The following is a 56,250-nucleotide window of genomic DNA, read 5'->3' as shown; positions in this document are numbered from 1 at the left end:
AAATCAACGAAATTATTGAAAAATATTAGTGTATATCATAAGAGAATACTGATATATAATAGAAACCATCTAAATCCATCGCCTCAGTTAATACTCCCTTTTATACTATGGGCAATGTGAAAAATAATAAAACCCTTTATCCAAATAGTTAATAATTTCATTTTGAAACCTAGCGAAAAATTTCAACCTCGACTATCACATAAAATTAATAATTTCCTTAAAGTACAAAATTTAAAACATAATATTTAAGAACTTAAAATGGACTTCAAGAACCTAGGTTGGACAAGAACACGATGATCGAGATCATTGACTTCATCCTTCATCTTTTGAATTGTCTTCAGTGAGCTATTGGGATCACATTCTAATGCTTCAACTAAATTTATTTCAAGAACCTCAGTTGTAGAGATTTTGGGTACTTTAGGATAATTGAAATGTCGTCATCTATTTCAATCACACCATCATTATTTTGCCTTGTGATGTCATTGATGATGTCCTCTTCGATTGGAGTGCAACGCACTTCTTCCTATTGGATGGTTATGTAGATGATTGGTATTCAAAGGATTTGGAAAGCTTTGAATTTTTTGTTCTAATTCATTCATAATATCATTGTCCTCAATGTCTCCCTCAGTTTCTCTTTGGGTAGTACTTATTTTGCAATCAAGAGAACATGATCGGTCCGGAGAATTTTGAGTCCTAGGCGATAAATTATTATATGGCTCCTAAACAATTTTTTTTTTTTTTAATTACATGCGTAACAATCTTTTTAACTTCAACCATGTTCAACTCAAACACAATTTCTTGTGATGAGGAACATTTTATCAATGATACTCACTATTTAATTTGTCTAAAAATTAATTCTTGCATCGAAGAAATAGAACACAAAGGGCTTCTAAAAATTAGTGAGGTATGACGATGATGACTACCATTTAGAAAGTAAATTCAAAAGTATCAATCAAATATGAAGAACAAAATTAACCCCAAATAATTAGAGAAAAGAAAAGAAAAGAAAGGTCATTATTGAGCATGGAGATTAGGGCTGGGTGTAGGTTGGGCTGCTCGAAAGCTTGATGAGCAAGCGAAGGGTTAGGCAGGTAGTATGGGCCTTCTGACTTCTAGCTATGTGATGTGCGTGCCTTTTGTAGAACTTCAATCATTTGCTATCAGTGATGTTCCGAGGTTATCAATAAATCAACAATTGGTCAGTTTGATCCAAAATCAAATTAAATCAACCCAACCCAACCCAATTATTAATTTAAACCCAACTCAACCTAAGCCAATGAAGCTTAAGTTGGATTGATCGGTTTGGGCTTGGGCCCATTTCAAGTTGGATCTGATTATTTTTTTATTGAATTTGAACAATTTTAAAGTTTGAAACTATTTGGAAATTTTCGTTATTTTTAATCTATATAAGAAATTCTTTTTGAAAATTAATTTATAAATAAATTTGAAACTATGGAGCATTTTATTTTTAATCTATATAAGAAATTCTTTCTGAAAATTAATTTACAAATAAATTTGAAACTATGGAGAATTTTCTTTTCTTTTCTTTTCTTTTTTTTTTTTGGAATTTTTTCATTTCATTATTGCGTTCTTAGTTTTTAGTTTATCGTCGAATTATTTTGCATTTATACATAGTATTCATACCAATCAGCTTGTATAAAAAAGGAACGTTTGTACATTATAAATTCATATTGTCTCCATCGTTGTATCTATTTAGATTTTCCGTCCTAGGTATTAAATCTTTTAATTCATTGAATTGGGTTGGGTTTTAATTCATAACTCGAGACCCAACCCAATCCGACCTCAAATTTAATTTTTCAACTCAACCCAACCCAATTGAACTTAAAAACAAACACAAACCATTTGGGTTTGGTTGGTCGATTTTTGAGCGGTTAGGGTTGGTTTTTGCCCAATCCTAAATGGAGATAGCCTTCTGCTTTATTTGCACTACTACATCTACAAGAAGATACTCAATGCAAGAAAATTCCACAAATTTCCTATACTATCATTCCCAAATTAAAAAAAGAAAAAAAGAAAAAAAAAAGAAAGAAAAAAAAACCTAAAAATGCATTATTGGGCTTTTACTTTTTTTTTTTTAGGCTCCTTACATATTGAGGCCCAAGGCTGCTAACCGGGCCTGAAAGAGAACATTAGTGAAAGTCTTGAACTTATCATTCGTGCTGCAACAAGCATAAGACTGGCTTTTAAAGTATCGAAGTTTTCAGGATCAGGTGAGTCAGATTCCAAATGTTTGAGTAGCATACGATTAAACCATTGATGAGAAGAATATGCCTTGAAGTTGTGAATTATTCCAACGTTGTACGGTTGTAGCTTTGATGTCAAATTGATTTATAGATATTACATAGTGCACCGTGGTGTTTCTGAGTTAGATGTGATTAGGTATTTCATTAACTGGTACATAACAATGCAGTTGTCAAGGATAAGGAAAATTTTTTCAATTTGCTCTGTGAAGATCAGATTATTGATGCTATTGTACAATAATAATTTGTGTCATCGAATCTTTTTGCTTACCCTCATGCAGTGGCGGATTTAGTATGAGGGCAATGAGATCAGCTGCCCCACATTAAATTTCAAAATCAAGATTTCCAAAAATTCCTTATAGTTATTGATTTTGCCCCCAGAATTAAAATTTTATACTTCTAGATTTTGGTTATAAAAATTAGCCCGTACAATTATACAATTCTAGCTCCGCCCATGCTCTCACGGCAGCCAAAATTGTCCCATGAACATGCTTGAAACGTTGTAAATTCAAATATTTCCCAATTATCCACAAGGAGATTTTGTGATCTATATATTTGGTGCATATTACCACAATTATTCTTTATTTTTCTGCTTGCAACCTTCAGGCTATTTTGTTGCCAAAGAGTTATCTGCTTGTATAGATTGTCCATGTTCAATACTCTATAATTAATCGACCGAAGCTTAAACGTGTATGCATTTTAAATTAAAAAAGAATTGGAAATATCTTGTAATCTTAGAAACAAACATATTTTGTTCATACTATAGATGTCCATCCTCTCATATTGATCAAGTATGTTGCACAAATTGTTTGATTGTCAACAATCTCACTTTTTTCTCAAAACGTTCGAAGAGATTTAAATCTATTCAACCAATTGTTCGAGTCGGTTAAAGAAATAAAACAATTTTCTCTTTGATCACCACCAATAATGATTTTACTTACCAATGATGTTTCCACGAGTGGGTATGAGACAAATAAATGGTATTTCAAACTTCTCCTAATGTGATGGGTGCTATGCAGTTCTTCCATGTAGCAACGGTGTTCAAGATGGTGCATTGGATTCCTTTGAATTTGTACTTATCTAATTATTTGGCAAGACGTTTTTGAGTAAATCCTTCTTCATTTAGCAAAGTTCATTGTGAATGCTATTCATCACAGCTACGCAGGGATTAGACTTCATAGGAGGCACAATAACAGAATTTTTAGGAGCAAAATGAGATAATGTAGATCTGAAACAGGAAGAAATAATTTGTAAAAGGGTAAAAAGTGTGATAAATATATTTACTAAGATATTTTGAAGGAGCTTAGAATCGTTGGAGAAGTTTTAAAGGACATGAAATATTGAACAAATGCATTACTATGAAGTCAAAATGACAATTTTCATCCTAAAACCCTCCAAATTATACCCTGTTTGGTAGCAAATTTTCACCCCAAAAAATTATTTTTTGATTGTTATTTCACTATTTCAACCGTCATTTTTTACTTCTTCACTTACAGGTAAAATTCACTTTTCTCTCTAACGATAAAAAAATCAATTCTCATAATCACTATCAAACATGTTCTATAATACTTAAGGATGGGGTGGGTCCAAATATATTGATGCAGAGCAGTACAGGTTCTACTTTCTACAAAATTACAATATTTGAACTACTCTTAGCAAGTCATCAAAATAAAGGGGTGTCTCAGGATAATTTTCTAATACTCATGGGCGAAGTGTTAAATAACTTAAATTCTAAGGCTACGTTTGCAAATTATTTTACTCTCACTTCCATAAACCCTAGACATAATTCCTTTATATGTATCTTTCCCCGTCGACTTGCCTCTCATAAGCCTCCCAAAACCTTAGGCTGCACACACACAAAAATATAAGAATAATTCTACTACTACAAAATTGGTGTACAAAAGTGGAGTGCCAAAGTGTGTTGGAAAAATCTGGACCCTTAATTTCAAATGATTTAAGAATCTGTTTTTGAAATGATTGGTGTAGATTTAATTTTGTAACCTAACTTTGTAAACTCCCTTTATCATTGTAGCATAGCTCAAAATATAAACTCATTCAGTAGCCATGGTTGCAAGAACTCCAACCAGAAGTATATATATCTACATTCATGTGTTATTTATAAATGAGAAATTGTGTGTTCAACTTTTTTTAAATTTTTTACTTTTGCAAGGCGTGCTGGCGGTGGGCGTTTTAGGAAAGGCAAGGGAGATGGGGGAGGGAGAGACGGAAGAGGTGGCAAGGGTAGTTTTGGCGGAAGAGGCGGTGATAGTGGAATGAAGAGAGGCGACAGTAGAAGTGGCGGAAGAGGCGGGAGGGGAGGAAAAGGTGGAAGAGGAGGAGGGATGAGAGAAGGGAGTAAGGTTATAGTGGAGCCACATAGACACGAGGGTGCTTTTATTGCTAAGGGAAAAGAGGATGCGCTTTGCAACAAGAATATGGGAGGAAATAAGTGAAAATGGCCATTTGACCAACCCTTATTTTCACTTTGGATTTTCACTGATGTAAAAAAAAAAAAAAACAAAAACACAATTTAAAGACACTTTTTCAAAAATACCCCTCCATCTTCCTCTCTCTCTCTCTCGACAGTTTGGAAAGGAAAATCAAATTTACTGACAGTCGGCCGTCCAGACATCTTCTTCACCAAAGAACTTCCGGTTGCCGGCTTATAAGAGTTGTAAATGTTAGTTTTTGTGGAATTATAATTACATAGTTTTGTTGAGTTTTAGTTAGATTATTGGTTGAAATATGATTTTTGTGGTTTGAAATGTATGATTTAGGATAGATTTGCGTATAGATGAAATGTATTGGCCAATTTTTGGTATTTAGGGAGCTCCAACACGTCGAAAACGGTGGAATTCGACGAGTGGAGAAGGTTTTACTATTGCAGAAGTCAGTCGGCCGTCAACAAACAGATGTTAACAGTCGGTTTATTTTTAATTTTTTTTGTAATATTAAATTTTCTAAATTAGTTTAATTTAATTTAGAATTTATTTTCAAATTAATTATTTAATACGAATTTTGAATTTTGAATTTTAATTTTAATTTTTGTTTGAAATTTTAATTTTCATTTTAGTTATAATTTTAATTTAAAGAATTTATTATTTTAAAATTAATTTTAAAATTACTTTTTTAATTCTAATTTCAACTTTTTATGCTAAATTTAATTGTAATTGTAATTTTATTTTAAATTTACGTTTTTTAATTATGATTTTCATGTAAAGAAATTTGTTATTTTAAAATTAATTTCAAATAAATTTTTAATTCTAATTTTAAATTTTTATTTTAAATTTAATTTAATTTTTTTATTTAATTTTAATTTTAATTTTAATTTTAATTTAAAGAAATTTGTTAATTTAGAATTTATTTTCAAATTAATTATTTAATCCGAATTTTGACTTTTTAATTTTAATTATTTTATTTTGTTTTTAATTTAAATTTTCAATTTACCTGTAATTTAAATTTAAAGAAATTTGTTATTTTAAACTTAATTTTCAAATTACCTTTTTAATTCTAATTTCAAAATTTTATTTTAAATTTAATTGTAATGGTAATTTAATTTTTAATTTACATTTTTTATTATAATTTTAATGTAAAGAAATTTGTTATTATAAAATTAATTTCAAAATAAATTTTTAATTCTAATTTAAAATTTTTATTTAAAATTTAATTTAATTTTATTTTAAATTTTAAATTTCATTTTAGTTGTAATTTAAATTTAAAGAAATTTGTTATTTTAAAATTAATTTTTTAATTCTAATTTCAAATTTTTATTTTAAATTTAATTGTAATGGTAATTTAAATTTTATTAATAGTTTTGGATGATATTCTTTTCGTTCATCAAATTTAATTAATTTTTTAATTGTAATTTGAAATAATTGTTGAAAATTTAATATTTATTTTTATTATTAGTTTTTGAGAAATAATAATTTATTTAGTGGTTGAATTTAAATAAGTTTTTTACTTTTAATTTTATTAATAGTTTTGGATGATATTCTTTTCGTTCATCAAATTTAATTAATTTTTTAATTTTAATTTGAAATAATTGTTGAAAATTTAATATTTATTTTTATTTTAGTTTTTGATAAATAATATTCTTTTCGCTCATCGAATTTAAATATTTTTTGAACTTGAATTGATTAAAAAAATATTGATAATCGGAAAAAATTGACATTATTGATAATAGGATAAAAAAATTTATATTATTGATGATTTTAATTATTATGAAGCTGCATCTTGCGTATTGTAGTTACAATTTCGTTATCTAATTTTTCTGTTATTATACTTTATTCTATTATCACTTGTACAATGTTATAACATTTTGAATTTTTACAGGATGGATTATCATTTTGATACAGAGTTGAGACAGATGCCAAGTAAAGTTACGTGGAATAGTAGCTTTGACAGTTTCACTGCTGTTTTAGAGCTACTCGATGATCAGCATGCAGATATGCTGCGTCAGTCTTTCCTGTGGTGCTTGTACCCATTGAAAGATCTGCAGTACTCGGGTCAATTAGTGATTCACTTCTATGTCGATTGCTGAGTTCAGTTGACGACGATGCCCTCTACTTCGCAGTTGGTGGTAAAGTCACCAGTTTTTCGATGTTCGAGTTTGCTCTGATCATGGGATTAAAGATTACGGGCGATGAAGCAGCTGGTGATGGGACTCAGAGAAGAAATAGGCTTCATGACACTTACTTCGAGAGACAAGGAACTGTGCTTCTTACACAGTTGTTCGACGCAATCAGGAGGTGTGATCAGATGTTAGACAAACTAAAGTTAGGTTTGGTCTATATCCTTGAGAGCGTGGTGCGGTGTCACCACAAAAAGACTACGATCGACCTCTTCCATCTGGAGATCGTTGACAACATCGATAGTTTCAACGACTATTCGTGGGGCCGGAGATGTTTTGATGACATCATACACGTCTTCACTAGATCGCACTCGAAGCCGAAGGGAGCCATGCGTAAGTACGACACCTATGGATTGCCCCTGACGGTGCAGGTAAATGGTTAATATAATGAATGTTAAAATTATTCTCATATTAAATTTGTATATAATAATTGTATATATTGCAGATCTGGGCGTATGAGACCGTCCCCCTATTGGGTGCCCGCTTTGCGAGGCGAGGGAAAACACGCTGCCCTCGGATGCGCCATTGGAGAGCATCTCGATTAGAGGCACTGGGAAACAGTTATTAGCTATCCTCGACGACCCCTCAGGTGAGTATTATGCATTTGTAATTATATTGTGCGTGATTTAACATCTGATTACATGATCGATAACTAGTTTAAATGTCAATATGTCAGCTTGAAGTCATAACTGAGTTGACGCCGTCGATGAAGGAGGAGGCTTAGGGTCTTGTGCGTGAATTAGACGTTTCGCATACCCAAGATGACCAGATGTCCGATCCGATCCACGACCGAGATTGGGTGAGTGAATTGAATAAAATCTATTGATTACCGTTTTGTATGAGTTAACAATTACGGATTAAGTTAATAATTTGTAATGTTGTTGCTTGTGTAGGAGCGTGATCTAGTTGATCGACGATCACCTCTACCGGGGGCATCACCACTTCCGCCGAAAGCATCTCTTCCACCTCCCCACTCAGAGACCTTTCCCGTGGATCTCTCGCACATAGTTAGGAGTACTATTTTGATGATTTGTATGCCCATCTGAGCATATTTATAGCGGAGTAGGTCGACAGGCTGCGTTGAGAGATGATAGAGAGGGTTGACGATCTGGGACGACAGTTGGTAGGAAGGGTCGAAGATTTGTCGAATGATGTTAGAGTGCTGCATGGCCATTGTGCGGACCTTGAGGATGAGATTGTAGCAATTCGAGGTGATATAGCCGGTAGGCGATGGGTTGACGGAGACGGTGATCGGGGAGGTGATCGAGAGGGTGATAAAGATGGGGGTCTTCGATAGTCGTACATGCATGATGATGATGCATGGGAATCATTTATGTTATCCGTGAAGCGCGATGGGACGGGAGCAGTGGCAAAGGAGGGGGCCCATCAGGGAGCGAGACGGTGGCAGATGAGGGGATGGAGGAGGTGGAGAGCCCTGGAGTGGAGGAGGTGGCAGTGTATAAGGTAAAAAAGCATGATGTTGACATGCCGGAGATGGTGGTCGGCAAGACGTCTAGAGTGCCATCACAGTACGTCGTCTTTCCCTTCATAGCTGATGCAAAGAGGAGGAGGTTCGTCGACAGGACGTACCCTAATTTGTTCCGGGAGGTCGACCATGCCAAATGAAAAATATTCGAGGCTGAGTGACGAAGAATGTTGCCCGGATAAGTATTGTATGATTTAGCAGACTACCAAAACTCGTATATACTTCGTTTAATATTTTTTCTATTTTATTTCCAGAGCCACGTACATGATAGCCGGAAGGACGATATTGGACGTATACAAGTGGTTCCATGATATCACCACGCAGGGGGCTTGGCTCGTCGACGATGTAAGTGAAATGTTATTGTTACTTTTCGTATACATTATGTTTAATTTGGTAAATGAAATAAGTATCTATGTCTTTATTTTCCTTGATGTAGCACATCGATATGGCCATGGACTTGTTGCACGATCGAATTGAGAGATATCCACAATCATTCCATAAGCCGAATAATACCGAACACCGAGTTCTTTCATTCCATTACCATTGAGTATCAGTAGCTCCAGCTTCTAGGTAACGAGTACATGCTTTCCGCGTATATGCTCGAGTGGGTCATCGGGCTGTCACTGAGTGTTGGGGAAAGTCATGGGTGGGTTGTACACATTTGTACATTCCAGTGATCGTGAATCAGCACTGCATTGCACTGGAGATCGTGTTTCCTGATTCGACGATATATGTGTACGATCCCAATCATTCATGTTTGACACAGGGACAGCTCGAGCAGAACTTAGAGCCAGTAACTGTGATTGTTCCTCTGATGACTAGACATGCGGGCTTGACTGTGGATAACAAACTAGCCATCGTGCGGGACACGACGGCGGCAAAACAGTCTAAATCGTAAGTCTTTGTAATTTTTTTTAAAAATTTAGTAATCAATTTGTACGTAATTAGAACCGAACTAACACATATTTGTTCATTTGCAGGGGCGACTGTGGGATTTTTGCAATCAAATACATAGAATTTTTGAGTATAGCACATAAGGTTGATGGAATCAACCAGTCATGGATACAGAATTGACGAAATAAGTTAGCATGTGATTTATATGAATTTAATTGTGATCCATAAATTACTTGTAAATATTTTCTGTAACTAATATTTGTAATTATTTTTTGTGATTATTTGTAACTATTTTTCGTAATTGTTTGTAATTATTCATGTAAATACTATTTATTTCAATGTAAATACTATTCATTTCAATGTAAATACGAGTTGGAATCTGAAAATATTGATTATGTCTATGTAAATACTATTTATTTCAATGTAAATACGAGCTGAAATTTGAATATTGATTATGCGGATGTAAATACTATTTACTTCAGATCGACAACAGTACACAATGCTCTAACTGTCATTTAGGAGAATCTGACTTGTACAAAATTAACGAGTATGTCCTACTGATTTGCACCTGCTACACCTACGCGGACGGGAAAACTTTCCAGTAGATGGTATTCTAGAAGTATTTCAGGACCACGTGGTTCAATGAAAGGTGGCGAAAATGTATTGAATGAGCGAATATGATCGGGAACTTCCCACTTGGCTTCGTTTGGAAGCGGAAATATGGTTTCAACATACGCAACTCTCTAGTTTTCAACAGTGTAATAAGGAGAGCACAATGTTCTCGCTGCAAATCCTCGATACATAGTCAACACAACTATTGTTCACATGAAAAACTCTCTAACTGAAATTGTTTATGCATGTTCCATCAGTCAAATCTACCATTTATGTTGTATGACATGCACATTCCACAAAAGCGCGACTGGTCTAGTGGTTTGACATTTAACTTTCTTGCAGCCTCTGCAACCTTGAAGAGTTTGCCTCTTACACTGGGGCTAGCATGCTTGTGCAATTATGTGATTTCGTACGTCGATCATGAAACCACTACTGTAGCCTCATACGGATATTCTCAATCAGTGCGAGATAGGTAACTTTCGATCCTTCTTGAATAATGTATTAAGAGACTCCGCGTTATTTAACGTCATCATGTTGTATTGACGTCCTGAAAAATATGATCGCACCCAATGTTCAATCCCCATTTTCGTTAGATAGTCCTATGCCGGAAATGATTTGCTTCCTATTTCAACCATGTGCCTATTACACTCTTCAATACTATAAGTTTCGACCGCTCTCCTAAACAATGAAACGATGTCTTTGCCCCGATACTTGGTCTTCAAGTTGCCTTATATATGGTACATGCAATACCCATGATGTGCATTGGGAAAAACTTCAGCAATACCATTTATTATAGACTATCCCCGATCGTTACAAATGCAAGGTCCTCGACTTCCCCGATTACTTCCTTGAGCTTTGTGAAGAACCAATGCATCGACAGATCATTCTTGTTATCAACTATGCCGAATGCAAGATGGTAAATTTGAATGTTGGCATCTTGACATGTAGCAATAATCAACTTGCTTTGGTATTTGGATTTCAGCGTTTTACCGTCGACTAGAATTAGATGTCGTATAGCATTTCGAAATCCTCGAATGCATTGTCCAAGAGCCATAAAGAAGAATTTGAAGCAGTTCTCGGCCTCCGTCTCAATAAAAAATGTCGAGCCAGAATTTGTTTCTCCATGTTATGGCAATACCTGGCCAATTTAGCATAGCGTTCCTCTGTCGAGCCCATTAAATCCTCCAACGCACATTCTTTGGCCTTCCAGGCCTTTTGGTAGCTCATGACTACTCCGTACTCTCGATGAATATCGTTAAAGATGTCTAATGGTTTGTAGATTGTCTGTCGATCCTGATACTTGTGCATTATCTGTCGACCAATAAATCAAGCTCGGGCTTGTCTGTGATCATTACAACAAACTCCCACTTCACAAGTATGTTCTCACGTATATTTGCGAATTACGAAGCACTCATTCGTGTCCATTTTTGTTGCTTGCAAACGCCAACTGCAACTGTCATCTACGCATGATAGCGTCAATAACGACATATTCAATTTTTTCACTCTAAACTCGAAGTTGTAATTCAGTGCAATTAAGTGCACGGCTTTTTGCAAATATTTCTTCGTTTCAAACAGTTGCTCGACGTACAAATCCTCATTATCGAAAATCACACGTGAGGAGTTAGAGGACGGTCCACTTGATCTAGCCCCCGAGGTCCTACCTCACTCATGTCTCTATCGGGATAAAGCAATCAAGTCCTCGTTTGTAAAAGTATTTTCATTTTCATTCTCGTTGTCACGAGCTGCGAAGGGGATTTTGTGTGCAACATCATCTTTAGGAGCTATCTCCACCGTATTCCAAAAATCATTAGCATTGTGATCCCCACCTCCCGAGTCTACTTGTTCATCTTCGACGACATCCTTCCTTACTAAAGTCACGCAAAGAGGAGTCGTGTGCTTATTGTTCAATTCAATCAGATAATTCACTTCATCAACATAAGAAATTATTATAGGTGAAATTGGAACTGATGCATGCTCGTTGAATTTAAATTTAAATATCATGTTGTACTGAGAAGGATCAACATTCAACTTGTTCTGTAAATCATTATAGAGTTTTGCATACGATGTACCTGATGATATGGAAATTGCGATACCACCACATTTAGCACTTGTCCATTTTCATACCCATTGATCTCTTTCGTCTAATTCGAAATCACCAAAGTAACAAACTGGGATTACAATCATACCTGTATGTCGAAACAGAATTTTTAATTACAATAAAATATCAATGGTAATAAAAATAACCCAAAAAAGGGGGAAAAAAGAAAATAGTTGACAAACAGCCGGTCAAACAATCGGCTGTTTAAACAGGATGTTAAATAGCCGGTCAAATAGTCGAATTACCGGCACGCGCCGAGCTGTTCCGATAATGTATATGTAGATGAATTTTTTCTGGTCAAATGCTTAAAAAATTATAGATCTATTAAATTTTTTTATCTACATTACCATTAAATGTCGAAATACAATTTATCGATTTAAACATACAATAATTTAACGCAAAACAAAATTAAATTTGCGTATATAAACTTACCGAACCGACAAGATTGGCGTCCACAAATTTTTCGACGTCTGATTTCGATAAATTTTTTAGTTTTTGTGGTTGAGGCAAATGAAGGATGAGAGTGTTTTATTTATCTGGATTGGAGTAAACAGATAAGAAAAGTAGGAAGTGTTTGATTTTTATTTATTAAGTAAAAGGATATTGACATCTTTTAAAAAAACCAACTTTTGAAATTGTATAATGTATTTAAGGGTATTTTTGTTTTTTAACATTGGATAGTCTATTTTTATAATATCCCTTTGTTGAGAAGTCAATGTGTAATTTAGGTGATTTGACTGAGTCAATTTTAGAAGTACCCTAGAAAGCTGTTTACAACGAGAAGAGAGTCTCTGTTCGGGTTTGAATTTGATCATATGACTTCTTATTATTGTCTACTTTTATTTGGTTTACCATACTTTCTGATGTGGTTTTTGATGTGGTTTTATCAGTTTGATCACTGAAGATGTGATTTTAATTGAATATTTGCATATGGTTTTTAGGAAAATATGTTATAATAGGTTATTGCTTTTATTTGAAGCATATTGTTATTTCTAAACGTCTAAGAAATCAATTTCTTTGGCTGATTACCGCATTTTAATACAAACTGTTCTATTCCTATTATCTATTGAATTGTGAAATCACTGAAATGTCTTTCTTTTGAGCATGTTTGACTAGGCTTAAGTTTAATTGATAATAAGCAAATGAGTTAGTTTTATCTACTTGGTCAATCTACGCTACTAAATTGTACGAAAAAGTCATTAGCTGATAAAGACTTAAAATATTATTCATTAATCAGAATGTATTCTGATTTATTTGATATTAATGTAATTGAAATTATAATATTGTTGAGACTTAAAATAAGTAACGCCCCTTAGATAAAAAATGAATTTTTAATAAATTTTGATAAAAATTGATGAAAAATATTAGAATTCCTTAAAGTGTGTGATTAGTATAAATTATTAATTTTAACTTAAATTTTAATCGCACCAAAGTCGATCAAAACTATATAACTGTTAATACAAATTAATAAAAGGATAAAGATAGTTTGTAGTGCTATATTTGAAAACGAATAAGGTCAACCCAATCGAATCAGTAACCAGCAACTGCCACCCTTTCCCCTCGGCCCTCGCTCTCAAACTGCCCAATAGCCACGTGCCCCCACCAAATGGAAAACTATTCATTACTCGAATTTAATAAACAATTAAAAAATATTCATAAGCCACTGTTCTCTCATTTCTTTAGAAACCTACCGATCTATTTATTATTATTGATTTTTTATTTTTTGTTTTTGGTTTGATTATATATTGAAAGCTTCCTTCGATATTCTGTCCTCCATAGGTACGTGATAAATTCTATGGATAATTACAGCACATTAATTATACTTGTGGTACTTTTATTCATTACCCCATATTTTTTATTTTTTTCCTGGAGGGGGTGGGGGTGGTGGTAAATTAAAGATAGGGTTGGGGGCTGTAAATTAAAGATAGAATTTTATGAAAGTACTGATTAAAATCCGTGTTAAATTCTGTCTAGTGTTACCTTTGCAATATTTTAATTTTGGAGTAAGATTGTTTTCATAGTGGGAATGTATTTTTTGCAGCAATATTCTGAATTCTATTTATTTAAGTTGGTTTTTCTCACACTTCAGTATTTTTGTTTTTGTGTGTGTGGTTCTTTTAGCTTATACTGATTATAGTCACTAGCGAGAGAAATTGTAAAAATTGAAGGTGACTGTCACAGTGCAATTAGTTTTAGTTCATTTTTTTTTAAATTTTTTGGAGTCAAGTATATTGTCGCCAAGAAATTGGCTTTCTTTAACTGATGCAATCAGATATTTCCTGATCAGGGCAACACTATTTTGTCAATTATTTTTAGAGATGGTTATCTTTTTTGTGTTATGTTCATTTCAAGATGCACCTATCATTCTTGTTTTGGGATACCTTATTTTTCAATTTTTGACATGAAAGACCCAATTTTTTTGATGTCCCTGATTAGTCTTGTGCGTTATATGTTGCAGTAGTTCAGCCTTTGATGATTCAATATTTGCTAGGCAGTAAGTACTAAGATTTGATAGATATTTCTTTTATGCTCACTTGCCAGTGTTCTGTACATATTTGATTGCAAATAATTGAGGTTTGGTAGTAAATTTGTGGTTTCATCAGTTGTGGTTGTTGATGTAGAAATCATTTTCTTAGTGGAATCTGTGCATACATGAAACAGAAAGTTTCGCTGATCAGTTCAATAAATGAAAAATGTTGGGAAATTATCACATCGGGATTTGGGAAGAAACCGAGAAATGTAAATTTAAGAAGATGAAAATAATGGGAAAAATTTAAATAAATATGAAGGCTCAAATACGACATTATATCGTTGTCCTCAAACGATATTTGCCCCTCTCGGTAACATTTTGGTGCTTAAAGGGTCTCGCGGCACCTGGTTTGTAGAATTGATAAAGCCTTGTTGTAAAAAATCACAAAAGCACAAATGATTTTCTACGCAAACTTGAAGAACACAAGAGGGAAGAATTGAATATGGAAGAGAGGACGTTTGATCATTTTTGTGGAATGAAAATAATGTTTCCATATGTTTGTAATATGATTTTCAATCTCTCCGTAAAGACCAACAAACACCTATTTATAGCCATGAAATATTGCCACACAAAATGGTGCCAAAAGGTCATGAAGAGATGCAAGATTTTCTCAAAAAGCCGCCAAAACATAAACTGAAAACAGCATCTAACGGCTAAAAAATTGTACCATCCGACCGCATGGATGCGGTTGCATGGAGTATTTCAACAGGCCCCTTTAATTTCATATGGCGTGCGATTGCATGGCCCAAATTTTGGGGCTCTGTTTCAGTTTCACGTTTCAATTTTGTTTCTTTTCATTCCTCACACATATTTATTGATTTTGAACATGTTTCCAACAAAAATTTCTAAATCTATCCATAAATGAAAAGATCATTCACCCCGCAAAATGAAAATGTGTGCAAAGAAGTTACTTTTCTTTCCTATGAGAAGAATACTTTTTTGAGTGGAACAAAATCTTTCTCCTGTTCTCTTTCTTTTCATCATCTCTTCAATTTTTCTCATGGTTAAACTTTATATTACATGATTGATCTTATCGAGGTAGGAATAGTTGTCACCCATTCCGAGTTCTGACCCAATAACACAAGCATGGATGTAAATGCACTCTTATTTGGGGGATTAAATTGTTTGTATTCTGCATCACTTCGCTATTTCACTTCCCAGATTTGCTTCTCTAGTCTAGGACTATCGGTTTGTTCAACGCGCTTCGTTTCTTTTGGCACAAGAGTTTTAAACTTCATTTAATGTTTTGTGTAGAACCCCAAATAATTCTAGACACCTTAGTGGCACTAAGACATGAATATTGGATGACTAAAGTATACTTCAGATTTTTAGTCTCATTTGAGAACCATTTTCGATATGGGAAACATTCGATTTGAAAAATGATATCTAAATAAAAGTTGTAGCTCTTTGAATTAGCTTTCCAACGTACTTTGAATTACCTCAATCGGATATCGGGAGAAGAAGTTATGATAGAAACACTGAAAGTTGTGCAGTGTCAACCGGACTACAACCGGTCGACCGAAGCTGCCTGAAATGAAAATTCTCGTTTTTCTCTAGAATTTAAATATTTATTTTCATCAATTATTTTCTCAAAGGGCCACTCACGTTTTTGGCAATAAAAACCCCACTAAATTGAAGCATTTAACCTCAAACTTAAATGGCACCCATGTTTTCTCTCTTAAATGAAATTTGACCATTCATTTGCTTTAAGTTATGGGATATTTACCTATAAATAGAGACCTCATTTCACTCATTTTTTCTCACACCAAAAGCAAGAACTTTTACATACTAAAGAAAAAGTTTCCAAAAGAGAAAGAGAGGGAAGAAAACTATTTTTCCTAGAAGTTTAAGAAGTGTTTTCAAGCATCAATTCTCAACGGTTTTCAAACATCCAAGGAGTGCATTTCTTTCAACATCCAAGTTTCATCGAAGTTTTCAATCCAAGTTTTCAAAGTTTCAAAAGCATCAATCAAAGTAGGTAGATGTGCAATGTGTTTAATCGTGTTAAGTTATAAGTTTCGATTCATGTTAATGTTTGTATGTCAAATGGTACTCTGGTACGGCATATCCCTCTATGTTAATGGTTGTATGTCAAATGGTACTCCGGTACCGCATACCCCTCTATGTTGAAAAAATGTTCGTATGTCAAATGGTGCCCTCGGGTACGGCATACCCCTTTATGTCAAATGGTGCCTCCGGGTACGGCATGTATGAAAAGTTATAAAGTTAATATTTTGAAAGGTATAGCTTGATTACGAATGCACCTATGACACCTATTGAGTTTTTCAACTCACGGGTTTAATCCCATCTCTACAAATTGAAGGAATTCTACCTTGAACATAGATGGGAGAGAAAATGGAGAGTGATGTAATGAGCCCATGAAAATCCGGTGAATAAGTGATTTGGATTTATTTTTATGAAATGTTTTCCAATGTTATTTCTTTAAAGTTTTGAATAACGCAGAATGCGAGAACAAGTTATGTTTTCTTCAAATAAATTACATTTTGTTGTTTTGAAAAATGATTCAATATTTTTGTTTAAAGTATTTGAAGTATTGTTATTTAAATTATTATCCGCAGATGTAAGTTTCCGCTAAAATGTATACACTTGTTACTAAACCACCGGTTAAGTTAAGTAAAGTAAGTAGCATTCCGGTCCACTAGGGGTCGAGGCATTACATTTTGAACAGGTTGGACTTTATTCATATTCATCGTTCAGGAATAGCCTCTCGCTAATGTCCCACGGTTTAACTGGGGCAGAACATGAAGATCTGATGAATGTTTCATTTTGAGAAGTGCACACACTTTTATTGCAATTTGGATCGTTTCCTTAGCAAAGACTTTATGGTCACTTTAAGAAGTTCGTTTTCTAGAGAAGAGAAGTTGTCAATTTTATTTGTTGCTTCCTCACTTCTGACTCCAAGATGCATATGTAAAATATTTGTCCTTGTGATCACCTAATGTCGGAAGGTTCCATCGCAGTTGTCAAACCAGAGGTTTATGGAAGGATTATTTTAGACTTCAATTACGCTTATACGAAATATAATACAAAAATAGATCTTAATGGTTCAAGTGTGAAGATTACTCTTTTTCAGTCTTCAGTAGTTGGATATTTGCATCCCATGTTTCTTTCAATACATGTTATTCTGATTCTAGTTCTTGCCATCTGCTACATTTTGTTTTCATTTTCACTCTCTATTTCCTATTGTTTATTGAGGGTTATAGATTTACAGCCTGTTTGTTTCTATTTTCATTGTAAAATGCATTTTGAAATAGTTGATTGTTGAAGAATGTGTGGTTAAGAAATAAGGAAAAGTTTTAGTCTTGCGTGTAATATTATTTTATTAAAGAAAGTATGGTTGAACAGAAGAGAGAAAAATTTATTTTGGGAGGCTTAATATACTTAAACAGCAGTGGTTTCACCAATCCTACTTTATATTTCGATTCGAAATATTTTTTTAAGATTTGGGGTCCATCTTAATAAGGTCAACCTTATTAAGAGGAGTGGTCCAAGATCTATTTAAGTTGGTCAATATTTCGGTAGTTAACCAATGTGAAATTTTATTCCCTTAACATGCCCCCGCAAGATGGTGGCTCGTTTTGAGCAGACCAATCTTGAAATTCGTGTACTCATTTTTGAGACTTAATCGGATCGAATAACTCGTTGGAGTTTACTGGGCTCTGATATCAGCGATTAGTTGGCAAATTGATCTATCTTTCACACACTAGACCTAATATTGCATTTGCAGTTAGCATGGTTAGCCAACATATGCACTCTCCAAAGGAAGTCCATTTAGAAGTAGTATACAAAATTCTCAGATATCTTAAAGGTAATCCTGGAAAAGGACTTTTCTTTAAGAAAAATGAAAAGAAAGAAGTAGAAATCTTTACTAATGCAGATTGGGCTGGTTCAATAGAACATAGAAGATCAACTACAGGTTATTGTACCTTTGTATGGGGAAATTTGGTAACTTAGAGAAGTAAGAAGCAAAATGTGGTAGCCGGAAGCAGTGCTGAAGCCGAGTTTAGAGCTGTCGCACAAGGAATATGCGAAGGACTGTTGATAAAAAAGTTATTGGAAGAATTACAGACGATGGTAAAACTTCCAATAAAACTTTATTATGACAACAAAGCAGCTATCAACATCTCCCTCAATCTAATTCAACATGATAGAACCAAACATGTGGAAGTAAATAGACACTTTATCAAAGAAAAGGTTGAAGAAGGGACCGTATGCACAATCTATGTGCCTACAGGAAAACAAATTGCAGATATCTTCACCAAAGGATTGCTACGACGGAATTTTGAGGAATTTATTTGCAAGTTGGATATGATCAACATTTACGATCCAACTTGAGGGGGAGTGTAGATATTCCGAGATTATGGGATAATTAGGATTTGATTATGTATGATTGTATAACCTTATTTAGAATAGGTAATTTTTTCTCTTTTCCATGTATAGGAAGTTACCTTGTTGGCTAACCATGCTAACTGCAAATGCAATATCAGGTCTAGTGTGTGAGAGATAGATCAATTTGCCAACTAATCGCTGGTATCTGTCCTTTTCAACTGATTCTCTTGTGTTTTCTTCCTTTCTTCCTGCCTCTATTGGCGTGTCACTTGGTTTATAGCCAAGTATGCCAGTTTCCGTTAGAAGGTCAAGAATGTACTTTCGTTGTGAAACACTAATGCCTTTCTTTGATTTGGCAACTTCCATCCCCAAAAAATATCTCATCTATCCCAAGTCTTTTACTTCAAACTCCGTGGCTAGGCTCTTCTTAAGCCTTTCTATTTCCACTATATTATCTCTAGTCAATATGATGTCATCAACGTAAACAATTAAGATTGTTTTCATCCCCGTTTCAGACAATTGGTAGAACATTGTATAGTCTGACTGCCCTTGTTGATATCCTTGACTTTTCAGTACTTTTGCGAATCTGTCGAGCCACGCTCTTGGTGATTGTTTGAGACCGTACAAGGATTTTTTGAGTCTACATACCTTATTTTCTTCCTCGCTTTCATAGAAGCCTGGGGGTAATGTCATAAAAACCTCTTCTTCTAATTCTCCATTCAAGAAGGCATTCTTGATGTCTAGCTGTTGGAGAGGCCAATCCAAATTTGCTGCTAAGGACCAGATAACTCGGATTGTATTCAATTTTGCTACAGGGGGGAATGTTTCTGTATAGTCAATGCTATAGGTCTGTGTATATCCTTTTGCAACAAGACGAGCTTTGTACCATTCTATTGTCCGATCATATTTGTACTTCACATTAAAGACCCATTTGCACCCGACGGATCTTTTCTCCCTTGGTAAGTTTACCACATCCCAAGTTTTGTTTTTGTCCAGTGCTCGCATTTTTTCCAAAACTGCTTCTTTCCATTTGGAAATAGCCATGGCTTCTTGAATATTCTTTGGAATTTCTATATTATCAAGGTTATATGAGAAAGTGCAAAATCCTGCAAATAGAGTATTATATGAAACAAATTTTGAGATAGGGTGGAGAGTACATGATCGAGGTTGTTTTCTAAGAGCAATAGGTAGATCACTTTTTGAAGCTATCATCAGTTCGGACTCTTTTGGTGCTTCAGATGTGAGGTTCTCCTTATACATTGATTTCGGCTTTCTTGAGTAAACAAATATCTCCTTGCTAACTTGTTTTTCAGCATCTCCCCCTGAGTTTAAGTTTACCTTTGTAGATGGCATGTTAGGACCAGGAAGAGTAATTGATTCGGTGTTTATGATAGGTTCACTAGGGGAAAGATTAAAGTTGAAGAATCGATCTTGATTTGAGAATCGATCTTCACGTAAATTCTCCCCCTGAAGATAGTGTTTTTTTTATAATAAGGGGTTCTTTCTAAAAACGTAACATCGATGCTAACAAATACTCATCTTGTGGATGGATCATAGCATTTGTAGCCCTTTTGTGTAGATGAATATCCAATGAGCACGCATTTAAGTGCATGAGGATCTAGTTTACTTCGGTGGTGAGGATGTATGTGGACGAAAGCAGTACAACCGAATATGCGGAGTGGTAAGCTCGAATCAAGTCGGGAATTGGGGAAGAATTCCTGAAATACTTGGAGTGGTGATTTGAAGGAGAGAGTGCGACTGGGCATTCTATTGATGAGATAGGCTGAGGTTAAAATGACATCTCCCCAAAAAAATTTTTGGCATATTTGTGGTGAACATTAAGGCACGAGCCACCTCAAGGAGGTGTTTATTTTTCCGCTCAACAATGCCATTTTGTTGTGGAGTATCGACACAGGAACTTTGATGAATTATTCCATGTTTTTGGGGATACTCTTTCAAGGTGGTATTGAAATATTCTGTACCATTGTCAGTACGCAATATTTGAATTTGTGTCTGAAATTGTATTTGAATCATTGAATGGAAATTTATGAATACGGATCTGACATCTGACTTTTCTTTTAGGAGATAAACCCAACATATTCTAGTATGATCATCTATAAATGTTACGAAACCATTTTTTGTGTGTTCGATTTGGAATTCGTGAAGGACCCCCATAAATCACTGTGAATGGTTTCGAAGATTTGTATATAGATTTTGGAAAGAAGGTACGATGATATTTTTCCAGTTCACAATGTTCACATTGAATATCAAATGTCTTTTTATTAGAAAACATGGAAGGAAATACATGGCGTAAATTCTGAAAATTGGGATGACCCATTCTAAAATGTCATAACAAAAGCTCACTATCTCTAGGAACAAAAGTAGAATCACAATTTGCAATTTGATTATTCTTATTCACGTCTGCTTCCTCAAAGTAGCAAAGTCCCCCACATTCCTTAGCACTGCCAATCATCTTCCCCGATGATAGGTCCTGAAAAATGCAATAAGATAAGAGAAATTTAGCTAAGCAATTGGAATTTTTCATTAATTGGCTAACTGACAATAAGTTACAAGATATGTTTGGAACGTGGAGAACGGACTCCAATGTTATAAAATTAGAGATTCGAATACTCCCTTTTCCTGCTACAGGTGAGAGTGAGCCGTCTGTGATTTTAACCTTGATATTGCCAACAGAAGTGAAATATTTGGAAAAAAGGTGGAAGGAGCCCGTCATATGATTGAACGCACCTGAGTCAATAATCCAAGGAACTGTGGATTGAGTAGTTGTATGTAATGCTTTGGAAGAATTACCTTTGTGAGCTAGTGAACTTGATGGACCCAATTATTGGAAACTTGAAAACATTTTATATAGTTGCTCCAATTGTTCAGGATTGAATGCACTGCTCTGAGTAGAGGTACTCTTTTCTTCGATAGGATCAACAACCGCTTGGTAACCCCGATTCCTGTTATTTTGTCTTGGTTTCCAGTCAGCTGGTTTTCCATGTAGTTCCCAACATGTATCTGCTTTATGCCCTGGTTTACGACAGTGATCACACCAAGGGCGTCCCCTCTGTTGTTTTGGGCCGAACCCATTAGTGGGTGTTCCTTTGGAAATTAGGCCCAATTCGATAGATCCAAGTCCTTTAGCTCTATTTAATGCTGGCCCTCTAGGTAATTGGGCTGAACCATACCCTTTAGTTAATTGGGTCGACCCACCAAGCCCACATTCTGTTGATAATAACGCAGACCCAGTTTCCTCTTCAAGCCCGGTGGTCTTACCTTCTTGAAGCATCACTCCTCCCCGATTTTCTTCTCTACGAACCTCAGCGAGCACTTCGCGAAGTGATGGTAGGGGTCGCCGGCCAAGGACTCTTCCTCTCACATCATCTAATTCCCTATTAAGCCTAGCCAGGAACTCGTATACCCGTTTGTTTTCAATTTTCTTTCTGTACCGTACACTGTCAGCCGGACAGTCCCATTCTTCCTCGACATTGTGATCGAGTTCCTGCTAGAGTAAAGACATCTCCAGGTAGTAGTCTGTCACGTCTCTCTCCCTTTGCTTCGTCTGCCAGAGTATCGTTTTGATCTCAAAGATTTGTGAAGAATTTTCAGCGTCCGAATACATGCCACGAACGGCATCCCACACATCCTTTGCTGTCGATAGAAACAAGTAAGTCTTTCCAATCGGAGGTTTCATGGAATTAACTAGCCACGCAGCCACCATTGAATTTTCCGACCTCCATTTTTGCAGAAGTCCGACGTCGGTTGAGGCGCGCTTTTTCTTTTGTCCGATAAGATAACCTAGCTTTCCTTTTCCGTCGACGATGATTTTTATTGACTGAGCCCATTCTTGATAATTTTTTCGTTCAAATTTTTTACTGTGAGTTGAAAGGAGGAATTGTCGAGTCCACCGGAGCCCAAGGTGGAAAGGGATTCAATTTCACTGTTTTGTGCTTCTGAGGTTGTTGACTCCTTGCTGTTGGCGGTGTTTTCTTCCGTTGACTGTGTGGTTAGGTAAGGACAGACCCTAGCTCTGATACCAGGTTAAGATTTGGGGTCCATCTTAATAAGGTCAATTTTATTAAGAGGAGTGGCCCAAGATCTATTTAAGTTGGTCAATATTTCGGTATTTAACCGATGTGGGATTTTATTCCCTTAACATATTTATTGTAGAACATCACCATGTTGAAGGGCTATTTACCCGTTGAATTGAGCTACATGTTTTTTGCTTCTGGATAAGAGCCATGTTATATCACATTGATTTAATCGTCGACTAGGAAGAGGAAACTTTTTTCCTCCTTTCTGAGAATGTTTCTTGTTAGCTTGAATTATGTGGGCATCCTTATTCCATGATTTTCATTTCAACAACACAATTATTATCTAAATAAAATAAATCAGAATGAATGGCACTACAAACATCATATTTTTGCCTTTATCAAATGATTTTTTTTTAATGGTAGTAAGTCCATTTCCATCAGCCGGCCAGTGGGAGTGAGAATTGTTTGTATTGAAACCACTTTTTGAAATGAAGAAATCTAAGACCCTAAAACACAACTATCAACTGAAGGAAGTGGCTCAGAAAAAGAAATTCATAGACAACTTAGGAATATGTAAAAGAGAGAGAAGAAAAGCCGACCAATGGTGGTAATGGCTTCGTGGTGAGACACAGAGTTGTTCATTTTATAGAGGGGCGTGTTCAAATGCGTAAGGGTCTTCAAGCTTTGACTTTGTGCGTGCTGTGTTGTGCCACATCCATCTTGGTCTAGACAATTAGAATTATTTTGAGGCCTTTCCAGTGTGATTACTAAAAGATCTTGCCTGTAAAGCCAACTGAGTGTAAAATTACCAAAATTGAATCAAAATATGTGATTTGTGATGCAAGATTTGGAGTTTTAGGTCTTTAGTAAATATATTGTTCTTAAGTTACTAGAATATTTGCTTGTGTTTAGGTATCATAGTTGATTCATATATATATTTTTTTATGGTTTCCTCTATATAGATGAAATCATTTAGCTGGCCACAAACTACCGATGATTCGATTCAACAAGTAGAGGAAGAGGTTGCAATGTTTTGTCCTATGATATGTCAGGAAGTACAACAAACATGCATGGGATCCTCCAAAAATTATGCCATATCCCTTCCTGAGAGAGTTAATGCTGCTATGTTAGGTTTAATACTTGACTATTGTCAATTTCACCAAGTACCAGGTCGATCCAATAAGGTCTGAAACCTTCTCATTTTTGGCTGAATATGAAATCAACACCCCATCTCCCCATCCCATGTTCAACCCAGGGAGGGGATCTTTTCATTGTCTTAGTATTGTTTTCTTAAGTTCTGCTTCGTTAATTAATACAATTTGGACACGCGCTGGTGCTTTTTCTCTATGTGCATCCAAGCACGATCAGCTGATTTACACCATTTAGTCTTGCAATACAGTAATCGATATGCTTTGTATGCATATTATTGAACTCATTTTTCTTGAATATATAGAAAATGTTCCTGTTTAATGAAGAGTTTGTAGGGATTTTACTTAAACATGCACAGCGGAAATAAATAGTTTCAATTCCCATTCAGGATTCAACTTTGTATTTAAATAAGAACTGTGATGAGAAATATACCTTTTTTTTTTTGCAAACTCCTTTGCGTTATTCTTTTTTAGCAACTTGAATCTGCCTCCCATAGCTGTCCAATTGTCCAGCCTCCAATTAAATCTACACAGAGAATAGACTGCAACTGCTAGGGTTTTTCCTCTTGTGCCAGCAAGAATAATGAAAACCTTATGGACCTTAAACCCTAGCCATGTATTTATATAAACCCAAATGGGCTCGGCCCGGTTCGGTCCAATATTTAATTAATCCATTTAATTAAACCCGATCCGTGAATTAATTAATCCAATTAATTAATTCGAGCTATAAATAACTAATCCAATTAATTAATTTATCCAATGATTGTTAAATTAATTAATTGACAATTTATAATTTTCCAATTCTCTTTTGTATGCGACCCATTAGGTTCCCGACTACGATGTCTGACGACGTGAAATATTATTTTGATCTAATCAAAACTGATAAATTAAACACCCTTTTAATTTATCACAAATTCACACTCGCCGTCCCAGATTGACATCTAGCAATGTATCAGGGTAACACATGTGATGAAAAATGTTACGTGGTATGACAAAACCAAAACTGTTCGTTTATCATGAAACTATAATCCCTTCGTCAATATGATCCGATCAACTACGAGATATGGAAGTGTGTCAATCTTGATTATCGATCACATTTTTCATTTTACTATTAAGTCAATATGAGTCGAAAACTCCTTTTCGACTTATATCTATACCTTGGCCAAGGATTTCGTCATTGACTTAATTGAATGAAACGCAGATCACAATCTCTTACTATCTAAGAGTGACAAATCCTCTATTGGTCATTTACAACCTTCATATGGTTCTTGACATACCCGAACGATGTCGTATTAGCGACCCTTGGCAGAACAACATCCAACACCGTCAAAACATGACTGTCCTCATACAAGGTACTATGATGACCTCAAGTTATAGGACCTATTCCACTACCGAACGTTAGAGATTAACCACTTACACTTAGATAGTTATCCATATGAAATCTCTTAGCGGGTCTCCAATATGTTGTTCTATAACAAAACATCCACGTGTTCATCTTAGTGTCACCACACTTTAGCTCGTGAGATTAGCTACTTACTTCACAAGTAAGAAATGCCACACGTGATGGTCTAATTGTATTAACGATATCCGTATATCGTTATTACTTATGACCACGGTTTATTCAAGATCCAATCATACATAATTTGTATTTCACAATCACAACTCCTTGTGATTAACAAATCACTTAAACTTGGATCTTCGGATTCTATTATTTAATATTATTTATCACAAAATTAATTTAAATAAATAATAGATCTTGCCAAATTAAATGCATTAAACATATTAAAAGTGTTTACAACCTAAATCGATTGGATTTAGGGCATAACACTTACAAACTCCCACTTGCACTAGATCCAATCACTCATGTATCTAATATCATAAGCGTCCACATGACGATCATGTTTCTGTTGTGACAACGACTTTGTCAGTGGATTTGCAATATTGTCATCTGTGGGAACTTGCTCTATTGTTACGTCATTTCTTTATATAATCTCCCTGATGAGATGATTTCGCTTTAGCACATGTTTGGATCGTTGATGAGACCTCGATTCCTTCGCTTGTGCGATGGCTCCATTGTTGTCACAATACAAAGGTATGGGATCAACAATACTAGGAACGACTCCAAGTTCATCTTTCGTCGCTGCTTCAGAAGCAGCAATATACTCGGCTTCTGTTGTTGAATCAGCGGTTGTCTCCTATTTGGAACTTTTCCAACTAACCACTCCATTGTTGAGAGTAAACATATATCCTGATTGAGACTTGCTATCATCTTTGTCAGTTTGAAAGCTGGCATCAGTATACCCATAAATTTTCAGTTCATTTCCTCCATAGATCAAGAACACATTTTTAGTCCTTTTCAAGTACTTAAGAATGTTCTTAACCGCTATCCAGTGTTTCTCACCAGGGTTTGCTTGAAACCTGCTCGTGACACTTAGAGCATATGAAACATCTGATCTTGTACATAGCATCACATACATGATAGATCCTATCGTCGAAGCATAATGAATCTTATCCATGCGACTCCTTTCATCATGTGTTTTAGGACACATATCTTTTGAGAGATAAATCTCATGCGACGTGGGACATAAACCTCTTTTAGACTCTTCCATATTAAATCTTCTCAAGATTTTATTTATGTACGAAGATTGGGGTAAGCCTAGTAATCTTTTAGATCTATCTCTATAGATATTGATTCCCAAGATATATGTTGCTTCTCCCATATCTTTTATGGAGAAATTCTTTGACAACCATAATTTTACCGATTGAAGTATTGGGATGTCGTTTCCCATTAATAATATGTCGTCGACATATAATATTATGAATATGACCGAGCTCCCACTTGTCCTCTTGTAAATACACGGTTCATCTTCATTTTTGATAAAATCAAACCTTTTGATTGTCTCATCAAAACAAAGATTTTAGCTCCTAGAGGCTTGCTTTAATCCATAAATGGATCGATTTAGCTTACATACTTTGTTGGCTCCTTTGGATTCAAAACCTTCAGGCTGTGTCATGTACACCTCCTATTGTAAGTTTCCATTAAGGAAAGCAGTTTTGACATCCATTTGTCAAATCTCATAATCATGGTATGCAGCTATTGCAAGCAAAATTCGAATGGACTTTAGCATGGCTACAGGCAAAAAAGATTCATCAAAGTCAACGCCTTGTCTTTATGTGTAACCCTTCGCTAGTAGCCTTGCTTTGTATGTATGGACGTTTCCATCCACATCGACATTTTTCTTGTAAACCCATTTACAACCTATCGATTTTATCCCACCTGGAAGTTCGACCAAGGTCCAAACCTTGTTCTCATACATTGAGTTCATTTTGGATTCCATGGCTTCTTGCCATCTCTTCGAGTCAATACTTGACTTCGCTTCTATGTAATTTGTAGGTTCATCATCCTCGACTAATAATACTTGATTAGTAATCGTGAATTCGTATCTTCTGGGAGGTCGAATGATCCTACTTGATTTACGCTGAGCTGGAGTGTCCTCAAAGTTCTCTTCATTCTGACCAAGAGTCTGTCCGTCAACAGGTGTAGGATCAGACTCAGGTTCATCTAATTGGTCAACAGTATCTGTGGATTCTTAAACTTCTTCAAGTTCAAGTTTGCTCGCACTACCCTTTCCTAGAATAAAATCTTTCTCTAGGAATATGGCATGTCTTGAGATGAACACCTTCTTCTCAACGTGATTATAAAACTGATATCCAATTGTCTTTTTTGGATATCCCACAAATACGTATTTATCAGATTTAGCCTCAAGCTTATATGATTCATTTCGCTTTACATAAGCGTCACAGCCCCAAACTTTCATGTGAGATAAGTTTGGTCTTTTTCCTCTCCATAGCTCGTATGGAATTTTGTCGACCGATTTAGATGGGACACGATTAAGTGTGTAGCACGCAGTAATTAGTGCATGACCCCAAAATGATTTTGGGATGTTTGCATGGTTCATCATAGATCGCACCATGTCTAACAAAGTGCGATTCCTCCGTTCACCATTATGTTGCGGTGTATATTGCGGAGTCCACTGCGAGAGAATCCCATTCTCTTTTAGATAATCTAAAAATTCTCCTTTTAAATATTCTCCACCTCGATCTGATCTTAGCGTGAGAATATTTTTACTTGTCTATTTCTCAATTTCAAGTTTGAATTCTTTGAACTTTTCAAGTGCTTCAAGCTTGAATTTCATTAGATATACATAACCATATCTAGAATGATCATCAGTGAATGTGATGAAATAAGAGAAAACACCTTTGGCAGTTATTGACATGGGTCCACATACATCAGTATGTATTAATCCAGCAGTTATGTGGTTCTTTCTCCTTTTCCAGTAAAAGGGAACTTGGTCATTTTGCCTAACAGACACGACTCACATTTGTCAAATGATTCAAAATCAGTTGACCCCAAGTATATATCTTTATGTAACTTGGAAATGCGTTTGTCATTAATATGACCCAGTCTGCAATACCAGAGGTATGTGTTGTTTAGATTATCACTTTTATGCCTTTTATTTTCTATATTCATAATAGACGACTTAGTATCAAGAGTATAAATTCCATTTTGCAACACACCACAACCATAAAAGATCTCATCTTTATAAAACGAACAACGATTGTTCTTAACATTAATTGAAAAATCATTCATGTCCAAACACGAAACAGAAATAATGTTTTTAGTAATGGCGGGAACAAAATAGCAATTTTCTAATTCTAATACTATGCCCAAAGGCAGTGATAAGAAGTATGTCCCTACAGCTAATGCAGCAACTCTTGCTCCATTTCCCACGCGCAGGTCAACTTCTCTTTTCTGTAGTGGTCTACTTCTCTTTAGTCCCTGCATATTTATACAAATATGAGATCCACATCCGGTATCTAATACCCAAGAAGCTAATGAAGTAGACATATTAACCTCGATAACAAAAATACCTGAAGTAGAAGTTTCAGAAGACTTCTTTCCCTTCAAGCTAGCGAGGTAAGCCTTGTAGTTCTTCTTCCAATGACCTTTCACTCCACAGTGATAGCATGGGTCATCAGATTTGGTATTGTCCTTGCCTGCTTTGTTATTACCCTTAGCCTTTTTAGATGTTTTCTTAAAACTTCCTTTGATTTTCCTCTTAGTGCCCTTGGAGGAATGAATAGCTAAGACATGCCTAGTGCTAGCCTTGACATTGGGCTCCACAATTTTTAGCATATTAAGCAATTCAGGGAGTGTGCATTTGATTTTATTCATATTGAAGTTCATAATGAACTGTGAATAACTATCTGGCAGAGATTGCAGAACCAAGTTAATACTTAGTTCATGATCCATGATAAAACCCAATGAACCCAGTTTTTCAATGAAACCAATCATCTTCAGCACATGAGCACTGATTAAAGATCCCTCTGCCATTTTGCACCGGTATAGTTGTTTAGAGGTCTAATACCTCTCCACACGAGATTGTTCATCATACAACTTCTTGAGATGAAAAAATCATAGTGTAAGCATCCATACCCTCATGTTGCTTCTACAACTCAGGTGACATAGCTACAAGTATCACACATGCTGCAGTGTTATCGTTATCACTGTGTTTGTTGTAAACAGACACCTTGTCCTGAGTGAAATTTTTAGTAGGCACCACTGGAAAGGGCTGCTCAAGGACATATCCAATTTTCTCATGCTTGAGAACGATTCTCAAATTGCGGTGCCAATCGAGAAAATTTGGTCCGGTCAATTTGTTGGCATCCAGTGTGCCTCTCAAATTCATATGATTAATCATGATTCAAAAAACTGTAAATGATGAAAAATATAGAATTAATATGTATTATAATGCATATGCACAAATTCAATATGGATTTTAATTAAACGTGCTCCCACTATTTAAAATAAATTCATGACCCTCATATATAAATTATTTGAATCCACATTTGATTCCAGTGGGATGGGATCCCATTCGTTGTATCAAGATCTTAAGTGTACTCAACAAATCTTAATAAAACATTTGGGTAGATATTATTATCAATTGTATCTCCATACAACTCCCAGATCATTAAGCTGACAACTCTTTTGTCTTCACACATCTTATGTGTTAGCTTAACATGCCTCTAAAACTTATCTCCTTGAATGTACTCAACAAAAGATAAATTTTAGTTAAGTCAAACCCATCTTTCAGAAATATCAAATATTTCATAGTGTCAAACATATCCCTAATAGACCAGCCTTGAGTGTACTCAACAAGTTAAGGTCGATTTAGGATTCTCGTTTTTCACTATAATGATGGAAGGCAAATAATACTAACTTAATATTTTAACGAGGGATTTAACGTGCAATGGTCTCATCAAGTATATATATATATATATAAACATACATCTACTATGCGAATAAATATATATAAATAATAGTATGGATGATTATGGACTTGTTCTATCTAGCTTTTCCGAGCCAAAGGGAAGACTAGTTGGTCAATTTCTAAGGGGTACAACATTGGATTAACACCAATGCACCATCTCCATGGTGTCCACCTCTTCTTGTGCCTTCAATTAGTCAAACTGCAACATGTATCCTATACTAGTTGACATGCAGGCCTAAAAGAAAACGGACTCGCATGCCCATAATAATAACAATAACAACGGACTCGCAGGTCCAATATAATAAAGAACTCGCCGGCCCATAACAACAATAATGACAACGGACTCGCAGGCCCAAAACAATTAAGGGCTCGCAGGCCCATAAAACAACAAGAAGTAAAGCAACCATTCAATGCATCCATGTGGTCGAATCCATAATCATCCATAAACATTCATCACATAAATGTTTCCTATGTATAATATCTAATATTATATGCAATGTCTCATAAATCTAGCAATTATAGTCATCAAAACTAATTCAAAAATTTTGGATCGAAATAATTAAATAATTAATTAATCATATTAATTAATTAACTTAATTGGCGGGCCTATTTAATTAAAATCAAATTTTAACTAAATCCCGAATTAAAGTCCAACTCTAATTCCATAACTATTGGGCGAAGTAATTTAATCAAAATTGAATTTTAATTAATTATTAAATTAGAGTCATACTCTAAATTTTAATTTGTATTGGGAAGTGGTATTAATTCAGATCAAATTTTAATTAATATAATATTAGAGTCCAACTCTAATAAAAATGAATTAATATTTTAATTTAGGACAAAATTCCAAATAAAATAAAAATTCAATTAAGGGTCAAAATTAAATATTTAAGTTAAAATCTAATTTTAACAAAAATATAAAAGTAGTCAATTTTAAATAAAATTTAAATTTGGGTCAAAATTAAAATTATGGGTCAAACCCATTTAAAATTTAATTTTAAAACCATTTCAAAATTCAAATTCAAAACCACTTTGAAATTTACAAATTGACCCAAGTTGGAAATTAAAATCAGACCCTTCCAAATTAAAAAATTGCAGAACAGGTCCCCCTTTAAAAATTTTGCAAACTGACCCCATTTTCATAATTGCAACCAGGGGCCCGTAATTGCATTATTTGCAACTGAGGCCCGCGTCTCCAACCAAAACCCTAAATATTTTTTTCTACTAACTGGTGCCGCCCCGCCCAACAGTCGAGGGGGGGACTGTCGCCTGGAGGCGGCAGCCCCCCACCACAGCAGCGCTAAGGCATTGCTGCGCTAGTGGCAGTGGCGCGCGGCCACCGTCGCTGGCGTCACTCGACAAAATATTTTTTTTTTTGTTTTTCAAAATCAGATTCTGAAAAAATAAAATAAAATTAAAACTACAATTGCTAGATTCATGGATAAACATGATTAAATCAACTTGTAATTTAATCAATATGTAAATCAATTCCTAATAAATACAAAGTTGGCTCTGATACCACTGTAGGGAATTTACTTAAACATGCACAGCATAAATAAATAGTTTCAATTCTCATTCAGGATTCAACTTTGTATTTAGATAAGAACTGTGACGAGAAATATACCTTTTTTTTTTAAATTTTGCAAACTCCTTTGCGTTATTCTTTTTCAGCAACTTGAATCTACCTCCCACAGCTGACCAATTGTCCAGCCTCCAATGAAATCCACACAGAGAATAGATTACAACTGCTAGGGTTTTACATCTTGTGCCAGCAAGAATAATGAAAATCTTATGGACCTTAAACCCTAGCCATGTATTTATATAAATCCAAACGGGCTCGGCCCGGTCCGATCCAATATTTAATTAATCCATTTAATTAAACCGGGTCCGTTTCGGGATATAAATAACCAATCCAATTAATTAATTTATCCAACGATTGTTAAATTAATTAATTGGCAATTTACAATCTTTCAATTCTCTTTTGTGTGCGACCCATTAGGTTCTCGACTACGATGCCTGATGACGTGAAATATTATTTTGATCTAATCAAAACTGATAAATTAAACACCCTTTTAATTTATCACAAATTCACACTCGCCGTCCCAGATTGACATCTAGCAATGTATCAGGGCAACACATGTGACGAGAAATGTCACGTGGTATGACAAAATCAAAACTGTTAGTTTACCATGAAACTATAATCCATTTGTCAATAATGATCCGATCAACTACGAGATATGGAAATGTGTCAATCTCGATTATCAATCACATCTTTCATTCTACTATTAAGTCAATATGAGTCGAAGACTCCTTTTCGACTTATATGTATACTTTGGCCAAGAATTTCGTCATTGACTTAATTGAACGAAACGCAGATCACAATCTCTTACTATCTAAGAGTGACGAATCCTCTATTGGTCATTCGCAACCTTCATATTGTTTTTGACATACCCGAACGATGTCTTATTAGCGGCCCTTGACAGAGCAACATCCAACACCGTCAAAGCATGACTGTCCTCATACAAGGCACTATGATGACCTCAAGTTATAGGACCTATTCCACTGCCGAACGTTAGAGATTAACCACTGACACTCAGATAGTTATCCATGTGGAATCTCTTAGCGGGTCTCCAATGTTTTGTTCTATAACAAAACATCCACGTGTTCATTTAAGTGTCACCACACTTTAGCTCGTAAGATCAGCTACTTACTTCACAAGTAAGAAATGACACACGTGATAGTCTAACTGTATTAACGATATCCGTATCTCGTCATTAATTACGACCACGGTTTATTCAAGATCCAATCATACATAATTTGTATCTCACAATCACAACTCCTTGTAATTAACAAATTACTTAAACTTGGATCTTCGGATTCTATTATTTAATATTATTTATCACAAAATTAATTTAAATAAATAATAGATCTTGCCAAATTAAATGCATTAAACATATTAAAAGTGTTTACAACCTAAATCGATTGAATCTAGGGCATAACACTTACAGAGTTGAGTTTGATTCTTCTGCATATCTAGGAGAGGAAAACTTTTGATGAAAAGTTTGTCCGGTTAGACACGAAGAAACTATGTGAGTTGACATCTGCTGCCGATAGCCTCCAATTGAGGCCTTTGGTTGATCTGACCATTCGTGCACTTGCCTGGATGATTGAAGGAAAAACTCCTGAGGAAATACATGAGACCTTTCATTATCTGTTGCTAGAAGATGAAAAAATTTATAGTCCTCACCGTCTTTCTTTATCTGATACTGTTATTATTTGTATATTGCAGGAGGAGAAGTTGCAACCCTTGAAAAATGTATCTAATGATCCACGTATCAGGCTTTTGAATCGATTATATGCAAGAAAAAGGAAGGAATTAAAAGATGGGCAGAATCCAAAGGTGCCTGAGGATCTGCTCTTGTTTCTAGCCTTTGCTATTGGGTTATAGTAGATGCAGTGCTAGGCTGTTGAATTGCAACTTAACATTTAGCCCTTGTTTGAGCCCCCCATTTTTTAATAATACATTTTTTTTCTAAACTCATTTTCAATCACATATTCTCTTAATAAAATAATATCACATAAATCCTAAACTTTTTCTTACTTTTTCAAATACACATTCTCCAAAAATTCACTATTCCAAAATCTAATTTTTACCAAATAACGGGTCTCAAACAAGGGCTTAGAATTACCGAAATTTATTTAACTACTGACAGCATAGTAACATGTTTCATAATTATAACGTGCATTTTCATGCTAATGGAAATTGCATCTTGTAACTTTTAGAATATTGAGGTTGAAGAAGAGCAACCTGTGGATGAACTCTCAGTTGATGATCTTTTGTCATTTATAAATGGTGGGATTGGAGGTACTGCAAAATTTTCAACCCATTCTATTCAATGAAGACTTCCTTCTTGTATTCACGTAATTGACATTTTTTTATTCCTTTATAGTGACTAAGTCTCCTTGATGATCTCATAAGAGACAGCAAACTGCTCTCTCAGCTAGTCGATTGAGATTTCAAGTCCTTGAAGATGGCTTTAATTTGCAATTTTTATTTGCTATTGAACTTTATATATATCTTTAGTATTGTCAGTATTAACTTTCTTTCTGGTCTGTAAGTTGCATTCACACACGCATGCACATTCTTTTAGTTATCGTAAGGCAAACTGTCGTAAGTGTTTCTTTGATAAGCTTACTGTCCATGAGCTGTTTGCTTGAAACTTGAAGTTCTAAAGAAAGTCTACTTTTCGTAGATGGTCATGTTGAAAAAATTTTCTCTTTTACTTTTGCTTCAATACTTCTCTGCTATGTGGTCTACAAATTCAAAAGGGGCTAGAACTACTAAGAACAAAAGGAAAGGCAGGAGGAGGAAAGAACAGCCTAGAAATTCTTCTTTAAACACTGAAAATGGAGACAATAAGGTTGGTTCCTTTCCATGCTCTCTCTCTCTGTTACCTAATGATATAGTTTTGAATATTGTTTTTCATTTTAGGAGAAAGAAACTATATAACCCTATGTTGATTCTGTGGATGTTGTTGGAGAAAAGATGGGTTTACTAACTTGGATTGGCTAAGGCTTTTAAGATAACAATACTAATAGGAAGGAGGAAGTGAAAAAGGGAAACTTGTATTTCTCAACTTCAAGACTTTACACACTTTTTGGCATGTTACAAAATGTAGGGCACTACCCCTTTATATAGTGTTTACAAGAAGATTCTAGTCCACACATTTTTTAGAGACACCTAGACCACACATCAAGATATTTTCCTAGAATTCTCTAGATATTCTTTATAAAACTACATATCTTACTTAGATATTTATATAGATTTTTCTAGATAATGCTTCTAGAAATGCTATGCATGTTGGGCCTTTTAATTGATTTGGGCCTATAAGCAAAATCCTTAAACCCATATTATTTAGTCCAAAAATCAAGTTTACTACTCAACATCCCCCCTTAAACTTGATTTTGCTACTCTAAGTAGAGTTCTTAACTTGCGAAACACATCATGCTTGAGTGGCTTAGTGAGAATGTCGATGATATGCTCCTAGGAGGTTACATTTCAGCTGCACTTCTTTCTTTGCAATGCTTTCTCTTATAAAGTGATATCTTGTATCAATGTACTTGCTTCTATCATGGAATACTGGGTTCTTTGCCAATGCCGATTTGTTATCAACATGGATTTCTATTGGCTCTTCTTGTGATACTCCAAGCGTCTTCAACAAATTTCTAAGCCAAATCGCATGGCAGACACTTGATGTAGCTGCAACATATTCAGCTTCACATGTAGATAGTGCTACGATCGATTGCTTCTTTGAGCTCCAAGTGAAAGCTGTGTCACCCAAGTAAAACACATACCCAGTCATACTCTTTCTATCATCACTATCTCCGCCCCAATCGCTGTCACTATATCCAACAAGTTTGAACTCATTAGATGATGAATAGACTAAGCCATAATCAAGTGTACCTTTGATGTAGCGAAGAATTCTCTTTGCAGTTTTCATATGGGTCATGGTAGGTGTCTCCATATAGCGACTAATGAGCCCAACTCCAAAAAGGATAACTGGTCTTGTGCACGTCAAATATCTTAGACTTCCAACAAAACTCTTAAAAAGTGTTGGATTTACTTTTTCACCTTCATCATTCTTCGACAACTTGATTCCGCATTCGACGGGGGTGCATACGGGCTTACAGTCCTCCATATTGAATTTCTTTCGCATATCCTTCTTGTGAGATGAAAATGCAGTCCTCCGTTTGCTTTACCTCTATCCCAAAATTGTAGGCCATGAGGCCGATATCCGTCATCTCAAATTCTTGAGCCATGATCTTCTTAAACTCAGTAATCATACTTTGATTATTTCCTGTGAATATAAGATCATCTACATACAAACAAACAAGCAAAATATCTCCTTTCTCATTTACCTTTGTATAAAGGGAATATTCATGAGGGCATTTTGTAAAGTCATTTTCTAGAAAATACTTGTCAATTCTACTATTCCATGCCCTTGGAGCCTGTTTCAACCCATATAAAGCCTTTTTTAGTTTCAGGATTTTACCTTCATGTCCTTTTATTTTATAGCCCATTGGTTGCTCCACATAAATTTTTTCTTCAAGATAGCCATTTAGAAATGCCGATTTCACGTCCATTTGGAATATCTTCCACTTATTTTGCACCGCAAAAGAGATAATTAATTTATGGTTTCTAAACGAGCAACAGGAGCAAATACCTCTTCATAATCAATTCCCGACCGTTGGTTGTAGCCTTTGGTAACCAATCTTACTTTGTACCTTTCTACGTCTCCTTTAGCGTTCTTCTTTGCCTTGTATATCTACTTAATTCCGATTGCTCTCTTTCCTTTGGGAAGAGTTGTCAGCTCCCACGTGTCATTTTTCTCTATAGCCTTAATCTTTTCATCCATAGCATTTCTCCATCTTTTATTTTGCGCTGCTTCTTCATACCCTATTGGTTCACAATCGGCAAAAAAATAAAAAAGTGCGAGATCATTTTGATTTTCTATTACCTCATATAGCTCTTGTAGGCTCCTCATCCGTGGTGTCCTTTCGCTTGAACTTTCTCCTTGTGAAGATGATGGAGAAGCATCTCCATGGGTAGGTGATAGAGGTGGATTGATAATCTCTTGTTGTTATCCATTCTCTTGTTCTTCTTCATCAAAGAATGGTAAAAAGCCATAGTCTTCTTCTTGGACACCCCAATCCCAAGCTCCTTCTTCATCAAACTCGACATCTCTACTTATGGTGATCTTCTCATTGCTTGGATTATACAACTTGTAGCCTTTAGAGCGAGAGTCATAGCCGATAAAAACATACCTTTCACTCCTGTCATCTAGCTTGGATCGTTTTTGATCTAGCACATGAGCATATGCAATGCTCCCAAATACTCGTAAGTGGGAGATGCTGGGCTTTCTTCCACTCCATGGTGTCTTATTCCACACACTTCTAGAAGGTGATCGATTAGACAGATACACGGCGCAATTAACAGCTTTAGCCCAAAGTTCTTTGGGTAATCTCTTACTTTTGAGCATGCAACGGGCCATGTTAAGGATGGATCTGTTCTTTCTTTCGGCTACTCCATGTTGTTGTGGAGAGTATGGAACCGTCGATGGGCGACGAATTACATTCTCCTCACAATATTTCTCAAACTTTTTGGAGGTGAACTCTCCTCCTCTATCCGATCTCAAGGCTTTTATACTATATCCGCTTTCTTTTTCAACAAGAGCTTTAAACTTCTTAAAAATTTCAAAAACTTCCAATTTTTGTTTGAGAAAATAGACCCAAGTCTTCCTACTGAAATCATCAATAAAAAGAATAAAATAATTGCTCTTACCGAGAGAGCTTGGATTAATTGGCCTTCAAATATCGGAGTGTACAAGTTCTAGCGGCTTCTTAGCTCTTGTATATGCTTCTTTTGGAAAAAAATTTCTCGAATGCTTTCCAAGTAAGCATCCTTCACATAATTAATCCGCATGATTTATTGGAGGCAAACCTTTCACCATTTTCTTCTTACTCAACAACTTTAAACCTCCAAAATTAAGATGCCCAAATCTCAAATGCCAAAGCCAAGATGAATCTTTAAAACAAGCTTTTAAGCATTTAGCGACGTCATTTTGAATGCTTAACGCAAACATTCTATTTTTTGTCATAGGGACTTTGGCAATCAAATTTTCTCTTTGATCTCTTATTGAAAGACTATGATCTTTCAAATGAATATCATAGCCCTTCTCTAAAAGTTGTCCTAAACTTAAAATGTTATTCTTCATATTGGGCACATAATAGACATTTGAGATAAATTGATGCGTACCATTTTTCAAGCGGATCAAGATTTTACCTTTTCCTTTCACTGGGATCTTGGATTCATCTCCAAAGGTAATGTTGCCGTTTACTGATTCATCAAGCTCCACAAACATGTTTTTTCTTCCACACATATGGTTGCTTGCTCCTGTATCCAAATACCAAGTATTCTTTTCTCTACTCTCTTCACCTTTGTAAGCCAACAGTAGTGCATGATCTACTTCACTTTTCCGACAAACGTAGTTGACTTTCTCCTCAACTTGGTTAGTAATATTTCTACATTCTGAAGCATAATGACCAAGTTTTTAACAATTGTAACATTTAATTTGAGGTTTGTCATACCTTGGTCCTTCATTTTGCCTCGTACATTTTCGTCTTCCGTGACCTCTGGTAGAAAATGAACTTTGTCTTCTTTTCTCGTAGAATGCAATTCTTCCTTGATCTTGATCTTGACCTCGTCCTCTTCCTCTTCCTCTTTGGCTTCTTCTACTATTGAACATTCCTTCACCCTCAATCAAAGTGAGCTTTGTTTGAAGAGCTTGCTCTAATGGCTCTTCTTTCACCTTCTTCCTTAGTCTTTCCTCATGGGCTTGTAAATATCCCATGAGTTGATCGACACTCATACTATCTAGATCTTTAGATTCCTCAATGGCTACAACTATGTAGTCAAATTTAGAATCTAAAGACCTAAGTATCTTCTCAATTACTCAAGTGTCGTTCAACTTTTCTCCATTCCTTTTTAATTGATTCACAATAGCTAATACTCTAGAGAAGTAATCAGAAATTGATTCTGATTCTTTCATATGTAAAGCTTCAAACTCACCTCGAAGTGTTTGAAGTCGAACCTTTTTCACCTTCTCAACTCCTTTGTGGGAGTTTTGCAAGATCTCCCATGCTTCCTTACTCGTAGTAGCACAAGCTACTTTCTCGAACATGCCTTCATCTAAGGCTTGATAGATGAGGATGAGTGCCTTCTTGTCCTTCTTCCTTGCATCCTTCAAACTATCCCTTTGTGCTTGGGATAGAGCAATCTCGTCTTGTGGCTCCGTGTAGCCTTTCTCTACGATCTCCCATGCATCTTGCGATCTGAGCAACGCTTTCATCTTTATACTTCAATTGTCGTAGTTATCCTTGTTGAGTTGGGGGACTTGAAAAGGAATCATCCCACTTGCCATTTTTCACAAGAACCTTGGGGCTCTGATACCAGTTTGTTGGAGGAAAGATGGGTTTACTAACTTGGATTGGCTAAGACTTTTAAGATAACAACACTAATAGGAAGAAAGAAGTGAAAAAGGGAAACTTGTATTTCTCAACTTCAAGACTTTACACACTTTTTGGCATGTTACAAAATGGAGGGCACTACCCCTTTATATAGTGTTTACAAGAAGATTCTAGTCCACACATTTTCTAGAGACACCTAGACCACACATCAAGATATTTTCCTAGAATTCTCTAGATATTCTTTATAAAACCACATATCTTACTTAGATATTTATATAGATTTTTCTAGTAGATATTTATATAGATTTTTCTAGATAATGTTTCTAGAAATGCTATGCATGTTGGGCCTTTTAATTGATTTGGGCCTATAAGCAAAATCATTAAACCCATATTATTTAGTCCAAAAATTAAGTTTACTACTCAACAGATGTCTCTTGATACTTTAGGAATCAAATAGTTTCTCTTCTGGCTGCATCAATAGTGACATTAATGTTTCCTCGCCGAGTAAAACGTCAATGTCTAAAGACATGGCATCTGTTATATTTTCACCCAAGCTGGGCTTCAACGAGGGTGATAGAGATGATGAGTTAGATCCAGTGATGAAAGAACAACTTGACAGGTGTGATGGTTGTGAAATATTTATATTCAAGTTCCATGATGTTTCTCCCCATGGATTCGATATCAAATTTTAAATTATTGTGCACAACTGCATTTGTTACATTTTTTTTTTTTTTTGTCATTTTTTAAAAGTGTTGACAACTTATTTGGTCATACAATAACTGTCATTTTTACACATGATTGGAAAGAAACATTATCGCTGTCCCCCTGTTATTACCTCTTGTTTTATACAGTGTTGTAAGCCTGCTTATTAGTATGGCAATTTTGTTGTGAGTAAACAAATCATAGGGTTTGATTCTGAAGGTGAAGTATTGTGCCGTGAAAACTAATTCTTCCCACCCCTAAACCCTAGTTCTCCCTCAAATTCGTCTTTCTTTATCCATGTGAATTCTGGTGTTCCCTTTTCATTTTTCATCCATTGCCTGCTCTATGTCTATAATTAAAGGAAGAGGGAATGCCAAGCTAGTTGGGGGGGGGGGGGTGTGGGTGACTTGAAGATTCAAGTGAGTGACACATGAAAGTGAAGAGTTCGGTACATACAGAAGCATCAGGAATGCTATGTGCGACAGAATGTTGGAATAGTTGGAAAACTAGGAACATCATTAACATAAATCTGAAATGTGGATGTTAAGATCAATGATTATAGAACAAAACGAGGTAGAGTGAGACATGTATTGATTCGTGATTGATTAAGGCCGTACAAACTGGACATAAATTCTGGGACTGTGCGAGAACTGATAGTTTTATGAAATTTGAATAATGGTATCAGATACAAGGTCAGGAAAAGTGATGGGACTAGAACCTGGAAGTAGACGCCAATGCATGATCCCAGTGAATGAGGTTTTGAAAAGGATTTGGTCTTTTGCAATTATTTAAGAAATGAACCCTGATAGAGTTGAACAGAAGAAAAAGATCCATCAAAATAATCTTAAATAAATTTGGTTTAGGCTAACTATATTGAGTTAAGGGAAGTGCATTGGATGATTTCAAGATTTTGAAATCTGGATTTTGTTTTGGTTTTAATTAAGCAGAACTATATGATTCTAACAATCCTTTTATTTTCCCTACTTACATGGAGGTCGAGGATTTTGCACGGAGATTGAATTCTGTCTGGCCTGAAAGAATGCAAGAGCTGTTATCATTTGGTCAAGAAAGAAATGTTGTACCAGTAACTATCAATGGAAATGGATCTTTCAAGAGATGTACAGGTAAGCTGCATTTATAAAGTTAAATTGGTTATGCAGTATGACGTAACTGAAACTTTGCTTACCATTTTACCCCAGAAAACTAGTTTTTTCCTGACTAATAATCCACCCTTCATGAGGAAAAGAGAGACAAGAAAACAAAATCAATAGGTATCAAGTATTGCCCCAAGAGCAATTTAAAAAATAAAAAAATAAAAAAAATGGAAGTAAGTTGCTTATTTTGAATGGAAGCTAAAAGATCATTTTAAATAAAGTAACTTATCCATTTTTTGATTGAATACAAAAAGTTACTTGAAGGTACTTAATAGCCAAACACACTATTAACGAGTGTGCTGGGCAGAACAAGATAACTTCGTTAGGAACGGTCTAAAAGATAACATATGTTTCTTGAGCAGGTTTGGACAGGAGATGATGGTCATAAGCAACAATCGTCTTGTTTCTCTTTCAGTTTTTAAGATGATTGTGATGAATGTAGCTCTTATTTATTATCCAAGATTATGGCAACATTTCGTGTCGAATACATTTAAGTGTTAAACAATCTCGAATTTGAGTTTGCGATACCTTTTTTGTTGGAAACCTAGTTTAAACATTGGAGAAGCAAAGACAATAAGAAAATATTATACGCACAATATTATCTGTAACTTAATGCCATTTAGATGACCACTGGAAGTTAAGCAGTTTTCTGAAATCATCTTCATTCTTTCGAACTTATGACGGTTTTCAAATTCATATCAGAAATTTTAAGTTGCATGTTTTTAAGAGCGCTCAAAGTCTCACAATACATCCACAGCAGTTAGAGGAATATATCTTGAAGTAACACAGGCATTAAGAATGCAAATAGATTGAGACTGCCGCCACCATATTCCATTTCCACATTGGAAATTTCTATCCCTTAATGGTGATATCCTCCTTGAATGGTTAAAAACTGGCACGGAAAAATGGAAAGGTAACGACACCGAAGCACAAGCCCTTCCATGAAATTTTGCCTAGTTAAAAGAAAAACGTGAGGCGCTGTCGTCTTTATAGCATCATCTCCTTCAAAAATGTATACCATGGATGAATGGACTTGATTTTCAGCTCCCAGTAGACACGATAAAATTTTTTTACTACTGTCGAGGCAAAAAGATATCAATAATGGTTTTTTGAAATAGTCATAAATTTAGAGAATCATGATTAAGGTTCTCTTGCTAAAGTTTTTATCATGGACACGAGATCAATTCTATGTGGGTGAAATGCTATACTCTGGTTATCAATGAGAAAAGCATGTACATGCTCATTATTTTGTTATTTTCTCCTAATATTATGGGGAAAAAAGTAGGAGATGTGGCTGGGAGTGCAGTTTTTGACACCACAAACGTGTAGATTATTGACAAGATTATGAAAGCAAACCATGCCACTTGAAGAAGAGACTACGTTAATTACTTTAAGTGCATTTAGATGTCGAAAAGCGGATAAACCTCGGCCAATTCTGAGGAATTTTTTGGGCTTTAAGGTTATTGTCTTGTTGAGGTCTGATTCTTGAATCTGTTCTTTAGGGAGGAGACCAATGTCAATATATGGATCTTAAAACAAAAAGCTCTTGCCCCTACAAAGGCATGTCAAAAACCTTAATTTATTATAGATTTAGTCGAGAAAACAAAATAAAACACACAGCTTACATCCTATATTCACCAAACATTTGATCATTAAGTAGATTACAGCAAACTGGAGAAGAAAATGAACAGAATCAAATACATTCAAATATTAAACTCAGTCCTTATTCTTCTTGTCAGAGTAATATATCTTGAAAGCCTTGGGGAGAAAGACAGGCAACAAGAATCCAAACAGATTGAAACACCAAAAGGCCATATTTGCAATGGCAAGTGCTCTCCCAATGTACAGTCTTCGACTGCTCCCACCATATTCAGCTTCCACCTTTGAAATTTCACTTCTCAACCATTCAACAATGGTGAAAATCCTTCTCGAATTGTAAAAAACCGGGACGAAAACACGAATAGGTAATGAAAAGTTTCCCGAAAAGGAAACCCCTTCCATGAAAACTTGACTAGATAAAAGAAATACATGGGGTGCTGCTGCTTTGATCCCCTCTTTGTCTCCTTCAAATATACCCTCAAAAATATATACTATGGGAAGGAATAATCCGATCACGGCCGCGAAAAACACGTAAATACTAAGGATTTTGTTAGTTTCTCCGAATACTCGAGGATGGGGAAGGGAGGATGTGGCCGGAAATGCAGTTTTTGACATGAAATACATGTAGATTATTGAGAAGATTACAAAAGCAAAGTCCTCAATGCTTACCATGCCACTTGCAGAGAGTACGATGATTACTGCGAGTGCATTAAGCTGTCTGAAAGTGAAGAAACCTCGGCGAGTTTGAGGATTTTTTGTGGGCTTTGACTGTGAGGTGGTTTTCTTGTTGATGTCTGGTTCTTGAATTTTTTCTTTAGGGAGACCTATGTCGATTGATGGACCAACCCCACCTGACATTTTTGTGTATTCTAAACAGTGTATGTTTCTTGAGTCAAATTGTTGCCTGTAAGTATAAAATTATTTGCAGATCAAGAAACGCTTTTTTCTTAATCCGTGGGTAACGAAAATTGGGGGAATTTAGAGTGAGGAGTGCTTTCAGGGATAAGTTAGAGAGAGAGAGAGAGAGAGAGAGAGAGACATTTGTGGGTGGTTTGCAAGATAAGAAGGTTAAGGTGAAGTCTTAGTACAAGTGGCACTAGTTGAGGACTTCATCAACCTATCACGTGTTTGGCTACTAGGCTTATATGAGATGTGTGACCAATTAAATATTTAAGCAATCCCAAACAACAAACATGCACTAAATAATAGGCCAAATATAAGTAATTTTCTTATTTTAAAAATAAACTTTTTAACTTTGTGGTCCACTAAATAACTATTTATAATATAACCAAAAAACAAGTATCATACATGAATGCATTTGAACCAATAAATAAATAAATAAATAAATTGCCATCGTTAATGTATATTGTGATAGATGTATGTTTATGTCTTATCGATATCATCTCTAGAAACATCCTATATTCCATCGAGCTTGACATTATGACTCAAAAGTGTTGATTGAGTAATATTAACTATGTTTTGGACAATTTTTAAAATGACCCCTCATATAATGGAGAAAACTTCTCATGACGTCAGTTTTCTAGTTTAACTAGTAATAACATTTCTAATGCAGTCTAGCTGACAATTAAACAGAAATACTTATAGTACACATATACTGATGTCTAATGAGTATAGGGCTAAGCTCAAAAGTTATCTTCTAGTACACATATATTGATGTCTAATGAATATAGGGCTAAGTACACATATACTCTCTTTAAGTACTTGAATAACCTCTGTCTGCCAGTTAATTAGAACACATGAACTAGCAAGTTGAATTGATGGAGTACACTCAAATTGAATATTAAAGCTAGAAATATAGTCGGTTAAAACTTAGCTTTTTACTCGTATCCTCAAAGGGTTTCATTTCTAGATTTATTAATCGAAAGTCTTAGGCAAATGCGCAGTATACTTTGTTAATGGTGGAAAAGGTCCTTTCAGTAGAAGATAGTAAAAACCTGCTACAAGAAAATAACAAATATATATATATATATATATATATATATATAAAATAATAATAATAATAATAATAATTCTTTTCTTACTATTACAGTGGGTTGATTTGTCCTTTTCAAACTTTGTTTTAAGGATGGCAACGGAGAGAATATGAGACGGCCGATCATTCCTACCCCATCTCATCAGGTATTTTTGTTATCTTACCTCATCCTCATACCCGATTAAAGTGGGATGAGAAGCATGGCAAGTCCCCCACCCTATTTTTTGCCAGTTTAGTTTTGGTCTTTATTTTTTATTTATTTTATTTTTTGTTTTTTATTTTTTTTATGTCTTTAGCTAGTAAATATTATTACTATTATTATTATTTGCAATTTGTTAAGAACAACTTATATTTTCTTTAAAAATGATGATAATTTTTAATTTTTGTATGATAAAAAAAACTTAAATTTGAAGTAGGGACGGACCAAACTTTTAGTGCCGTGGGGTCAAAAATTAAAATATATATATTTTTTTAAAATAACATAATATTAATGAAAATAAGTTAATGCGTATTTTAATACCTTGAAAACGTCATATAATTACATCATTGTCAATATTATTAAATAAAATTTGCTACTTTTATAGTTTTGTTTATTATTTCATTGACAAATGCTGAGTTGAAGTGAGTAAATCAAATTAAATGTAGAAAGTAAATGAATTAAAATAAAATTCAATTTTAATTCAGGAAGTGAAATTCAAACTAAAAGCAAATGTAATTCAAAAGTAATTCAAATTACACTTAATCCATAATAATCTTAAAGTTTTTGGAGTCATATTCCATATAAAATTTTCTAATAAAATGATATAAATTATATTGAAAAATTTATCGTGTAAAAATAATAATCGCTAATGAAACAATTGAATTTTTTTAAAAAGAAAAGACGAATTTGACGACTTTTTTTTACCTATACGTTTGATGCATCTTTAACTATTTTCAATATTCGTTTTGGACTATTTGATATGACAACGATGTAGTTTTCGAAACGAGCTTTTACATGAGATAGACGATTTGTGGATTTAGATAGGATACAATTGGCAATGAATTTTGAAAGATAGCTATTATCGAAATTTTTGAAATATTTGTTTGAAACGGTCTATTTTGACGTTTCGTAACTTTTGCTATGATTGACCATTTCACATGTCATTGATAAGAGAAAAAATAGGTCATGAATACCTCAAAATAGTATTAAGAATGCAATATTTCGATTTCATTTGACATCTCATAATAAGTGCACCAAAGTAGGTTGTAAAAGGATTAAAACAACTATTTTCTTAAGAAAAAAAACAAAGGCAAATATTTGTGGGGTCATTTAACCCCACATGACCCCATGTAGGTCCGTCCACGATTTGAAGTTAAATTAAAAAGGGGCCGGTAGCGAAGCGGGGACTATGTTTTCCATCCCTGTCCCATTCGAGGCGTGGCCTTGTGGGTATAAGATTGAATGAATTTTTTTTGCCATCCTTACTCTGTTTGTAACTCTCGAGTAGTTTTTGAAAAGTAAAATGGCAACTCCCATCCATCTATATGCAAGATTTTGTAATCGTAATTATTTATTCTTTTCTTCTTTTGTCGATTTCTCACTATGTTTACTTCCTCAGAAAACAAGCAAGAGAGTTCACTTTGCAAGGAGTTTTATAAGGGAAGTTGTTGGATTTGCACCATATGATAAGAGGATTACTGAGCTTCTTAAAGTTGGAAAGGACAAGCGAGCTCTGAAGGTGGCAAAGAGAAAACTGGGAACTCATAAGAGGGCAAAGACAAAGAGAGAGGAGATGTCAAGCGTCCGTAAGATGAGGTAATTTTCCTTATTGACATTGCATCTCTTTTCCCATCATTAGAAGATAATCATGCTTGTGCTATATTTACATTTTCCATCCAATTGAAGTTTTATCCTAATAGTTTTATAATTTTTTACTCGAATAGAATTGAGTTTCTCATTTTTCTCTATATACTTGTAATCTGGTCACAGTTTCAATTTGTTGGAGATTAATTTTTATTAGCCAGTAGCTTATGTTATTTTGGCAATTTGATGCAGGGCTGCTGGAGACGGTCGTGAGAAGAAGTGAAGTCCGTTTTTTAGAATTTTTGTTTTAGGACCGAGCATCTTACAAATGATTGTAAGTATTAGTTGATATATATACTCTTGAGATTGAGCCAGCAACTGCAAGACTTAGTTCTCAGAGAGTGTAAGGAGCAAAAGATGAATAGGAAAGTTTCTGTGTATTGAAAAATGAAAATCACACTTATTGTACATCACGTGGTCCTTAAATATAAAATGGAAAACTACAGCACTAATTACAGTTGTTTACAGCTGTACAGTAACTGAAAATTTCAACTAGTCTAACTAATTCTTTAGCTCACTTCCACATCAGCTTCTTCTGGTAGTCTCAATAGCCCCCTTCAAGATGGAGTGTATATATTGCACACATTCATCTTGCACAGTAGAGAATGAAATAGAGATGCTCCTACTGATTTTGTCATAATATCTGCTAGTTGATTACCTGAAGAGACATGCATGGTGTGTAAAATTCTAGCCTTAATCTTGTCCCTTACTAAGTGACAATCCAGGTCGATATGTTTTGTTCTCTCATGAAATACAGGGTTGCTAGCAATGTGTAATGCAGCTTGATTATCACAATATAACAATGCTGGCTTCTCGTGTTTGATCCTCAAGTCAGCTAGTAAGTATAGGAGCCATTGAACTTAGCATGTAGCAGATGCCATAGCACGGTATTCAGCTTCTGCTGAAGATCCGGAAACTGTATACTGCTTCTTAGGCTTTTAGGATATTAAAGCATTTCCTAAAAAAGAACAATATCTAGTTATAGACCTCCTTGAATTAGGGCAACTGACCCAATCTGAATCTGAAAAGATCTTCAACCGTAAATCATTTTCTTTAGGGAAGAAAATCCCTTGTCCTGGCGTCCTCTTGATGTATCTCAATACCCTATAAGTTGCATTCAAATGAGGTTCCCTTGGTTGGTTCATAAACTGACTTAACACTTGAACCACATAACTCAAGTCAAGCCTAGTAATGGTTAAGTATAATAACCGTCCCACCAACCTCCTGTAGATTGATGCATCCTTCAATAATTTTCCACTCTCTCTGTCCAGTTTAATGTTCAGCTCCATTGGTGTGTTTGCTGGTTTAACACTACTAAAGCCATCATCTTCTAAGATGTCTATGTCAAATTTTCTTTGATACAAAGAAATTTCTTTCTTAGACCGAGCCACCTCCAGTCTTAGGAAATATTTCAATACGCCTAGATCCTTTATCTTAAATTTTATATCAAGGGAAGCCTTCAAATTATTCATGCCTTGCAAGTCATTTCCTGTCAAGACAATGTCATCCACATATACTAGAAGAGCAACAAAAAAGCCATTTCTATTTCTGGTAAAGAGTGTATAATCAAACTTGGACTGTGCGAAACCTTCTTGTATCAAAAAAAATGAGAACTTAGTGAACCATTGCCTTGAGGCTTGTTTTAAGCTGTATAAAGACTTGTTGAGCCTGCATACCATATTGCCCTCTTTGCTGTCAACACTAGGAGGAATTCTCATGTATATTTCCTCATTCAAATCACCATGTAAAAAGGCATTGTTGACATCCAATTGTAAGAGATTCCAATCCATAGCAATAGCTATAGCCAATAAAACTCTTACAGATGTAAGCTTTGCCACAGGAGAAAAAGTTTTGAGATAATCAGAACCTTCCTTTTGAGTATAGCCCTTAGCCACTAATCTGGCTTTATACCTTTCCAGGGACCCATCAACTTTCAATTTTACTTTGAATATACATTTACAGTCAATAGGAATTTTTCCAGGAGGTAAACTAGTGATTGTCCATGTGTTATTATCCTCAAGTGCCTTAATTTCCTTAGTTATCGCTTCACACCAGTTAGAGTCCTTGACAGCTTGATCAAAAGACTAAGGCTCAATCATATTTGTGATACTAAAAGCATATGCTCGATGGGAAGATGAGAGCTTATCATAAGCAAGATAATTCTGAATATTACAGCTGGAGCTTAAGCTTGAAAGGACCGTGTTGTGGACTGATCAGATCTGGTAAGAGAGTTTTGAGCCAAATAACAATGATATTGCTGAAGATAAGAAGAAGTTTGTTTAATTCTTGTAGATCTTCTCAGAGGAGGATTTATGTTCTGTGAAGTTGTATGGTTTTCTGGTGGAAAAACAGTGGTATTTTGGAGATCTGGTGATTGGTGATCTGGTGAAGTACTTGGTGAAACATTCTCAGCTATAGGAGACACATGGGAAGGAAATATGGGAAAGGAAGATCCCGGAATTGGATTAGGTAAAACAAATGGATCATTATGATTCAAATGAAGTTGTTTGTATGGAAAGATATTTTCATAGAATATGACATTTCTTGAAATAAAGACATCCTAAGTTTGAAGATCTAGGCGTTTATAGCCTTTGATGGAATATGGATAGCCAAGATAGATACATTTAGTTGCTCTAGAATCAAATTTTGATCGATTCTTAGTGAGTGTGTAAGCAAAACATAAACAACCAAAAATCCTAAAATGAGTGTAGTTCGATTTTTGGAAAAAAGGAACTTCAAATGGGGATTTTCCATGAAGTAAGGGAGTGGGAAGTCTGTTGATTATGTAGGTGGCAGTTTGTATAAATTCACCCAGAAACTAAGGGGTAAATTAGCTTGAAAACGAATGGCTCTAGCAACATTTAATAGATGTTGGTGCTTTCTTTCGACTACTCCATTTTGTTGAGGTGACTGAACAGAAGTCTTTTGATGTACAACACCCTTAGATGTAAAAAAATCTTGAAGGTGAAATTCTTAACCATTATCTGAACGAATGCACTTTATCTTGAAATTAAATTGTGTCTCAATTAAAGTGAAGAAAGATGGAATGACAGATTGTGTTTGATTTTTAGAATTTAGTAACCAAGTCCATGTACATTGAGTAAAGTCATCGACAAGAGTTAGAAAGTATTTTGAACCATCAATAGCAGTAGTAGAGAAAGGACCCCATAGATCAGCATGTATTAGATCAAATGGAGCAGAACTCTTTATTTCACTAGAAATATAGGGTAATCTGTACAATTTAGCCATATGGCAAATATCACACTAATGTATAGTTTTTACATTCAAATCTGAAATGGTAGATTGCAGCATTTGTAGGCGTTGTATAGATGGATGAGCTAACCTAAGATACCATGATTCAGAAACTGTAGATGTTATAGAATTAGCAAAGTGTTTGGGTTGTGTGAGAGTGATGTTCAGCATATAGAATAGGCCATTTCTCTCTTTAGCCAGTCCAATTGTCGTCCATGAGCGTAGGTCCTGTATAAAGCACACACTAGACAACAAGATGAGAGCACATTTGACTGTTTTAAGCAAGCAACTGACTGAATTAGATTAAATGCAAAAGACGGTACGACTAAAACATTTTTCAGAATGATGGAGTCTGAAAATTTAACTGATCCAACATGTGTAACCTCAGTTAAAGTAACATTTGGAAGTTTAACAAACCATGATACTGAAGCTGTGATTTCGGTGAGTAAATAGACCGAGCACACCATATGATCTGTAGCACCAGTGTCTAAAATCCATTCATAACTCATATCCAATGTTTCCGGACTTTCACATGACTTAGACGCCGACTTGCATGAAAAGCATTGACTAAATACTGGTGCATAGTGGGGCAAACAACATGATATACCTGCCAGATTTGCATGCTCTTGGGAACCAGAGGTGCTTGCATTCTAAAGATTAATGGTACAAGTACTTGTGAATGACAAAGATATTTCATCAGTAGGTTGAATTAGAGCTAGCAGCTGTTCATACTTATCTTTAGTGAAGGGGAATTGTGAAAGATCAGTAGTGACATTAGGAGCAGATTCCACTTGATTTGCAGCTCCATGAACTACAGAATTCTTGTTCTTGAACTTATATCCTGGTGGATATCCGTGCACTTTGTAACATTTGTCAATTTTGTGACCAAGAAGACCACAGTGGCTGCACTGAGGACGCTCCTTCTTATTGTTCAGTCCAGTGTAGTTGTTCCTTCCCTTGTTAGTATATTGATTCCTATTGAAATTTTTAGCAACCATCGCTATAGAGTCTAGATTATATGTGACTCCAGCAGTGATTTCTCTTTGTTTTTCTTCTTGTACAACTAGACATAAAACTTTGTTAATTGCTGGTAATGGATCAATCAATAGTATATGACCTCGAATCTGAGAGTAACTCTCATTCAGCCCCATCAGAAATTGCATGACATATTCCTCTTGCTGAAACTTCATTAAAGAGGCTGGAATAGGTCTATAGCATCCAAGTTCATCCCAAAGCGTCTTCAGTTTGGTAAAATAGGCATTTACTGAACACTGGTCTTATGTTAAAGAGGTGATTGCCTTCCTCAATTGAAAGATACGAGGTCCATTAGTTTGTGAATACCTCTCCTTAAGATCAGAGTTTGTGAAAACCTCTCCTTAAGATCAGACCAGATACCAGTAGCAGTATCAATATAAAGGACACTAGCTGCAATTTCTTTACTGATAGAGTTTAGAAGCCATGAAATAATCGTATGATTGCACCTCTTCCAAGCTGGATAGACCGAATCACTTTCATCAGGCTTGCTCAGAGATCCGTCAATGAAACATAGCTTATTTTTAGCACTTAGAGCCATTTCAACAGATCAACTCCATGATGCGTAGTTGTCTTCGTTCAGCTACTGAGAGACAATCAAAGCACCAGGACTATCTCCATGATGCAGAAAAAATGGACTGAGGACATCCTCCATTTTTGCAGGAATCGAAACAGGAGGCTCAATAATTAAAGATTCAAGAGCTGAAACGAAAGTATCATTGAGCTCTGATACCATTTTGAGATTGAGCCAACAGCTGCAAGACTTACTTCTCAGAGAGCGTAAGGAGCAAAAGATGAATAGGAAAGTCTCTGTGTATTGAAAAATAAAAATCACACTTATTGTACATCACGTGGTCCTTAAATATAAAATGGAAAACTACAGCACTAATTACAGTTGTTTACAGCTGTACACTAACTGAAAATTTCAACTAGTCTAACTAATTCTTTATCTCACTTCCACGTCAGCTTCTTCTAGTAGTTTCTTCAGGTAGTCTCAACATATACCCTGCATTGTATTTTGTTTCTCCGTTAGAGATGGAAATTATGCTCCGAAACTTGGGTTTCTGGTGTGGACATCTATTTGAATTGCATTAACATGTCACCATATTACTAGTGAGTCTGTGTCTTTTGTTCCTAACCCATCCAATTATAAGTGAAATCAAGGCCCAGGTATCGTTCCAGTTATTTTTGTTTTGAAAAAAGTTTCCAGTCTTCTATGTAAACGACAAGATTGACATGCATTAAGCAATTGTCCGAATGTGGTGTTCTAAGTGTGGGTTTAAGAATTTTAACGCATGTTTTGTTAGCAAAACACTACACTAAATAAGATATAAGCACGTCTTATCAAACAAGCCATGTAATGTATTATCCTAACGGGGCATTCTGTTCCAGAGGCATGGCAAGAAAACAGGGGTCCTGGGTTACGTTTTCAAAAGAAAATGAAAAATGAGCAACAAATCAAAATTGTTGCTAGATTAATGCTACAAGGATTGACTTCAAATAGCAAGCCCGTTATGGTTTCTGGGGAGTCTGCCCCTCTGATGGGCTGGACTAATGTAATGAAAAGAAAGGAATATAGGGCTTCACTCAAAGTTTTAGTAACAAGAGGGAAGAAAAAAAAGAGTCGGTGGTCAAGTAAGATGACAATGGGTGATTTGTTTCCATTCTTTGGCCACAAAAATGAAAAATATGATCGTTATCTATCACATTAAGCCACAATATTTGACTTTCTATTTCTTGTGTGGGTCCCGTAACTACTATATTTTTCATTCTCATTCTTAGAAAAATGAGAATCAAACGGGAATGTCAAATTTCTACTGAGACAATAAGCCCTCGTTTGGTAACAATTTTTCACCTTAAAAAATTAATTTTTTGACTGTTATATTTACTATTTCAGCTGTCATTTCTGACTTTTTAACTCACAAGTGGTACATACTTTTCTCTCTAATGGTTAAAAAAATTAATTTTCATAATCACTACCGAACAGATCCTAGATTGAAATGTCCATCAATTTAATTTCCCAATATATATATATATATTTCCAAGGTGGCCATTTCCGTAGTTGGCACGTCACGAGAGCATCACGTGTTGGATAATTTAATGCTTTAAATTACTGGATCTTTCATGTTAAATCATCGAGAAATATAAGAATTAAAGCGGAAGCATACCTGAATCTGACATGGTTAATGCAATATGAATTTCGCGGTATGATCTTCCAAATCTACACGCAGTCTCTTTTTCCTCTCTGTGATGGGATGCAGTAGAGAATAAATAATACGTTTTGTTGCATGTGATCTGGGGACCATAACCTATTTATATAGGGATGCCCTTTGACCTAATTCGGCCCATCATAGAATTAGGACTTGGGCCCGGTCTCTACACATATGTAAACCCATACTTTAATTGAATACATTAAAGCCTAAAACTGAAACCTTATTAGATCACTTTAATTGGGCTCAACCGAATTCGATAGCCTATAATTTAACACACAATTATTTACACATACAAGCCCATCTTTAATTAAAAATCCTTACAATCTCCCACTTGGACTATATGTGTCACCTTATAATTGTGCATTAAAATAACCTTATAAGTACTCAGAATTTTGCTATCATTACCGAATGTATCCCCAAACAATCTCGTCCATCAATCATATCAACATAGGATCAAAGCGGCTTTCGCTACTTTCACGTAGCTAAAGCCATCAATGGTCACGTATATCAATATAACCGAATGACATGGATCAAGCATGGATGTGTAGCATGAAAATTACATGTAATGTGATCTGTAACATGCCTATTTCCAACTGGTCCATCTTAATACCTTAGTGAGATCATTTTAAACAATTTCAGAGATAATTAACCAAATAACTTTACAACTGAAAATAACTTTAACTTTAAACCGTACCCAAAATAACAATACATGTGTCCAATATGAAAAACAAAAATACGAACTCCCACTGAAACTAGATATCCTCAAGAGACATTACACCCATATGAGCAGTGTGCTTATGAAAGACCTTGGGTATCAATCCCTTAGTAAGCGGATCCGCAACCATGGAGTTTGTCCCAATATGCTCTATTGACACCTGTCCACTCTGAACTCTTTCTTTAACAACAAGGAACTTGATCTCTATGTGTTTTGACTTTGTCGAGCTCCTGTTGTTATTGGAATACAACACTGCTGATTTATTGTCACAAAATATCTTAAGTGGTCTTTCTATATTGTCCACAATACGCAGCCCAGTGACAAAATTACGCAGCCATATTCCATGATTTGATACCTTATAACACGCTATAAACTCCGCTGCCATGGTAGAAGTAGCTATGAGTGTCTACTTAGCACTCTTCCAGGAAATAGCACCTCCAGCAAGCAAGTAAATATAGCTTGAAGTGGATCTCCTATTATCTTGGCATCTCGCGAAATCAGAATCAGAATAATCGATGATCTCCAACTGATCCGATCTCCTGTATGTGAGCATGTAGTCTTTTGTTCTCTGTAAATACCGCATGACCCGTTTGGCTGCTTTCCAATGATCCATTCTCGGGTTACTTAAATATCTCCCTAGCATCCCAACGATGTACGCTATATCCGGACGCGTACAAACCTGAGCATACATCAGACTCCCTATAGCTGAGGAATAAGAAATCTTCTGCATTTCTTTAATTTTCAAGTCATTTTTAGGGCACTGATTTAAGCTAAACTTGTCACCTTTAGCCACAGGGGTGTCACATGGTTTACAATCTTGCATGCCATATCTTTTAAGTACATTTTCGATATAACTCTTTTGTGATAATCCAAGAATACCTCGAGAACGATCTCGGTGCATCTGAATTCCTAATACAAAAGAGGCATCACCAAGATCTTTCATCTCAAAATTCTTTGCTAGAAATCTCTTGGTTTCGTGCAATAAGCCTATATCGTTGCTGGCAAGCAATATGTCATCGACATATAAAACCAGAAAAATATACTTGCTCTCACTGAACTTGTGGTATATACAATCATCAACCAAATTCATCTCAAAATCAAATGAGATGATCACCTGATGAAACTTGTAATACCATTGACGAGATGCCTGTTTGAGTCCATAGATGGATTTCTTTAATTTAAAAACCATTTGTTTTGCATCGTCTGATACAAGTTTTCTGGTTGTACCATATAAATTGTTTCATCAATGTCACCATTGAGAAATGCTGTCTTAACATCCATCTGATGTAGCTCAAGATCGAAATGCGCTACCAATGCCATTATAGTCCTGAAAGAGTCTTTCGAAGAAACCGGAGAGAAAGTCTCTTTATAATCAATGCCTTCTTTCTGTGTAAAGCCTTTTGCGACAAGACAAGCCTTATACCTCTCTACATCACCTTTCGAATCCCTCTTGGTCTTAAATATCCATTTGCAACCAATGGGTTTCGCACCTTCAGGCAATGGAACGAGGTCCCATACGTCATTGTCCTTCATGGACTTTATCTCTTCATTCATAGCATCGAGCCACTTTTGAGAGTTAGAACTTTCCATGGCTTGAAGGAAGTTGATCGGATCATCTTCCACCATTCCAATGTCAACTTCATGTTCTTGAAGAAATACGATGTAATCATTCGAAACCGCACTTCTCCTATCTCTAGTGGATCTTCTTAATGGCATTGGTTCTTGAGGGTGTAGAGTTTGTTCTTCTGGAACAATTTGTTGATCTTGAGAGGGAGGTATGACATTGTCTTGATCCAAAGTTGCTTCTTAAACAATATCAGGGATAGAAACCTGATCATTGTCAATGGCAATTGGAGGAATTTTAACATATTCCTCCTCAAAGACAAAGCCTGTAACCCTTTCTCCCCCCGCAAACTCAACATCCTCAAAGAACCTAGCATTTCCTGTCTCAAAAATTGCCTTAGTTGTGGGATCATAAAACTTGTAACCCCTGGACCTTTCAGAATATCCAATGAAATAGCAACTGATGGTCCTTGCGTCCAGTTTCTTTTCATTTGGCTTATAGGGCCTTACCTCAGCTAGTCACCCCCAAATATGTATATGCTTCAAACTAGGCTTCTTGCCCGTCCAAAGCTCATATGGGGTTTTACCAGTGGCCTTAGTTGGAACTCTGTTGAGTATATAAGTTACAGTCTTTAATGCTTCACCCCAGAGAGATTCTGGTAAGGTAGAATGACTAATCATACTCCTCACCATGTCCTTAAGCGTTCTGTTTCATCTTTCAGCAACACCATTCATAGTGGGCGAACCCGGCATAGTGTACTGTGGGACGATACCGCATT

The 56,250-nt window shown here is 35.3% G+C and overlaps 2 protein-coding genes across 2 annotated transcripts; one reads left to right on the top strand and one right to left on the bottom strand.

Annotated features, from left to right (window-relative positions):
• Window positions 1-17,332: 17,332 nt before the first annotated feature.
• LOC111403968 (SKP1-like protein 21) lies at window positions 17,333-41,640 on the top strand. Its single transcript, XM_023032668.1, has 10 exons — window positions 17,333-17,506; window positions 23,861-24,082; window positions 33,416-33,778; window positions 34,162-34,243; window positions 34,699-34,799; window positions 37,337-37,339; window positions 39,852-40,024; window positions 40,991-40,994; window positions 41,102-41,231; window positions 41,624-41,640. Exons 1-10 carry the CDS (start codon window positions 17,471-17,473, stop codon window positions 41,638-41,640), a joined length of 1,131 nt encoding a protein of 376 aa, XP_022888436.1. The 5' UTR covers window positions 17,333-17,470.
• A 1,184-nt stretch (window positions 41,641-42,824) lies between these two features.
• Window positions 42,825-43,908, bottom strand: LOC111393240. The gene has a single exon (XM_023018683.1). The coding sequence runs from the start codon at window positions 43,716-43,718 to the stop codon at window positions 42,978-42,980; it is 741 nt and encodes a 246-aa protein (XP_022874451.1). The 5' UTR covers window positions 43,719-43,908; the 3' UTR covers window positions 42,825-42,977.
• Between the last annotated feature and the right edge of the window lie 12,342 nt (window positions 43,909-56,250).

This window comes from Olea europaea, chromosome 1 (assembly GCF_002742605.1).
Source record: "Olea europaea var. sylvestris chromosome 1, O_europaea_v1, whole genome shotgun sequence".
Taxonomy (NCBI): Eukaryota; Viridiplantae; Streptophyta; class Magnoliopsida; order Lamiales; family Oleaceae; genus Olea; species Olea europaea.
This window is presented reverse-complemented; position numbering and strand designations above follow the sequence as displayed.

Bases quoted from the DNA above. Each gene is read 5' to 3' on its own strand.
- LOC111403968 (XM_023032668.1), top strand. From the start codon at position 17,471: ATGTCGGAAGGTTCCATCGCAGTTGTCAAACCAGAG. The intron at 24,083-33,415 runs GTCTGAAACCTT...CTGCATATCTAG, and splicing joins TACCAGGTCGATCCAATAAG to GAGAGGAAAACTTTTGATGA. The intron at 33,779-34,161 runs GTGCCTGAGGAT...TGTAACTTTTAG, and splicing joins AAGATGGGCAGAATCCAAAG to AATATTGAGGTTGAAGAAGA.
- LOC111393240 (XM_023018683.1), bottom strand. From the start codon at position 43,718: ATGTCAGGTGGGGTTGGTCCATCAATCGACATAGGTCTCCCTAAAGAA.